This window comes from Helianthus annuus, chromosome 5 (assembly GCF_002127325.2).
Source record: "Helianthus annuus cultivar XRQ/B chromosome 5, HanXRQr2.0-SUNRISE, whole genome shotgun sequence".
Classification (NCBI taxonomy): domain Eukaryota; kingdom Viridiplantae; phylum Streptophyta; class Magnoliopsida; order Asterales; family Asteraceae; genus Helianthus; species Helianthus annuus.
Window position 1 is genome coordinate 142,572,387 of NC_035437.2, and position 72,089 is coordinate 142,644,475.

Here is a 72,089-nt window from a genome sequence, read left to right on the forward strand (position 1 = left end):
AAAATTATTTTGTCAAAGTGGACTTTGACAAGTGTTCATGTTTGGCCTTAATAAAAATTTGCCTATAACTATTATACATGACAAATTCCTATGCCAAATCTACTCGATTTTAAGCATGCAATCCTATAAATTATTTTATCAAAAATAAACCTACTTTGATTTGTAAAGAAGCTCTGATACCACTGTTGGAAATTTTCGTGTAACTTTTAGAAAATAATTTTTACTCAATTTGTCAAACAAACTGAGCGCAGCGGAAAACATGTACACGAGGTTCGGTTCTAAACCGATTCCACCAGTGATCTTATTACAATCAAAATAGGTTAAAATAAAATAAAGAATCGTGACATCCAAAAAGACACCTTGGTTCAACGAACGATCTCGCTAGATGATCGTTGATCACGAAATCATATTTGTTCGTTTGACATGATTTCAAACGTAACCATAATCTAAAGAAGTAAAGTTCAAAGCTCTGCTTACCTTTTGCGTAATCGAAGAATAAAGAACTATGAATTAAATGGGGCTGTTTGGAATTCAATATTGGGATTGATAAAGAGCCGAATATTTCTTCCTTGCTTCCTCCGGTCAAACGTTTCTTTGTGAAGCCTCAAAAGAAAAAGCCTTTAATTAACAGTTCTATATATATATACACATAATAGAAATTCCTTATGATAACAATTAGGAACCCATATCGAGAGTCATGGAGAAACATATGAAAAGTCCTTTTTTTATTAAAAGATATGCATGTGTCTTTTATTTTAAAACAAGGATTAAGAATTGTAATCTAATCACAACTCCTTCATAACTATCTCATAATTAAACAATATCTCTCCTTATTATTATTAATTATCTAATAACTAACAATATAGATATACATATTTAATTATCTGATATTAATTATAATTAACAAATTAATCATAATATTAATCTGGCTCTCCGTAATTATTCTAAATAATTACCCGTTTCTTTTATTACGCTTATTATTTCGTGATCCGGTGATTAACGATTAAAACACCGTTAAATGTTCGTTGCCCAAAGTGTAACTCTTTGGGTCGTACCTTGACGGCAACATTGAATTATAATCGACAATTGAACATTATATCCAACACTTTTACTTTTTTACCACAAGGCGAAAACACGTGAAAACAAATATTTCACAAGTCATTACATCTCTTCTTTTACTTTTTTACCACCGGGCGGAAACACGCGAAAACAAATATTTCACAACCAAGATTAAACAAACACATAATTTAAAAAGATATTGTATTCAAGTAACAATAAATGAAATGTATTCAAGTAATAATAAATGTCCTAAAATGTATTTAAAAGTTGTTTATCAAAGGAGGGGATTTTCATCAATGTCATGATATATCATTTTAGGCATACTTAGTCACTTGTTTGAGGTTTGCAAGGTTTTTGGTCTATTCACCAATTTTTCATCAAAACCAACTTAGAGTGATTGGTTTATTCACTACCTTTTATCCTAAAGCCAAAAGTCCATAAAATTCTTATGATCTGTTAGTGTTATTTGTTGATACAGATAGTTGATTTTTGTACAAGACTATGATAATAATAGTTATGTCTATGTGATAAGGTTTAGTAGTTTTCTAGCACACTTAAAGTTGAATCAATTATGATGTGGATTTAATATTTTCTCTATCCAAATTAAGACAAGTTAGGAGTTGTTTGACAACTTCTGAACGAGTAAGTGCTTACTAGTAAGAGATCTGATCATTAAGTGCTGAATCAATAAGATATCCAAACCATTAAGAGCCAGTATAATATTTAACCATTCAAAGGCAAATGTCCAACCAATTCAGATAAGAGGTTCTAACCATTCAGACTCAGTATAATATTTAACCATTCAGAGGCAAATGTCTGAACCATTCAAACATTTCCTTGCGAAACAAACAATATGAACAATTAAGTGCTGAACCAGTAAGAGGTCTGAACCATTAAAAACCCATTAAAAGCTGAAACAAACAACCCCTCATTTTTAGAAGGGAAAAGACTTTGCTTTTCAAAGTAGAATCTTTCATTTTTTCTAGTTAACGTTAACTACGCTTAATTGATCAATGCGTTAGTATTTTTTATTCTTACAAATGACAAACGTAATTTCTTTATCCAAACTAAAGGTTATGTTGAAAACTTTATTTCCATCTAATTCCTTTATTTAATAAATCCATTACTAACAAAGGTTTTGCCTCCCCCCCCCCCCTTCCTCCATCTAAGGTGTTTAAAGGTTTTGCCTTTACTAATAGACCAACACCTTATTTTTAGTTTAATTATTTACGGTGATCTTGTGAGAAGAACCAGGGGAGAGTCCAAACGATTCAGTAAACTTCCAATTGTCATTAATAAAGGTATCTAATGAATTGCTATCTTGCAATTGCACTTTTCAAATTATTTTACCGAGTTGACTTCACGGGTCAACATAAAACCAAAAACGATCATCTAAACCGTTGATTTAACGGATTAAGATAAAACCATAAACAACCATCTAAACCGGACCCATTAGTCAGCATGCCCATTTTTCGACCTTGTATGTTACATGATCAGTTTTGGTTTTTAGATTTTTTTTTCTAAATCAATACAATCAAAACTGAAGTGTTGTTTTTTTTTTTTTTTTCCTTTTTTTTTCCATTCTTTCTACAATAGGCTTATTAAAAAGAAAGCCAATTGTTGGGCTGGGTTTTGTTAAAATTTTAAGAAGGCTTTCAAGAAGTCCAAAATCAAGAAGCCTAAAGGCTTAACTCAAATTCCGAGCCCTACACTAATTACCGGTTCATTTTTATTTCATTTTCAGATGTATTATTTTCAAACTTTTAAGTTTCGTTTAATGATTCTAACTTCTAAGCAACCGATAACTTGAATGCGGATAAGAACCAATAACATACCTTCGCCTTCGTATCAGCTTCTCTTGTCTAAGGTAAGCTTACGGAATTAGTCAAGGTAGTCGCTATAAATGGTAGGTTATATAGATTTATGTTTAAAAATGTGTTATGTTGTCATGTCTATTTAAGAGTTATATTTCCACTGAATTTGACATTTTGAGTTCTGTATTGATTTCTCTTTAAGATTATTCTAATATTTCGTTTCCATTCCGCGTTAAATCTCACATCAATGTATCATCATGCAATTAAGACTGAGACTGATCGTAATTTTGGTCAATTTATCTAAAACCGGCCAAATTTGGATTATGACATCACCAACATTAATCATTGAAACTTAGTTAAGAAAGCAAAATGATTAAGAATAATCAAAGTAGATTCAGATTCTTACGACCACAATCGAGTAAAAACCAACAGGAAAAAAGGAAAATGATTAGAATAATAGTATTCATAACGTTGAAGAGATTTGTGTATATATTGTAATTGTCATAGTTTTAAAAAAGTTTTATTCGATAATTTTCTTTTTAGGCAATTGAGCATTGTTCCCATAGGTTCATTTAGTATTTTATTGCATGGCTTAGACAAGCGCTTTAAAGCATAAAATATGTAGGATCTAGATCCCCTAATCAATAAATATTTGTTTATTTAGCACCTTACAATTTGCTATTTTTGTTGCATGGGTGTAAATTCATAGGAGGTGTCGTTCATCTTGGAATTACTTCTACCTAAGAATGCATCACTGTAGAGTTCTCTCATCTAAAACTAATACGCTCAAAACATATTTACGGTATTTGAGGCGGAGTATAATCCTTATGTGTTAGTCTGATGATATCTCTCATGTGCACATAACAACACTGTGAATTCTGAGATTTGTCTAGCATGTCACAAATATCCCCTGGAAGTCAATGTAAACGATGAGTTTGCCTCATCATCATAAACAAACCATGAGTGATTTTGATACCAATCGTAACATCTAGCCCCTCATGCAAACTAATATTTTTTTTTATTCTGCCCACAAGGAGCTCACGACTTTGTTTGTTTACCTGATTGAAGACTTCCCAAACATCACCCATCCTTGAAGTACTCCCAACAAAGCATGTCTAACTATAGAGTTTTCCCATGGTCAAAAACATATTAGGGCCTTAATTTTTTTAAATATAATATATATATATATATAGGGTGGGGCTCATGCGAGAACTCCATTTATTGCGAGAACCGCGAGAACCAATGTGAACACAACCTAAAATAGCTAAAAAAAACCCTAAAAAAACCTAACCCCCCCCCTCCCCAAAAAAAAACCTAAACCCCCCCTCCCCCTCCCCCACCCCCCAAAAACCTAAACCACCCCCCCCCCCACCACCAAGCTAAAATGCTAAAAACTAAACCCCCAAAAAACCTAAAAAAATCTAAAAAAAAAATCAAAAAAAAATCTACAAATTTTTTTTTTTTTAATATTTTTTATGCTCAAATCGCTACTTTTAGTGCCCAAAAAATTTTTTATTTTTTTTAAATTTTTAATTTTTTTTTTTGGCTTCGAAAAGTAGCGATTTTTATATAAAAAGTATTAAAAAAATTGTGTGATTTTTAGCTATTTTTAGGCATTTTTGGTTGTGTTCACATTGGTTCTCGCAGTTCTCGCAATAAGAGGTGGTTCTCGCATGATCTTCTCCCTATATATATATATATATATATGCGCTGAATCGAAAGAAAGCATTATAAAGTGCTTGGCCTAGTGGTTGATATGTTGCTTTGATAACTAGAGGTTACATGTTCTAATCCTTGGATCCTCCAATTAGTTGAATTTTTGGATTTTTTTTTTTCATTGTTAGTTGTTCACTAAACGCAAATAACATCAGTGACCTAGCTTTGTTAGAGTTGTATTAAATTCAAATGGTATTGTCATTCAATTTCTAGAACAAGGTATTAGTTTTAATTCATTTTTAAGGTTATTTTTTGCATATTCTTTTAAAAAAAGATAAAATTTTAGAGGCCTGTGTTTTATATTCCCCCACTCTTCACATAAGATCTATATCATCATCACCCATTTCATCTCCATCAAGGGGGTAGTGTTCCCACTTCCCCTTTTTCCTCCTATTCCCTCCAATCATAACCATACAATACTCAGCCAAAGCTCAGGGAGATGGGGGAGATTTCACCGATTCCCCCAAATGCCGAATGACGGGGTGGTATTCCTCTTCGACGCCGATGCCACATGGGATTCCTCCGAACCCAACACCCCTTAGCCTTATTACCCATATACGTTTATGCAGAATTATGCATTTCTATGATGATGTTGAGTCCAACGTTTTTTATGTTGTTAGACTAAAGATACTATCTTTGTTAATGACTTTGGTCTTTACTCTTTACCCAAACTTATTATGACCTAACCTGATCTATTCGTTTTATCAAGTTTAGTAACACTAAAGTGCTTCACTTTTAGAGTTTGCTTTAGGCTTACAAAAAATTAACCCGGTCCTACTAACACAATACAACTTATATGACTTCACTGTTCATCGCTCGTCGTAATCACGTCCATGGCTTTCATTGGGGTTAACAGTAGACTGAAAGCTACATGAGATTTTAATAAGTGAAAAAAACAATAAATGAGAATTAATAGCAAGCGTTGACTGCAACTGCATATGGCTGCTTGCCTGCTTCATGCAACATAAAGTCTTCTTTCCACAAGGGGTCAGTTTGTGGTTTTGATCATTTGATTTAAAAGGGAAATTGGCGTGTAATAATCTCACCTAAATCTTATTGGCCATTAATAATTCCATCTTAGAATATTCCCTCCACCAGTCTCATATTTCACCTATTTTTCCTACAATAGTCTCCTGTTAAAAAAAAACTTAACGAAGTTAAGCTTTTTTCCAAATTACAAACAAATTTTTTAGGGCTTTTGATTAGAACGACGATACGTGTCCATTGATGTAAAACTTACCTCGAAAAGGTGGTCCAAACGATGAAAACGACGCTTCAATTCGGTTGTTTAAATTTCCAATTAACCAAAATCAAGTCACTTGGAGCACCATTTAGAAGTAGGTTTTACATCAATGGACTCGTATCATCGTTCTGATCAAAAGCCCTAAAAAATCTGTTTGTAATTTGGAAAAAACTTAACTCCTTTAAGTTTTTTTTTTATGGGGGACTATTGTAGAAAAAATAGGTGAAAGATGGGACTGGTGGGAGGAATATTCTGAGATGGAATTATTAATAGCCAATAAGGTCTATGTGAGATTATTACAGGCCAATTCCCCAATTTAAAAACCTTTTGATTTCTGTTTTAGTGGTTTATATCTTTCCTCATACATTAACCACACATATCGTTTTATAAAATAAAAATAATAAATTATTGTTTCTCAATGTGTAAGGTTTATATACTAAGTTTGTATAAAACAAGTAGTTATCCAACTTAAATTAATTAATTAAAATGTTTTCTTCTATCTCCACTTATACTTTTTTTATAAAATTATATTAATTATACATCCAAATTAGGTATACCTTTTCGTTTATAAAATTAACATATAACCATCTAGAAATTTATATATTGGTGATTCATTATACCATATCCTTAATCTCTAATCAATTTTAAGGGGAGAAAAAATCATACCGAATACTTTCTTGGCGGTATCGATGAAGGGCGGTTTTCCCGTTCCTAGCCGCATGCCACGTCCTCTTCCTTGACACACCTTTATTCTTACTTTATTCATTGTTGATTTGTCACACTACTAGAAAATTGGGCAATTGTGACCAAAATTTGCTACCGAAAAAAATGGTAGCACATTTAGCCACCAATTTGCCACGGAAATGAAAATAAGTGTATTTATCATGATATAGTAGCAAAGTGGTTGCAATTTTTGCCACCTTTTTATCTTTGGTGGCAATTTATGGGAAAAATACGCAAAAGCATGAAAAATAAAAAGGGATCTGTTAATTGTGACCATCTTATTGGTAACAATACAAAAATTCAAATAAACCGATTATTTTTTTAGTGGATATGCGCTTCAAAAATCAATTAACTAGGGTTTCAACTAAATAACTCTCCTCCCAAAATTTTAATCCCTGCTTCTCACCTGCTCTCCTACGTCTAGCCATTCAAAGAACTCTACTCCCATACGTTTGATCTGATGGAAGAACTAAGCCTCTTCAATATTGCTTCAATAAGCCTAATACCATAGGTTCAAAGATTCATTGTTTCGCTTCTTCAAGCTGAGTTCAGGTTTGTTCTGTTTCACCAATTTAATATTTTCTTCATTTGAAACTTGGATTTGATTGTAAAGTAGACACGAAGCTTCCTTCTGGAGGTATTTGTGGTTTGTAGTCCTAGTTTGTTTATTGGTAGAATTTTAGTTAGGGTTTTTTCTTCTATGCCCTAGGCGAGTTTTTGCAGTCATTGTTTGGGCTTTTGTAATTAAGGTCTAGACTGAAAGCATGAAATTAAATGTTTAATATTGTAACTAAAAGCATGAAATTAAAGGTAAAGATAATCTAAATGTGAAGTTAGTAATTTGGTCCTCTTCTGGTTAGATAGGTGAGTGGGCCATATATATACACAAACCTCACCGATGCAAAGACCGCCAATGTCGCGAGTGGTGGCAATGCTTTCAGGAGATATAGAAGCAGGTAGTGTCATTACTCGGCCCGGCTATTAAACTAGTTGGATATTGTTATCTTTGCAACCAACTTGACCCGTTATTAGTTTTCGTCAATTCTGACTTCTTGATTCAATACATTGGTCGTTTTGTAGATTGAAAAGTTGAACTTAGTTATCGTGGGGCTCGTTAAGGAAAAGGATGAAGAAAAAGAAAGATTAAATGGAATTATTGCGGGGTTCTTGACTGAAAAAGAAAAAGATAAGGTTGATAAAGATGCTATGCTCGATAGGATGTCATAAATTGAAGCTATGTTAACAAGTACAGTTCAAAAATAGGCTATAAACACTTGGTTTCGAATGATTCGATGTTTATCATATTGGGATAATTTTAGTTATTTGATGTTTTAGTTGACATTTCTATTCGAATGTTTTATATGCTTTTCAAACATAGATGTTTTATATAATTTTGGGTTTTCGTGAACTTATTAGACTTTTTTTTATATAATTTTGTAATTTTATTGATATGTAACTTTTATGAAAAAAAAATCAAGCAATTGCAAAATGGTAGCAAATAATTCAACAAGTGTGCTAAATGCCACCGATTTTCAATGAAAAACAGTGGCAAATGGGTAGCAAATGGTTGGTAGCTAAATGGTGGCAATATCAAACGGTGGCAAAAAATCCGTCACAACTCGGTAGCAAATAAGGCAGACCGTAGCAAACAAGAAGCGGTGGCAAATAATTTTGACCAATTTTGTTGTGGCAAAAATCTGGTAGCAAAATATAAAAATGGTGGCTATTTGGTGGCATTAGGGCAATTGACACGGGTGTTTTTGTCACCAAGTTTTCAGTGGCAAAATGGTGACAACAAGGAAATTGCTACCGTTTTGTGACCAAAAGTTTCATGACAAAAACCCTCTTTTCTAGTAGTGTCAGTGATATCCTCCAGAAATCTCAATTGGTAGATTATTTACCCACACCATGTTTTTCAACAGAGAATCATTAACATATACATCACTAAGGGACTGTTGGCGTATGTGTGTCGCTAGAAGCCCTCTATTCCGTTCATCTATGTTCGTGAATGTACGTTTAATTTCATGTATTTACATTAATTTATGTCCATTCGTTTATGTATGTATAACTGAATTTTGACAAAGACTCAATAGGAGAATTGAACATGAATATATAAACTTATTAATATTTTGGCAAATTGGATTTAAATAATCATAACTTTTTCAATTTGGCTGATCATAATCTCAACTCAGTTATTTTCCGATAACAATCCGAACTGGTCCACTATTGGCCGATAATAATCCGCCGTTAAAAATAGCTTAACGGAGTTAAGTTTTTTTCCGAATTACAAATTGATGTTTTAGAGATTTTGATCAGAATGAGGATACGAGTCGATTTATGTAAAACTTACCTCAAAACGGTGCTCCAAACGGCTTGATTTTTGTTAATTGGAAGTTTAAACACCCGAATTGAAGCACCGTATTCGTCGTTGGGGCAGTATTTCGATGTAAATTTTACATCAATCAACTCGTATTCTCGTTCTAATCAAAAGCCCTAAAACACCGGTTTGTAATTCGGAAAAAAAACTTAACTTCGTTAAGCTATTTTTAACGCAGACTATTATCGACCAAAAGTGGAAAAGTTCGGATTATTATCGGAAAATAACTGAGTTGGGATTATTATCAGCCAAATAGAGAAAATTAGGATTATTTAAATCAAATTTGCTAATAATTTTGTTTCTTTTCTATATTTTTTAATTTTTAATTCAAACCATAAAAGTTTAAACTATAAACCCTTGTACCTCCAATGTTATCGATGTCGTCACTTCTAGAATTCACAATGTTGTCTACTCCAGGGTTCAACAACTAGGGCTTCCTCCGTGCGATCATTCATCATATGATTCTTCTCTTCTTGAGTTCAAGGCTTTGGCCCTAATAGCGATGATATTATGGTAGTTAATGATGATAAGACTCGGGTAAAAGTTCAAGTGTTTTCTCCTGACGTGTTTAACAATCTTCATTTATCCGGTTTACCTAACCATAAATTAGTATTGAAACTTGGTGCTCCAGTGATGTTACTCAGAAACATTGATCATGCAAATGAATTGTGTAACGGTACACGTTTACAAGTCACGAAACTCGAAAAAGTTGTGATTGAAGCAAAAATTATCACAGGAACTAATATAGGTCACCATACTTTGATTTCAAGACTGAAGATGACACCTTCTGATAAAAGAATACCAGTGAAGATTTGTCAAAGACAATTCCCACTTTCACTGTACTTTGCTATGACAATAAATAAAATTAAGGACAATCGTTGGAACGTGTTGGTTTGTATCTTCCACATCCAGTATTTAGTCATGGCCAACTCTATGTTGTTGTATCTAGGGCAAAAAGTAGGAAGGGGTTGAAAATTTTGATTTGTGATAAAGCAAAACGAGTTTGTACAACCACTACTAATGTAGTTTACAAAGAAGTTCTACAAAACCTATGATCACATGTTATGTCATGGTTAATGACTTTTGAACATGTAATTGTATCTTCTACTTACTCATATTTATTATAAATTTTGGATTTTGGATGATGTTTTTTAGATCGAAAAACATGTAAGAAGTATTATAATGCTTTATAAAACTATGATACTTATGATATTAGTATTAATGCTTTAAATTTATTATGCGTGGTGTTTTTATTAAATGTTATATTAGTGTATCATGTGTATTGTTGTAAAAGAGTATTTATGAATTTACGAATACTCCTACAATTCGTAAAGAACAATGTATAGTGATTTATGTTTTTAATAAATTTTTGTATGGAAATTCTCTAAAGGCTACCTGTGTTTTTATATGTTACATAAGTGTAAATCATGTAAATTGTTGTCGAGTATTTATTAATGTATGAATGTTTATGCAATCCGTAAAGGACAAACCTAATAAGTTAGGAATTTAACAACACACATGATCATTCATAACAATCTTATGGTAAAATGTGCTAAAATTACATTATTTTAAAGAGAAGGGGGTAAAGTATAAATTTTAGAAAACTTAAATGCATCCAACCCGTGTAAATGGAGCATCTGTATTAACTTCATTTAAAATTATTTTCAACTCCGTTATTGAACATAAACATCACAAAACACCTTCGGAAGTTTTCTCACATAAGCTTCTTATCAAAGCTCTTAACAGGTCTATTGCATAATATATATTAGACACTATAAAACCAAGTGTTGTTTCTTTGATGTTATTGTTTGTGTTATAAATGTTAGTTTATCATTCTTTTATGTTATGAGTATGTATTCCTCATAAATGGCGTTTCATATTCTTTGTTAAGATCATAATAGTTGCTGTAATCTAGTGTACTTTTATTGATTAAGTACTGCATTAACTTTAATGAAGTTATTGATAGCATTCTCTGTGACAATTTGTGCATGCATCTTCTTTATGTTGTCTTCTACATTACGGTTGATAAATCAACCATATAATTTTTTATTGTTGTTGATTTGCTTAACTGTTGTGAGAGATGATGATTTTCGGTTTTTGCTTTATTTTTATAAAACCCTATGTGTGTGATTATACGAAAGTCCCTTTAATATTTGTACTTTTGTTTTGTAAGTACTGATTTAGTTTAACTGAAGTTGGTGATGTTTTTTTATATTATTTATTGATATTTGAATGTTAACGAATGTCTTTGTAGGACCGGTTTTGACTCCGAAACGATTGCGAAACGAACGTATGACGTGCGGAATCCGTACACGAACGCGACCTAACACACACAATGTAATATAAACGTGATTCTATTAGAAGTCTAACAGGAACAAGCACCTTTAATCACTTTCTCTCTCTAGAATCTCTCTCTAGATCTAGAGCTTTCTAAATGTCAAATGAGCAAAAGTTTCTAATCTAACATAAAGACTCCTATTTATAGGCTTTGACTTTTAATGAGATTTCTCATTATTACAATTATGCCACCTTGCCTATTTGACTATCTATCTCTAACATTACAATATAAATCTCGTTTTCTTCTGTTTCTCGCTACGGCTCGGATTGACGAAGGCTATAGACATAAATGCACTAACAGACTCCCCCTTGGATATTGCCGCAGTCAATCTCATAGCGTCTTGTCTTTCTCTCTCTCTCTTTGAGTTTTCTTGAAGCTTTAACACTTTTTCATCAACGTAGACTCTCTTTTGTTTGAACAGAATCCCCGTGGATCTGTTTTCAGCTTTGGCTTCTCCTTTCTATAGACTCTTTTCTTCGTCAGGCTCCCCCTTTCGTCAAGCTTCCGTGCTTTGGGATCGACACCTTGCTTTCCGTATACAAGCACCTTTAGAATAGTTACATGGCTTCTTGAATCCATGCTTCCTTTTGCGTTGAGCTCGTCTTCAGACTCCCCCTTAGACTCGGCTTTCGGGATCGTAGTCTGGTATAACATCTGCAATTCTCAAACATTTATAAGTAACAACGTTTTAAACATTCAATTTTCCAGAAATCGTAATCTGGCACTATTCAGCTCTCTAAATCACTCCCCCTATCAACAATCTTTACAGATTTGGCAGTGTTAAAGAATCCAACTCCCTCACAGTTAATCGTCCAAGTCCAAACTAATGACCTTGGAGATATCACAAACTGTTTTTGAAATTTTTTGATTTTAATTCAAGTATCAAATTAATGAACTTGTTTTATTTTCAGAAACACAATCAGCTTACTTAGATTTTGAAACTCAGCAACTCAGACATCGGTTTATCGAAAATAAAGCAGAAAACAAAATCTTTTTGAATTTTCTGAAAATATAAAGCAGTAAAGAAATATATACAAACATATTTACAGACAATATTTTTGTTTGAGTATGCGTCAGAGGATCATATCAGTTTTTGACAAGTCACAAGTACCGTTGAGCTTAATTACACATTAAGAATTAAACAATTCACTTAGATTGTCGATATACTGATTCACTTAAATTTTCATACAAGTTTCAACTGATTCAGGATACGAATTAGATGTTTTAAGAACTTAAACTCATTCATGTGTCCCACCTCTTGAATATACTCCCGTATCCAGATCCCAGTATTCAGTCTTACAGGTGACTATACCACAGATGATATCTGTAAGGGGTTAGATGCGAGGGCCGTGAGAGCTCAGGTCGATACTTCCGTATACGCAGAGAGATGACGGCTTCGACTTTTCGGTGTGTCCCCTTTAGAGGATCTTTTTTACAACAGCAATGATTATCAATTTTATTGTTTAATCATTTATGCTGAGGGCTGCGCTATATTTCAAGCAATGCGGAAAGTATTATTCGGGGACTAGGTCAGAACTTCCATTCAGCAGAAGTCCTGGAATAATACCCCAGATATCACTGAGTATAAAGACCTAGTATCTCAGAATAAGGGACCTTTCAAACGAGATTTCAGGGGTTACCTATATATCCAAGTAGTGTTCCCCACGAAATAAGCAAGTGTTTGAATTTAGGTTTATATCCCGAAAAAGTTTACTAAGTGTATAAAAACCTATCGACATATCATCAGTGAGACTGTTTAACGCTTATTAATTCTTTACAATTGTTTAGCATACCACAACTGTCTACTGATGTACTATCATTTCCTCTTTTTACACAAAAACTCAATTTTTTAAATTTTATCATGTTTTTGGGTTTTTCAAATTTTCTAATGTTTTTGTATTTTCTGACAATTTTTCTCCCCCTAAAATGCAAAACCATTAAAGGAAATTTGACAACACGATGCTGATAGCTTTGTCTCGCCATCCATGTTCTGCTAATCATGCACTGAATTACACTAAAAGCAGTAATTACCCCCATGATTTACAACACATTGATTTTTACAGTTTGAAAACCGTTCTTCAATCTGATGAATGTAATCATGTTTGTTCAGCCGTGAGGGTTTCGGCGTATTCAATCAACATATATTTTTGTAATTTCTGTTTTTGACAAAAATTAAAAACAAACATATTTTTGGTTTTTAGTTTTTCAAATTTTTAGGGTTTTAAAAATATTGTTTATTTATGTACAGAAAAACATATAAACTCCCTGTTTCAACCAACACAGGGTCCAGCAGCCTCTGCTTCCTCTTCATGTGCCAGGCTGCTCCAACTTTCAATCTCACAATCTTCAGTATTCTTGAGCACCTACACATTCAACTAATTGAATTACTTGAACAATTTAGCCCAGGTCTGTTGGACCTTAGGCATTTCAACACAATAATTTTCATTCAATGCTGGAAATTCTTTATCATTTTTCACAAAAACTTTCTCAATTTTAACTTCAGCTTTCTCATCTTTTACTGAATCAACATGTTTCTTAACACTCCATATTTGACCTTTCGGTGTACCACGTTTGTAAAAATGTGAATCTTTTTGAACACTTTGGTTTTGAACAACAATTTTTGGTTTCCAAAACTCTTGGGGTTTTGTCATATCAACTGATGTTTTCCAACTTTGTGTTGTTCTGAATCTGGGTGTGTGAGAATTCCAGGTCTGTCTTGAATCAAACCTGTTCGTGTTTGATTTCCAATTTTGATTCGAAGAAAACTTGTTTATGTTGTACCTCCAAGTTTGTTTTGAATCAAATCTGGTTGACCTTTGTCTCACATACTCAGATTTTTGTTTCTCAGAATCAATCTTCTTGTGGTCAACATCCACAGATTTTAGATTTGGACACTTTCGTGCAAGATGTCCTCTTTGATCACATTTGAAACATGTTCTCATGGACACATCTTTGACCTGTGGTTGTTGCTTTTTCTTTTTAGCAAAGAACTCATCATTAGACTGTCTCATTTTGAGTTCTTTTTCTTCAGCTAAACTGTTTACTTGAACAAAACTCATTTTAGCCTGATAATTTGGCACTTCATTTTTCTTTCAATTCTGTTTCTTCTTATAACCCAACCCAGCCTTCATGTTTTTCTTTTTGAAACCAGGTTTGTTATACGAACCTTTATGACTCTTACCAACAAACTTTGAAATCTCAGACTTCTCAATCTCAACCATTTTGAAAACTTTATCAACCTTTTCTGAAATCCCATTCTGAATCAGGAATACAACATCTAAGAATAATTTGTCTGATCCAATCATGGTATAAACCAATCCCTTTGAATCATCATTCAAATTTTTCTCGGATTTTGTGTTTTTCAGATATCCATCATGAAGATTTCCTTCATCTTCATCCTGTGATTCAGGTTTACCTGTATCAACCGACTCTTCTTTCAACACACTTTCAACGACTTTACCTACCACCTCTGAATCATGAGAATCATCAGATTTGGAATAGGTTATGTCAATGTTGTCTGGCAATTGATCTACCATGTTGAAAGCTTTTTCGACCTTTTCCTCATCATAAAATGCAAATTTTTCCGGTGGTGGAACTTGATGAAACTCTGAGCCAATGCCTTTCTTGTTTTGCTCAGACTCACCATCTCCCGGTTTTATATTGAAAATTTGTTCAAGCACATATGACGACACATGGTAACTTTTCAACTTGTTGTTTTCCTGTTCTAAATCAGCAATCTGTCGCTTTAACTTAGCAACATCCTCAATATAGGAATTAACAACATCTTGCTTTATAACATACATTCGTTTAAGCTCTTTGGTTGTTTCAGAAAGATAATTCATTCTAGATTGAGCATATTTCATTTCGTCTTTTACTTTATTATATGACTCTTTTGTAATGTGATATGATAATTTCATTGAGTCGTATTCCTTTTTCATTTCTTGACAAGCAATTTCTTTTTGAGAAAACTTTTCTATCATTTTAGAAACATTTTCTTTCAAACTTCATTTTCTTTTTCTATCTCTTTACATTTTTCAGAAAGTTTTTCATCATTTTCTTTAAAAACTCTTTCTTTTTCTAGTATTTCTTTGCATTTTTCTTTGAAAATGTTTTCAATTTTAGTGAATTCTAGATCTCTTGTTCTGAATTGCTCATCTTTTTCAGTACAAGCTCTGCACGGTTCCATGCATTTCTTGCACTGATCAATCAGTTTTAAGTTTTCAGAATCAGAATTTACCTCAGTGATTGGCACCTCGGTGTTTTCAGCAGCTTTTGTCTGTATCTGATCAGCATCATCTTGCTTCTCTTCAATACTGACTTCCTCACCATCATTACCAGCATCCAAATTCTCATTCTTTTCTTCTTTTTCTTCTTTCTTCACCTCTTTTTCAATCTGCTGTTCTTCATTAACAGCTTCTTTCACAACTTCAACTTTAACAGCTTCTGTTTCAACCTCTTTAGCAACCTTCTTCAGATTGTTCACCATCTCTTCAACACTCTTCTTCATTCTCTCTTCATTCCTTTTTCTTAGACACGATAACATGGCATATCTGATTTCTTTTTCAAGTGTAACGCCCGGCTATTTTCGTACTTTCCATTTATAGCAAGTCTTGTTCGTATTTCTATTTTTGGAAGCTTATTCCTTTTGTATCTCGTATTTCGTTTCAAACCGTTGTAAATCTGGGACTTCGATCGTAATGAAATTGATCTTTTGTTTATACATGCTTATACATTGATATGTGCATTCGTTTGATACTTTGGTCATAATGAAATTCTATTTTTTATACATGCTTATACGTGTTACAATACTCGGGTTATACGTTACCAATCTCGAATACATACGCGTGACCGATACTCGACATACTGGTACTCATAACCTATACATGTTTGCTAAATATTAAACACGTGGTTAAATCCTAGTAATATGATGATAGTTATAATAATAATAATAATAATAATAATAATAATAATAATAATAATAATAATAATAATAATAATAATAATAATAATAATCCTAATAGTAATATAGTAATAATAATAATAATAATAATTCTATAAATAATAATAGTAAATATATGTCATAGTATTAACGTGAAGTTAAATGAAATGTTAAAGTAATTATAAAATAAAGTAAGGCTTTTCAGCCATGTAAATTTGTCCTTGTGTTAATTTGTTTCAAACTCTACAAAATGTTAATACCTATAATGAGTATCAAGTTTATGTTAAAAATAATAATAATAAAAGAAGATTACATGCAGGCCGCAATCAACGACCGAACAGCCCTTTGTGGCTGTTCCCCTTGACTCTTCAATGTTTAATTCATTCTCAAAAATGACGTTTTGAGTGATTGTATATTGTGCCAACAACCAATCATATTTTAGTATCTAAATACCCAACTTATATGTGCTATGAAAAAAAAAATTAACAAAACAAGGCTGTCAACAGCCTGTTCGATCGCCACTTTCAACATGATTTAATTGTTTTGTTTTTTTTTTTTATTTAACCCTCAACTAATCATATTAATTGCCAACTAACCTTAACCCTAATCCTTCCCTATAAATACCCACCTTCTCCAAGCACTTAGACACTTTCAACACTCTCTAATCTCTACAAAATCACTCTCAAAGTTCTTGCAATTCAGAAATTCGGACAGATTCATACCTCCTTACAAAAGTGAGCATAACTTGCTCAAAACTCAACCAAGTCACTTGATTCTTCTTTCTAAATGCTTGGATAATCTTTGGGCTTGATTCCTTGATCTCTCCTTGGAGAAATCAGACCTGGAAATACCCTAAAAGTGTCCATAAACTTTCTGTTGTGTTTTTAAAAACTTTCTAAACTCTTGTTACTTCAAACAAACTTGTGTTCTTATGCTTCTAGTCTCTTGTATGATTAGTAAAGCCAAACCAAGGTTGTTTTACACTTAATAGGAGTGTCTAAACACTCTAAACTTTCTGTTTTAATCGAGTTCTTAGCTCATAAGTGGTGTCAAGTATTGAACTTGAAGATGGTGTGACTACTTGGCTAGCCTAGGCTAACCTACATACATGTCCACACACCACTTGATGTTTTGCTTAGTTAGTTGTATTATTTCTTGTACATATCTATGAGGTTCCTAAAGAGAAGATTCGTCTTCCTACCTCCTACATGACCACATGTTAATAAATCATTCGAGGTACCAAAGTGGAGGGTTTCACCTCCCACCTCCTACTTGACTTATATGACACCAAGAGGTACCAAAGTGGAAGGTCCAACCTCCCGCCTCCTACATGACTAAGTAAATTATTATGTATATTATAACTATGATAAACCTTAAAACCGAACCCTTGGTAGTGATTATATAAATCCCCTATCAAGCTAATAAGTTTATCACTATGTGTGTAGTTCCTTGTCACGATTCTAATAGGTCTTGAACCTATGAAATCACATAAAAATCCTTAGGGATTACTATAGTGTCAAGACAAGTGCTAATACCATAGTGAATATTTTCATAATATTTACTTTTTCATTCTTTGAATCTTAAAGTCCGAATATCCCATCTTTCTTCCAAATTACTCATACACCTTGACCTTCCTCTTGTAGGATAACTTGGTGTTCCCCCCATCAAATCAACTCTTCACGGATTCAAGTGGGAAAGCTTGCAAAACCGTGAGTACACTCGACCCATTTACATTTTAAACCACTTTTGGGTTGTAACATGTTACCATACAAAATTACACTTACACACACATAAACATGCTTTATGAACTCAATCCGTTATACATGCTACTTGTTATGCTAGATAATACATGCTTTATGCCATTACTATGTTATACCCTCGCTTAACAATTATAGCGCTATAGGAGTAGCACACCACCCGACGGGGGTTTGTTAGGTCAATATACTATACGGTCTTGTTACTTTTGTGACAAGGGATGCTAAATACTAGTGGACACTTTGGGTTTAAATGTAATGTTATGCATGCTAATTACCTTGCTTACAAATTGCCATGTGGATTCGAGTAAAATGCTTTTATACTTATGCTATACTATTTAAAACTTGTGTACTCGCCTTTGCTTTTGGCATTGAATTTTATTTTAACATGTTACAGGTTGATGATGATGATGCCATGAAAATGAAGTAGCAACGATGCCTAGATACACATATAGACGTTTAGGTTTAAATGTTGTATCAAATTTTGATTATGTTGCTATGAATTTCTTTTGAACTTGTTATTTGGATTTCCTTGTACGTTTGACTATTTATCTATGAAATGAAATTGGTTTAATTAAATATTGTCACAAATAGCGTTATGATGTCTCTAGCAATCTTCACACTTCGTCTCATCCCGATGTTTCCGCCATTGGTTGGGGTGTGACAGATTGGTATCAGAGCCATAACTATAGGGAATTAGGAAAATTGCCATGCTTTTGCCCTAATCTATAGTTCTAGGAATTTTGTCTCTTATTTGTTGTTTAAAACTTTTGTACTCTACCATGCATGCTTCCTAGCTATACTCTTCATTAAATTTACATGCCTTTCCTAAGGCTAACACGAATGCACTTATGCTATTTTATATTCCTGTTGCATCAACGAGACGAATTTGCCAAAATAGGCGTGAAACCCACAATTTGGTAAACGACTCTCACTCTACCTTTAATCTATTTTGCACGAAATTCCACCATTAAGCTAGGAGTGACATCCACAACTTAATGGTAATTTCCATTTCAACTCTAGTGGACCCTTGTCAAAATACCAAAATCTTATTTTTTGGTTGACAAGTACCAACCACATTTAGGGTACGAAATTGTCAAGTTAGGGGTGAAACCCGCATTTTGTCGATTAAGTCCCATTCCTTGATTTTTATTCTCGCCAAAGTCCCGAATGTTCCGATCATTTAGAGATGTGTAGTAACTGGAAGGGTAAGATATCGTTAATCGCTTCTCGACGAGAGTATCTTACTTATAGGCCAAAGCACAATATCTCTAAATCGAAAGGACTTTCGACCCACTTTGGAATTGTCGACGTTTCTCTACCCGAAACAATCCTATGTTTTATTGAGCCTCTCTTTTATGTATCTCAATTTATATGTGATTTTATACTTGAACGTTCATTCATTTCAAAATGTCGTTTTAATCATTTCGCACGTTACCGCAATCAAGAACAATAATAATTCTCGTGAACAAACTAAATTTATACTCTTTTCACGCATCCATACGTGTTTGTACTTGTTGATTACTTGTTGAAATAATGCTAATTATGTGAACCATACGTGTTACACCATGCTTACATACTTAAACTTGCAAATTTACTTTGAATTTATGATCAAGTCTCATCCATTCCTCCTCATTCTATTCTTAGATGTCGTCCCGCGGTGCATCAAAGAAAACCAAGTCAAAGAAGGGTTCGACTTCCACCGCCATGTCTCAGAAAGATTGCATGAAATTTATGGCCAAGCAATTTGCTAAAGTCCTACCCGACATCGTTAGCAAGATTCAAACCGATTCACCGCATGGCTCTGTTGACTCAAAGGCAGACAAACCCAAACCGACCTTTCAATTTAAGCAATTCATGGCTTGTAAACCCTTGGAGTTTACTGGCAAGGATGGCGCCACCGCCATGATGAATTGGTTCGACGCAATCGAGCTTACATTCTTACAAAGTGGTTGTCCCGATGAGCTGCGAACCTTGAATGCAACTGGAGTCTTCCGCTCGAGGGCACTCGAGTGGTGGACCACCGAACGAAACAAGAGGGGAAACGACGTTGCACATGCGTTACCTTGGGATGAACTGAAGCAGCTTATGAAAGACCACTTCTGTCCCCCTCACGAACTCCAGAAGTTGGAGAACGAATTTTGGAATCTAACGCAAAAGGGGAGCGACATGTATGGCTTGATTACACGCTTCAAACAACTAAGTGTCCTCTGTCCTGGACAAGTCGACTCCGTACCCAAAACCATAGCCAAGTTCATTCGCTGTGTTGCACCTTCCTTGACCAATCACCTTGCCTCTGCTAACCCTAAGACTATAGAGGAAGCCTACGCCATAGCCACTGAACTTAACAACAATTGTGTTCTTCAAGGAGTCTTTGATAAGGTTTCAACGAAGAATGCACGCCAAGCTACGACTGATACTGCCATTGTTGAACCCTCACCCTCCCAAACGTCCAAGAGAAACCAAGGCAAGAAGCGGAAGGCTTCAAGCCAAAATTGTGCGGTCGTCACTCCGCCAAACCCACAACCCTTGCAAACCGTACCAGCCGCTAATCCCACAACCTTTGGACCACAAGGAAACTACGTTGGGTCGTGGCCCAAGTGCAACCAATGCTTTTACCATCATCCTACTGGCACCCCCTGTCGCAAATGCTTCACCTGTAATAGACTAGGGCATTTTGCCAACCGTTGTCGCAACAACCTGAAGCCCGATCAAAACCAGGCTATGGTAGCTCAACACCCTGCTCCCAATCAACCTCAGAACCAAACCGTTCGTGTGCGAGCATGTTATAAGTGTGGTGATGTCAACCACATGGCAGATGTCTGTCCTCAACGAAAACAACCACAACAACCACATCAACCACAACAACCACATCAACCACAACAACCACATCAACCACAGCAACAACAGCAGCAGCAACAACAGGCTCAACAACCCGCTCGAGGCCGAGCCTTTCTTCTCACTACTGCTCAAGCTCAAAACGCGAATGATGTCATTACTGGTACGTTCCTTGTGAACCATATTTATGCTTCTTGTCTATTTGATACTGGCGCCGATAAAAGTTTTGTGTCGTTAGAATTCGAGTCCTTGCTCAAGTGTAAACGCTCTAAGTTGCCAAAATCTTTCGCTGTCGAGGTCGCTAATGGTAAAACCGTCACTGTCGGTTCCGTTCTCTCCAATTGTTCCTTGATTCTCAACGATCATACGTTTTCGATCGACCTTATACCTATGCAAATGGGTAGCTTTGACATCATAGTAGGCATGGACTGGCTTAGGAGAGTTCGTGCTGAAGTTGTTTGTTCTGAAAAGTTTATCCGCCTTCCTCTTCCAAACGGTGATTCTCTACACGTCTATGGTGAAAAGCCTTCTCAAGGCCTTAAGCTTATGTCGTGTATCAAAGCAAACAAATGCTTACGAAAGGGTACCTTCGCCTTTCTCGCCCACATTGTGGAAAAGAAGGACAAAGGCCCAAGCATAAGCGACGTTCCTGTTGTACGCGACTTTCCGGATGTATTTCCCGACGATCTTCCTGGTCCGCCTCCTGCTCGTTCTGTCGATTTTCGCATCGATTTAGTGCCTGGTGCTAGACCTGTCGCTAAGTCCCCCTATCGTTTAGCACCATCTGAGATGCAAGAGCTCTCGAGTCAACTTCAAGAGCTTCTTGACAAAGGCTTTATACGCCCTAGTACTTCTCCTTGGGGCGCTCCCGTTTTGTTTGTCAAAAAGAAAGATGGATCATTTCGTATGTGTATCGACTATCGTGAGCTCAACAAGCTTACTATCAAAAACCGATACCCTCTTCCTCGCATTGATGACCTCTTCGATCAATTGCAAGGCGCGACCTGCTTTTCAAAGATCGATCTTCGTTCTGGGTATCATCAACTTCGAGTACTCGAAGAAGATGTACCTAAAACCGCTTTCCGCACGCGTTATGGTCATTACGAGTTCGTGGTTATGCCCTTTGGTTTGACCAACGCACCTGCTGTTTTCATGGATTTAATGAACCGCGTGTGCAAAGCATACTTGGACCGTTTTGTGATCGTCTTCATCGACGATATCCTCATCTATTCCAAGACGCAAGAAGAGCATAAGCGACACTTGCACCTTATCCTTGAACTCCTTCGTACTGAACGTCTATACGCCAAATTCTCCAAGTGTGAATTTTGGCTAAAAGAGGTTCAATTCCTTGGTCATACTGTCAACGAACTTGGAATTCACGTTGACCCCGCTAAAATCGAAGCTGTGAAGAATTGGATCGCACCTAAATCCCCATCTGAAATCCGTTCGTTTCTTGGTCTTGCTGGTTACTATCGTCGTTTTATCTCCAACTTTTCAAAAATCGCTGTTCCTTTGACCTCCTTGACTCAAAAAGAGAGACCTTTTGTTTGGGGTCCCGAACAAGAGGAGTCTTTCCAAACGCTCAAGGACATGCTATGCAATGCTCCTATCCTAACGCTTCCTGATGGTAACAATGATTTTGTCGTGTATTGCGACGCTTCAAACCTCGGCCTTGGTTGTGTCCTTATGCAACGTGACAAGGTTATCGCTTACGCATCGAGACAACTCAAAATTCATGAGAAAAACTATACTACCCACGACCTTGAACTTGGTGCAGTCGTTTTTGCATTGAAGATTTGGCGACACTACCTTTATGGTACTAAATGTGTGGTCTTCACCGACCATAAGAGCCTTCAACACATCTTCAACCAAAAGGAACTAAACATGCGTCAACGTCGTTGGGTGGAATTGTTAAACGACTACGATTGCGAAATCAAATACCACCCAGGTAAAGCGAATGTAGTAGCCGACGCTCTTAGTCGTAAAACTCATGTCAAAAGTATCCGTTGTTTCCAACTCGTCCACGATCTTCAAAATCGCATACGTAACGCTCAGTATACGTCCGTTAATGAGGGTAACCTCTACAACGAGATGCAATGTGGTGCTGAAAATAGTCTCGTGTCCAAATCTGATGGCATTTTATACTATCTCAATCGTATCTGGATTCCCGACCGTGATGATCTTCGCAAATTCCTGATGAAGGAGGCCCATAACACGAAGTATTCTATTCACCCTGGTGCCGATAAGATGTACCATGATATGCGTACATCCTATTGGTGGCCTGGAATGAAGAAGGATATAGCAACTTTCGTTTCAAAATGTCTCACATGTTCCAAAGTGAAAGCTGAACATCAACGTCCCTCTGGCTTACTCAAACAACCAAGAATTCCTATCTGGAAATGGGAGAGCATTGCCATGGATTTTATCACTAAGCTTCCTCGCACTACTGCTGGTCATGACAGCATTTGGGTAATCGTTGATCGATTGACCAAGTCAGCTCACTTCCTCCCTATTCGTGAAGATTTCAAAGTCGAGAAATTGGCTAAGGTCTACATGAAGGAGATAATCTGTCGTCATGGTATTCCCATCGACATCATTTCTGATCGTGATGCTCGTTTTACGTCTCGTCTCTGGCAAACTTTTCAATCTGCTATGGGTACTAAACTCAACCTTAGCACTGCCTTCCATCCTCAGACTGACGGTCAAACCGAGCGTACTATCCAAACCTTAGAGGATATGCTTCGTTCATGCGTAATAGATTTTGGTGGCAACTGGGATTCACACTTGCCCTTGGTCGAATTCTCGTACAATAACAGTTATCACGCGAGTATTCAAATGGCACCTTTCGAAGCATTGTATGGTCGCAAGTGCCGTTCGCCTATTTGTTGGCACGAGATTGGTCAAGCCCAAATCACCGGTCCCGAGCTTATACAAGAGACGACGGACAAGATTTTACAGGTTCGAGACAACTTATTGAAAGCCAGGAGCCGACAAAAGAGTTACGCTGACAAAGGACGCAAACCTATGGAATTTGAGACAGGTGACTTCGTGCTTCTCAAGGTATCCCCTTGGAAGGGCGTGGTTCGATTTGGCAAGAAAGGGAAACTCGCACCTCGCTACGTTGGTCCTTTCAAAATTCTCGAGAGGATTGGCGAGGTTGCGTATAGACTAGACCTGCCCGAAGAACTCAGCAACGTACACCCCGTCTTCCACGTGTCCAACTTAAAGAAATGTCTAGCTGACGAAGGACTTCACGTTCCTTTCGAAGACTTGCAAGTCAACGAAACGCTTCACTTCGTGGAAAAACCGGTCGAAATCATGGACCAAGGAACCAAGCAACTGAGGCGCAGTCGAATTCCTATTGTTAAAGTTCGATGGGAAGGAAAACGTGGCGCTGAATTTACTTGGGAGCTCGAAAGTGAAATGAAGTCGAAATATCCTCATCTCTTCCCTACGTCTTCCTAAATTTCGGGACGAAATTTCCTAAAGGAGGGGAGACTGTAACGCCCGGCTATTTTCGTACTTTCCATTTATAGCAAGTCTTGTTCGTATTTCTATTTTTGGAAGCTTATTCCTTTTGTATCTCGTATTTCGTTTCAAACCGTTGTAAATCTGGGACTTCGATCGTAATGAAATTGATCTTTTGTTTATACATGCTTATACATTGATATGTGCATTCGTTTGATACTTTGGTCATAATGAAATTCTATTTTTTATACATGCTTATACGTGTTACAATACTCGGGTTATACGTTACCAATCTCGAATACATACGCGTGACCGATACTCGACATACTGGTACTCATAACCTATACATGTTTGCTAAATATTAAACACGTGGTTAAATCCTAGTAATATGATGATAGTTATAATAATAATAATAATAATAATAATAATAATAATAATAATAATAATAATAATAATAATAATAATAATAATAATAATAATAATAATCCTAATAGTAATATAGTAATAATAATAATAATAATAATTCTATAAATAATAATAGTAAATATATGTCATAGTATTAACGTGAAGTTAAATGAAATGTTAAAGTAATTATAAAATAAAGTAAGGCTTTTCAGCCATGTAAATTTGTCCTTGTGTTAATTTGTTTCAAACTCTACAAAATGTTAATACCTATAATGAGTATCAAGTTTATGTTAAAAATAATAATAATAAAAGAAGATTACATGCAGCCCGCAATCAACGACCGAACAGCCCTTTGTGGCTGTTCCCCTTGACTCTTCAATGTTTAATTCATTCTCAAAAATGACGTTTTGAGTGATTGTATATTGTGCCAACAACCAATCATATTTTAGTATCTAAATACCCAACTTATATGTGCTATGAAAAAAAAAATTAACAAAACAAGGCTGTCAACAGCCTGTTCGATCGCCACTTTCAACATGATTTAATTGTTTTGTTTTTTTTTTTTATTTAACCCTCAACTAATCATATTAATTGCCAACTAACCTTAACCCTAATCCTTCCCTATAAATACCCACCTTCTCCAAGCACTTAGACACTTTCAACACTCTCTAATCTCTACAAAATCACTCTCAAAGTTCTTGCAATTCAGAAATTCGGACAGATTCATACCTCCTTACAAAAGTGAGCATAACTTGCTCAAAACTCAACCAAATCACTTGATTCTTCTTTCTAAATGCTTGGATAATCTTTGGGCTTGATTCCTTGATCTCTCCTTGGAGAAATCAGACCTGGAAATACCCTAAAAGTGTCCATAAACTTTCTGTTGTGTTTTTAAAAACTTTCTAAACTCTTGTTACTTCAAACAAACTTGTGTTCTTATGCTTCTAGTCTCTTGTATGATTAGTAAAGCCAAACCAAGGTTGTTTTACACTTAATAGGAGTGTCTAAACACTCTAAACTTTCTGTTTTAATCGAGTTCTTAGCTCATAAGTGGTGTCAAGTCTTGAACTTGAAGATGGTGTGACTACTTGGCTAGCCTAGGCTAACCTACATACATGTCCACACACCACTTGATGTTTTGCTTAGTTAGTTGTATTATTTCTTGTACATATCTATGAGGTTCCTAAAGAGAAGATTCGTCTTCCTACCTCCTACATGACCACATGTTAATAAATCATTCGAGGTACCAAAGTGGAGGGTTTCACCTCCCACCTCCTACTTGACTTATATGACACCAAGAGGTACCAAAGTGGAAGGTCCAACCTCCCGCCTCCTACATGACTAAGTAAATTATTATGTATATTATAACTATGATAAACCTTAAAACCGAACCCTTGGTAGTGATTATATAAATCCCCTATCAAGCTAATAAGTTTATCACTATGTGTGTAGTTCCTTGTCACGATTCTAATAGGTCTTGAACCTATGAAATCACATAAAAATCCTTAGGGATTACTATAGTGTCAAGACAAGTGCTAATACCATAGTGAATATTTTCATAATATTTACTTTTTCATTCTTTGAATCTTAAAGTCCGAATATCCCATCTTTCTTCCAAATTACTCATACACCTTGACCTTCCTCTTGTAGGATAACTTGGTGTTCCCCCCATCAAATCAACTCTTCACGGATTCAAGTGGGAAAGCTTGCAAAACCGTGAGTACACTCGACCCATTTACATTTTAAACCACTTTTGGGTTGTAACATGTTACCATACAAAATTACACTTACACACACATAAACATGCTTTATGAACTCAATCCGTTATACATGCTACTTGTTATGCTAGATAATACATGCTTTATGCCATTACTATGTTATACCCTCGCTTAACAATTATAGCGCTATAGGAGTAGCACACCACCCGACGGGGGTTTGTTAGGTCAATATACTATACGGTCTTGTTACTTTTGTGACAAGGGATGCTAAATACTAGTGGACACTTTGGGTTTAAATGTAATGTTATGCATGCTAATTACCTTGCTTACAAATTGCCATGTGGATTCGAGTAAAATGCTTTTATACTTATGCTATACTATTTAAAACTTGTGTACTCGCCTTTGCTTTTGGCATTGAATTTTATTTTAACATGTTACAGGTTGATGATGATGATGCCATGAAAATGAAGTAGCAACGATGCCTAGATACACATATAGACGTTTAGGTTTAAATGTTGTATCAAATTTTGATTATGTTGCTATGAATTTCTTTTGAACTTGTTATTTGGATTTCCTTGTACGTTTGACTATTTATCTATGAAATGAAATTGGTTTAATTAAATATTGTCACAAATAGCGTTATGATGTCTCTAGCAATCTTCACACTTCGTCTCATCCCGATGTTTCCGCCATTGGTTGGGGTGTGACATCAAGCCTCTTAGCATATGTTTCATCTTTCATCACATTTCTATAGCATTCAGCTCTCAACGGGACAACGAGAAGAACATCATCAAAGATTATATCTTTCTTTGGAACAACCGGTTCACCTTCTCTGTTGTAGTAACACTCTCTCTTCTTATCCCATCTTCTGTTGCTGACAGCACTTTCATACTCTTCCTGCATGTCATCCAATCTGTTGTAGACCATGTTTCTTTCTCTGTAAGTCTTCTCACTCAAGATCTCTTCTCGAGTTCTCTCTTTGATCTCAACTTTTTCTTCACGGATTTCAGCAGTGTCTTTGTCTTTGTTTTCATCTTGAATTTCAGCAACAAAAACATAATGCGGAGCCTTTGATGCTTTTCTGCCATGAGCTGTTACAGGAGGATCTTTAGGACGATCTTCATCTGGAAGAACTGTGCTCCAGTCAAAACCTTCATCCTCGTAAATTACAGCACAAGCTCTTGATTTTTCTTTTGGTTTATCTTCAATCAACTTTGGCTCTTCTCTGCTTCGATGGTAGATCGCCTTTCGATAATAGTCATCGTTGAAAGGACGTTCATTTCCTTCAGCAACTTCAGAGTTTCTACATTCTCTTTTGAAATGGCCCTTTTGCTTGCATCTGAAGCAGGTCACTTTGGATTTGTCGAATCCAAGTTTTGTTGAAGCACCTCCAAGCGATTGTTTCCCGGTAATCTCCATATACCTCTGAGCTCTACGAATACAACTAGCTAAACACCAACGGATGTCAATGAGCTCCATCTCTTCCGGATCAATCTGGTCGTAGTCTTCTTTGGTCAATTCGGAATTTCCAATTTTGCCAGCTACAAGACCTTCATATGACTCCAGAACATATGCAAGGAAACTCATTTGCTGCTTTGCTGCATTGATGCTCATTGCAGGAGAATTCTTCAATTTAAGAGCAATGTTGCACAGAATCTCTTCAGTTTCATCAGAACTTGACTTTGAAGATGAATAATATCCAGAATGATGACTTGTCGACGTTGTTTGTGGTTCTATCATCTTCTCACCACTAAATGCTGTTTTTGGTGAACCAACGCCTTTATCAGAAAGTACACTGCCTTTGTAATACAAGCCCACATTCTATTGATGTGAAGAACCAGTCATCTTGCTTTGCTTTTATAACTCCAGATCATGACTTTCAATTTTTTCAAACAGAGAATCAAGAGAAATTTCATCATATGAAGCATCATTTTTTAAGATAAAAACAAACGTTTACCACTGGTCTGCTCGTGGTAACGCTTCAATGACTTTATCAATAAGTTCCTCTCTTGTTTTGTCAATTTTAAAACGTTCAAGTTCGATTTTGAGGTGACAGAATCTCTCTATCATTTGTCTCACTGTCTCTCCTTTTATATTGTCAAACAGATCAAATTCTTTTTTAAGTAACGCAATTTTATTTTTTCTAATCTGTTTTCCCCCCTCAGCTTTAACTCGTAAAGCTTCCCAAACTGACTTTGACGATCCATCATGAGTAAGCAATGCAAATATATCATTCCTAATTGCTGACTGGATCAACGCAATCATTCTTTGTTCGGCAGCAAACTCAGATTTATCTTCTCTTGTAAATCTCTTGAATGGTAATTCTTCGCCTTTATCATCTTTCGGCTTTTCGTATCCAAACTCTAGACAAAACCAGCTTTCATGGGCATACGCTTTCGCCCAGTTGATGAAACGTTCTTTCCACCAGGTATAATCTTCAATTGTCACACCCCCAAAATACCACATGCGGGAACCCCGCGGGATGTGTGACGTACCAGGATTCGAGCCACCAATCACATTGAACCACGCAAAGTATTTAAACAAAACATGTCATTAATTACCAATAGTAAATGTCAATCATAAGATTATTTCAAAGAGTTGTGTAGCGGAAGCATATAGTAAATCGTTTAACAACTGTTTCATAATAAATGTTCAAAAGCAATGTATCAACTATATGTTAATCCAAGAACCTCGATCCATGACCACTCCAGCACTCCCAGATAGCAAGTCCATGTCACGAATTCTAACGACCTGCAAGCATGCAGACAAGTGTGTCAGACGACGCTGGTGAGTTCAAAGTTTTGTTAACGCGTTTAGTTACCAGATGTGTGTTTAAAGCAGTTCCACGTTTTGTTCTGATGTTGTTATTACTCGATTACCGTATGTGGCGACTAGATGTGAATGCCCAATCCCAATGCCTCCATTTAGGCATTGGTCATGAGGTCAAGGTATCAAACAACCTTGAATAGATGTAAGGGGTCTTATATGTACACGATGTGAATGCCCAACCCCAATGCCTCTAACTAGGCATTGGTCATGAGGTCCAGGTAATTAGTTCACGCCCGTCCTTTCGGCCCGGTGTGAGGGTGCCAATCCTAATAGCGCTATCAACTAAATACCTCGTTGCTTCTTCAGCAACACGGTAGATGTATGGGGTCTTACATGATTTATACTGTGTTCAATAACCAACATCCCAAATAAACAGTTTACCCAGTATTCCCTTTAGAAACGTTTACCAGATGTCCCAAACCACCGGGACGCATGCTTAGAAAAGTGCAGTGAACTCACCTGTGATTTGCTCGGTATGATTAAGTACTTGTTTATCAGTTGGTTAAACACGTCCTAAAATGGTTACCGATTACAGTCAGTTCCACATGCCCATGTACCACACCTTTCACGTATAAATAATCTACGTATTCATTGTTCACATCTAGCACATTTATTGCACATCACATTTACAATCACTATTTGGGGTCACGTACAAGCATATCAATCACACCTCTTTCGTTCACACTACACCAATAACGTATTAGAAAACACCCCACTATAATTCAATCACAGTACACAAATACTCAACACATTTCAGGAACACATAATAAAATAGTTCTAGTGTGCATCCTACATAATCATACCCTTAGTGCTCCCCATTCTCGATTGGCCCAAAGTCAGAAAACAACATAACTACACAAATTTAGCATGCTCCTTAAAGTATTTCCCAGCCCCACACGACCCTGACAAGGTGCGGCCCAACCTGAACAACATTAACCGTGCAACCCAGTTCTCAATTAGTTTATTTGTTATACCCCTTCGGCCCACCCTCCTTATGCTTTAACCTGCTAAGTCTAATACGTCTGGGCCTACTGATCCAGTAGTGGCCCAATTTCAATTGAGTAACAGGCTGGGCTTTTAACCCAGTGTTTATAGTGCAGCCCATGACACTCCCTCGGCCCAGGTCTGAATACTTTGCTATATTAAAGTGGCCCCATTACAAATAACCCACATGAACAGTTTATAAGGTTTTAGAATTCTTATGTGACACTAGCATCAACAACCCTAATTAAATATAATCACAAGTGTCTAACCGAATTGGGTCAAGAACTATAATTAATTCAACGAATACCTATAATTATTCAATTCGGAATCATAGTTTGCGCATAAAATCACGAGTCAACATTTATCCGTAACCGAGTCAGATTAGGTGAAAGGCAACATCCTAATCATTTTCTCATATTATAACTAAGCTTTCATTCTAATGACACTTTGATCTGTAACAATATAGAACCACTCACATCAAAACACATTTAACAAACATACTCTCGTAGACATCAGACTTTTATCAACATCTCAAGATCATACAATCCATTAACATTACTAAGAGCATGCAATCCTAACATCATCAATTATGCACAACATAACGAAATCGTTCTCATGTTTACTGAACGTACATACGGCTTTGTTAATCAAAAAATACATATGAACACAATCAACAAATAAGAGTTATCATAAGTATAAATCTGCTAACCCGAAAAGGTTGATCAATAGGCTGAAGTCTCGAAGGGGAAAATCTCCTGTCGCACATAATATCTTGATGGGGCAATGTTTTGTTTAGGGTTTGCAAACAGGCTAATGTATTCATATAACACCTCACGTAAACAAATAATTGAAAAACGGGCTTGGACTGGTTTGAGCTTGCAAAGCCGGCCCAAAGGGGTAGCCAAAGGTTTAATAGTCAAACATATAGTAATACCACTCAACTCATAACAGTGGGCCGAAGATTTGCTTATGTGTGGGCCGACTTGATTTGGAGTTAAAGGGGGATGTGTGCATATAAACCTGAGGGGAGGGAAACGGGCCAAGCCCAGTTTAGTGCCGAGAAGGTTTTGGGCCGGTTATTGATTGGGCCGAGGACTGGTCCAAGGCCAATGAGGAGTATGGAGAAGTGTGCGGTCGCAGGGGTTTTGTGCGATCCTAGAAGAAATGTGCGACCGAGGGTTCCCATATGTTGTAATCACAATATGCACAAGAAATCAAACCCGTTCTCCTAAGTAAATACATTTACACTTAATACTTCACACGTCACGTATAAATAATTCATGAGCGTTCAATGTAATTTAATGCATCAACTTGTCACGTAGAGTTCATGTAGGTTACATTTACATTTATTATTTCATAACATTACACAATACTTAGGTTTTTTACTAAACACCAACCCAAATAATACTTCAAATATTCATACATCAAGCACGAGTTACAACGTCAACGAATTAAGAAAACAGAATTGTGAATACGTAATGCATAGAGAAAAGACCCAGAAATTTCGGGTTGTCACATCATCCCCAACTTGAAAGAAATTTCGTCCCGAAATTTAATAAGTATCCCAAACAATGAGGTGTTAGATCAGGATGACTGTGGATTTTCCTCGGGTACCACATCATCCCCAACTTGAAAGAAATTTCGTCACGAAATTTATCAATGACGTCCAAGATTGAAACAACTGTTTGAATAATTGAAGATTCTAGAGCTTCATCCGATCATGGCGTTTCCATGTGTACTGTAACACCTCGAAAAATTTCGTCCAATAATGTCTTGACACGTGTCATAAGGTTCCGTTATGTGAAAACATACTTTAGAGGGACTAAAAGTGACAAACAGTGAAAACTATGGAACGTAAGGGTCCAAAGTGTCAACAATGGATAAATAGACTCTATGATAACCCTACATAATGTTTATAACCTTAAACGGATGGTTCATGGATCATACGACGCGGAAATTGCACAAAAGTGAAGTATTTCAAACTATAGGGGCCAAAAGTGTCAACATGTTTAATTTATACCTCTGAGTGAACTTTTGGCAGACCCGAAGCTTTGTATAGCTAAAATATACTCACTAGAATATGTGGTAAAAATTTCATGAAGTTTCGTCAACGTATGAGAAAGTTATGGCCAAAACCGTACTTGAAGGACTAAAAGCGTCAACGTCGAATTTCAGGGCTTTTCGGTTGAGCGCAAAATGTTCCAAGGACATTTCCATGTTGGTAAAAGTCCTAAGGTTCTTAGAAACCAAGTTTGGGGGTTTACGGGTCGAGAAAAGTAGCCGAAACATCGCGTACAAGCTCAGGGACCATTTCTGCCAAAACTGAAACTTGTTTGGCTGAACCAGGGGTCAGGCGACCCGCCTGGTAAAGCCCAAGCGGGCCGCGTGGGGCTGCCAGCGACAGAAAATTCGTTTTGGGTCGAATTGGGTCCGAATTTGAGTTGTTTACAGCTGTTTCTTGCCTCCTTTTGCTCCAATCAAATGCCATGCATGGCTAGGCAAACAGTAAGCCTCAAATTCCAGCTTTAAATCGGATTGCAAGGCCATTTCTTGAGCATTTTCATAATAACCAAAAGCTCTCACCTGCAAGAACCTTCAAGGCAAACTTTCTGGAGTTAATCTGATCATCAAGGTCGAATCCTAGTGTTCACTAAACACCTATAGGACTCTTGTAAGCTCTCAATTCAATCTTTAATCCGTTATTACCTTGATTATTGCTAAAAGTCAAACTGGGTGTTCATAAGCTTTGACTTTCTGATTAAACGGGTTTCAATCAGTCATTTCTCGAATTGAAACCTGATACATGTTGGTAATATTATGGGAAACAAACCCTCTAAAGGGTACTCTCTGATTCCCACTACATGCATGCTAAATGTCGAGTCAAACCTATTTCTAAAAAGTCAACAGAAGCGATTTTTGTGAAAAATGACATGAATAATGATATAGATGACATGCAATCTGTTTGATCTTCATAGAAAGCTTTATTATGAATTTAAGAATGTATTTTACCACGATCAACTCGACGATCTTTAGTGTAAACCCGGATTGGAACCGAAAGTCTTAATAAACGACTTTTTCGTAAACTATCGGTTCGGATCCGTACATGCATGTGTGAGATCTGTATTTTAGAGCATTTTTGACCATTGGCATTTTAGTCAAACTTTCTGGAAATTTTATGTCATAAGTCTATGCTTAGCCGATTCGAATGCATGATTCCGATTTATGCATAAAGTTGACTATTTTGCCCTTTTTGATATAAAACGTGATTTTTGGAAAAGTGAAAGAGTAGAAACTTTATTTCTAATATATAAACTTGCACCGAAAATTTCGGATCAGTTGGTGGTCCAGATTTTGAGTTATGGCCATTAGCGTAAAACTATATTATAAATTTACATAAACGGTCCTTTTCGCGTAGAACCCGTTTCTGGCCATGTTTTGATACGAAACTCTTTACCAACAAAAGTAATATAATATTCTGGGAATTTTGATGATTTTTAATTAATTTTTGGCTGAACGGGTCCTAGATCGCCTAGTCATTTCGGCTTATGTCGGTTTTGACCGTTTTAGCCATAAAATGAGTTTTACACATCCTTTTGACCCGAAACCTTTTTCTACTGATTTTATATGATGAATAAATTATTTTAAGTATTCTGGAAATATAAAAATCTCAGATTTAATTTGAAAACCCGAAAACGCCCTTGGATCGCATATTTAGCGTTTTAAGCGCATAGTAAGCGTTATACTTGTTTTAAACATGTAAGACTTATACCTACTGATGTAATTAGCCTATTTTCATATAATAACAGTAAGTATAAGTATATGATCTCAGATTTCCAGTTTTTGGCATTTTTAGCCCTTGTGAAATTACTAAAATACCCCTACGGTGCATAGTTGGTTTTAAATGATAAATTTGGTATATGGGTCATACCCTACTAATATAATATGTTATATTAAGTATATTTACTGTATGAACCAGACCCGAAACTCAGATTTCTAATTTTACTCTTTTATTATCTATTAAAAAGACCAAAATGCCCTTCTAAGGCATAAATTGAGTTTAAAATTATTCCGGGCAATATAGAACATAACTTACTGATATTATATCATATTTAAAGCATATTATATCAGGGAACTTGCATTTGAGTCATTTGTCTACCCGTATCGCCCTTTTCGCGTTCGGTTCGGTTTACGTAACTAGTTTGTGTAAATTGACCGAAACGGGTCAAACGTTATCATTTTTGTCTCAAAATCCAGAATGTATTTTGTATACCCATATTATACAAGTATTCAAACTTGTCGGGTCTAAATAACGTTCTATCCGGTCTTCGCTTAATCGTGCGCTTGAACCGTATATTTCCTTAAAACTAACCGGTCTAAGCTTATGCTTAATTAAAGACCCGTTAGTATTCTAATTGGTTATTTATACCATCGTTCCAGACTAGAGCCTTCCGGTAAATTGTACCTACGCTTACTTAAGTGAATACGGCTGAGTTATTATAATTCTTGCTATTTAAGACAGGAGCTAGCTCAGGTAAATACTCTTAACTTATTTTCCCTATTACGGGCTTGGGATACGGTAATATAAATACCGCATGGTCAGGTATGGGATTCGAAGACCAATGTGTCGGGAAATTCAAATAACCTGTTTTAATTCGTATTGCTTGACTGAAACATTGGGGGTTAATGCGACCGTGTCCTGGATATCCTTGACTCATTAATTGCAAATGGCCACGACCTAAGCACGGGGTGTAGGCATACACCTGACAGATGCTTTATGCTTATTATTTAATTATACCCAATATGGGATTCCCAATAAGGGAATAGTGGTGTGTCGGTTAATCTTGAACCGGCATAGGACCGGGCCCCGTATGTAGAGCAAGTTATGTAAACTGATAACATGAGATATAGTTTGTCCCAAGTATAAAAGATTAATCTTGCCTTGTGCATCTTAATCAAGTGTCAAAATAGTTTGTGCCTTGTGCGCCTAAACCAATTTTCATAAACTCTTTTCAAATGAGTCAGTTGAGTGTATTTACCAGTGAAAACTGACGTATTTTCCAAAGTCTAAGTGACAGGTACAAGTACGTAATAGGCTGGAAGCTGCTCAGGGCGTTAGTAAGGAATCTTGCAAGTTCTAGGCGTCTAAAGTCTGTTGAACATTTATCTTATTTTATTTGATCCGCCTGTGGATCCGTTTCAACTACTTGTGATATTAAATATTACGTTTATGTAAGGTTGAAATGAATCTATTTCTGCTTCCGCTGTGCATATATATATTGTGTTGTTTGACTATGATGTTATCAACTACGTCACGTTACCCCCACCGGGCCCACCGGTGATACGTGGAAATTCGGGGTGTGACAGGTTGGTATCAGAGCCAACATTGAGTGAATTAAACACTAGCCCTTAGTGTTTAATCTCATTGACACAATAGCACATTCCTTAACCTTCTGAGTCTAGACTTAACATAGGAATACTCCCGATTCTAATCTGGAAATTACTGCTTCCAATTATTTTATATATTGGATACGTCGCCAAGCGAAGGAGCCGTAATAGGAGTTCTCCATACCCGGAGTCCCGAGATGCTGAGCTTCGTACCACGGCTAAAGTGAAATGAACATCCAAGGAGAAAGCATTCAGAAATAAAATGAAGAAGAAGCTCCCTTTTACTGAAGATCGTTTCCTTATTAGTCCTTATAAGGACATATTTATCTTTCAGTCCCTGCGAGGACAACATTATTCCTTTCAAGTCCCGCTTAGGGCAACTTTATACTTTTACTTTTATATAATGGAATGATTACGTTTGGACTCTCATTCTAAATAAGAAATATTAAATAAATGGAAAATATCAATTTTTATTTGATTTGCCATTTAACAAGAATCTTAGTAAGGTAAAACCTAGCTTGAATGTCTTAATAAAAGGCCTGGCCAATATGGTAAAACCTGGTTGAAAAGATTCAAATCTCTGTTAACATATGTAAACATGTTAACACTCCTGGCTAAGCGTGACCGTAAAATCACACAAGCCACTCTTTTTATAAATTATCTACAGATTATATCTGTATACAAGTCTGATAATGACTTGATGCCTACGGGTAATAAATTTGAAAATTGGGATTTATTTAAAATTCCCTGCAAGTAAAATAATCATCCCTTAAGGATGAAGTGCCACGAGCTATAATACACTGTCCGATTGCGACATCGACAGTTGTGAATCTTTTGAGATTCCCTGTCCTAAGGGGGTGAGCTATGCTCAAAAGCCCTCTAGACGATAATCTGGTCGTCATGTCATTATTATGACCGCTGAATGACATTTGATTTAAATTAAGTACTAATCCTGTCGTTATGTCATTATCATGACCGCTGAATGACAGTTGATATAAATTAAGTACTAATCCTGTCGTTATGTCATTATTATGACCGCTGAATGACAGTTGATATAAATTAAGTGCTAATCCTGCCGTCATGTCATCATTATGACCACTGAACGACAATTGATTAAATTAATGACACTGATCATGGCGTCATGTCATTACTTTGACCGCTGAACGCATCATCAGTACAATGACTATATGTCTTAACATCTTACGAGATGTTAATTGATAGGCCCACGGGCCAGAAATTTTAATAAATACAGTGGTAGCTATGACTCCCTGTCAGAAAAAGGTAATGAACTAGGTTCAAACCTCAAGGCTTTGATTCTCTGAAATCCTAGCTTATAATTTATAAATGTCCTTGTGACTAGGCCTTGGTGCCACCCCAATATCCGTAATGTTTTATAACTAGGATAAATTGTAATGCCTCGATTCTCAGAAATCATGGGTTATAAATTAAACTTGCCTACGTGACTAGGCTTTTATGCCAAAGTTATATTTTCAATAAATTTGGGATAATTATAATCCTGAATAAAATAAATATCATTCCTTTCCTGCCTGCAATTATATTAAAAAGAGTCTCAGAAGGTATAACCTAGCTTGAATGTCGTTAGGGACCTGGCTACGATGGTAAGACCTGCTTAAAGAGACTCAGGTCCTTGTTAAAACACCTGAAAACTTGTTAACACTCCCGACAACAGTGATGCGATAAAATCACGATGGTCACCTCTATATTAGGAACTTCCAAATTCCTTAATTAGCCTATATGATCGATAGGAATCATGGCTAATAAACGTCGAACATGATATACACATCTAAACATCCACCTGGGATGTATACCTACGGGCAAAGATGCATACATGAAAACGATAGTTTTATTTCATAACTTCTTGTCAAGACAATGAATTATGAAATTTTCCGATCCAAGGGAATCATTGATTATGTTTTAAAATTTCCCTAGTGACAAGGCATCTGGGCCATCGAAAAGTCCTATGGGACAAGCCGTTGTGCTATATAAGATGTCGCTATGACATTGACAGTCGTGATTTATGTCCCCTGTCTAGTAAGTATAAAGGATTTATTCCATTTAAACGCCAAAGATGGTTTATTTAAAATCTAGGCAAAACATGATCAAATAAACTAAATACTATCTATTAGCCTATATGGTTTGTTTGCACCATGGCTATTTAAATTATCAAGTTCGACAATTCCCTATAATTAAGTAAGCTATTACTTCATGGTTAGTTGGCCTTCAAGGCTTCACCATGGCTGACTCCTCTGGGGCTCTCAAACATCTAGTTAGTCAGAATGATGTACATTGACTAGCCTTTGTGGCAAATAAATTATCTTCCACAAGATGACGGTAGTAGTCTTTGACTCTCTGTCCAAAGGTGAAGAACTATGTTCGAACCTTAAGACCTCTGATCCAATAGGATTGCAGCTTATATATTAATGCCTTATGTACCATATTTTGTATGTCCTTTATGACAAGGCCTTCGGGCCTATGAATATTAATGTCCTTCATGACAAGCCTTCCAACTATCTAAAGATTGTCGTTATGACAAGGACAGTTGTGACATTGTGATCCTCAGTCAAAAGGTGGTGGACTCGGTCCAAACCATAAACTCAATTGATGGTCCTTTTGACCTAGGCTAAATATAATTGACATACTTTCTAGTAGCATACTATAAGGAAGTTATAAACCAAACAGCCATTAAGGTTTAGTAATACCATGACTTTATAAATCATCCATTACGATGATCTCATAATAACTTGCATCTAAGCATACGTTATTTTTGGTGTTAGTACCAAAGCTCCAGAATGGAGGTTTCCGACGAAGCGCACAGCGGTGCAGCGGCTAAAAACAAGAATGCAAGTATAAATATAAATGTTAATGGCACTACTCTTCAGGCCTTGATTAGCGCAGCAATTAGTGAAGTTGTGGATAAGGTGCTTGAGAACAAAAAGGAACCGAGTGTCACTCACTCAAAGATCCATACGGAAACGCATACATCAGCTCGAAAGGAGAGCTCCGTTCACTCTTCAGATGAAAAGAGCGAACCTCAGGAGTTAGTACTCTATGATAAGCCCCGTTCAACTAAGGGCGGGTGCACCTACAAATATTTCGTCTCATGCAAACCCAGAGATTTCAATGGCGAAAAAGGAGCAATTGATGCTATGGAATGGCTTGAGGAAATGGAAACGGTTGTGGACATCAGCGATTGTGCTAATAAGGACGTAGTAAAATTCGTTTCACAATCTTTTAAAGGAGAGGCTCTTGTATGGTGGAAGGCCATGATGCAGTCCACGGGGAAAATTCCCCTATACCTTATGGGATGGTCCAAGTTTGCGGACCTTATCAAAGAAAACTACTGTCCACAACACGAAGTGGAAAAGGTGGAGACAGATTTTCTGAACCTCTCAATGAAAAACCTAAATTGCCAGCAATATGTTACCGACTTCAACTCCCTATCTAGACTAGTACCCTATTTAATCACCCCGGAACCAAAACGCATTGCGCGTTTCATCGGTGGTTTGGCACCAGAAATAAAAGGGGATGTTAAGGCTTCAAGGCCAACCAACTACAAATCAGCTGTAGATCTATCCTTGTCTCTCACTCTAGATGTAGTGAGACAAAAGTCGTTCATGAATGAAACTAATGACAAAAGACAAAGGGAGGAGGATAACTCTCAGAATCCTAAGAAGAGCAAATCCAAGCTCAACAATAACCAACAGGATTCCAACAAAAAGCCTACATGCAAAACCTGTAAAAGAAGACATTGGGGGCAGTGTCGATTAAGCCAAAAGATAAAGCAATGTGGCATCTGTAAAAGAACTGGCCACCAGTCCCACGAATGTAGGGACATGAAGGATGCAAACTGTTTCAGCTGTGGTGAAAAGGGGCACATCAGTACTAATTGCCCTAAGGCTACCAAGAAAGGAGCAGCTAGGTCTGGAAAGGATAAGAAAGGAACCGCCTAGACTACCGGTTGAATACCTGCGACAGTGCACATCGATAATAGCAATAGGTACGTCCTATACCATTTAGCATTGATAATGACTGCCAAGTATTTTTGCATTAATGCAAGGGATAATAAACCTTTAGCAAACCATAAGCTTAGCAAACTCTGGATTACATTCATAAGGACTTCATATATTAAATATGAGGTATAATTTACCAATGGAATCTTTAATGACCTCTCTCCCATCCTCGGAGATAATCCTTTCATAAGAATCTGGAGTACTCTTCCCCAGAAGGAGTACAACAATATATACTAATTATTTTATTTTATTATTTTTCCTCATTGTTTTCTATCGTCTGCGAATGCCAAACTATGTTTGATAAGAGTACCATATGAGGATTTGCGTATCCTAGTGTGTCCCATAGATTGCTTCCATGCCTGATCAGTATGGAGGTTTAATGCATGGGATCCCCGAAGATATTCCAATGGTCATATTGTACTAAAGTCGACTAGTAGTATTCAAAGGAGATATCCAATATAAAAATGTCCTTATAAGTATCTCTACTTAGGGCATCCTTGTAATGGTAAAGGGAATATGTCATTTATCTGACACCGAAAGCGATAGATAAGCTAAAGTCTGAGAATACGGAAATCTCTGACATCTCTATGTGTCATGATTGGCTTCTTTATAAGAATTACCATGTTTACCTTCTGAGAGGCAAGAGGATGTTAGGACAAACATCCCGCTTAGGGCTGCAGTTATTGTAAGAATCTTATATCTGTTATTACCAGCGAAACAGGAAAAACTAAGAGCCAAATCCATAAGTTTTGGATAAGGTTTCGTAAAGCCAAAATTCAAGGTTCTAAGAACTCCGATTTTTTTTATAAGAAAGACGGTTCATCTTGCTTATGCATTGATTACCGCAACCCTATTCAGGCAATAACCAGGAGTCCCCAAATTGCTGCCAGGATCGTCGATTGTTCGACTAAGTGTGAGAATTAACTATCCCCTAAGATTAGTTTAAGCGGCGATTGGAATAACCATCTCACCTTAAGATCAACTTTTCTATAATAGTTGTTATATAAGTATCAAGGTTGCTCCTTGGGAGACCTTGTATAGATAAGATGTTAAACATCTATTGCTAGACAGAAAAATTGGTAAGTCCAGCTATAGGCGTTTGAAAGTTGCCTCGGAAACAACGAATAAGATCGAGCAAATCCATAACCATCTACAAGTTGCCAGTATTCGGCAGAGAATCAAGGATTCATGGAAATAGCAAACCTCCTAAGTTCTTGTTAAGAAATAAGGTTCAACAAAAGATATCACCTTGGAAAGGTGTGCCAATCTGTTGATTGTCAGGCTAGTAAGCTCTGAATATATAAAATCATTCGAAGGAATTGAATGTATCTTAGATCATATAACTTATGAGCTAAAAGCCTATTTAAGGAGCTTGGTGGAGCTCGCAATGTATTACACCCTAAAGATTTAAGGATATGTTCCGCCAATAAGTCAAGGAGCATTATCACATAACGGTTGGCAGACGGACGGACAGAGTGAGCGTACCATCCAAACATTGGAAGACATGCTTCGAGCATGTGTGAATAATTTAGGTGGCAGTTGGGATAACCGCCTACCCTTGATAGAGTTCTCCTATAAAAATATCTACCATACTAGTATTAGGGCCGCGCCTTTGAGGCTTGTACGGTAGAAAGTGAAGATCGCCCATCTGTTGGGCGGAAGTTGGAGATGTCCAGTTGTCTGGACCAGATATCGTCTTTGAGATGACAGACAAGATCGTTCAGGTTCGCGATCGTTTGAAAGCTGCCAGGGATAGGCAGAAAAGTTATGCGGATCCTAAGCGCAAGGATTTTCACTTCGATGTGGGTGAAAAAGTGTTGCTTAAGGTATCACCTTGGAAAGGTGTAATGCGATTTGGGAAGAAAGGCAAGCTAAGCCCGAGATACATAGGACCTTTCGAGATAATCGAACGTGTCGGAGCAGTCGCTTATAAGTTAAACTTGCCTGAAGAACTTAGCGCTATACATAATGTGTTCCGCATCTGTAATTTGAAGAAGTGTTTCGCTGACGAATCACTGGTTATACCGCATACAGATATACACATAGATGAGAGCTTGAAGTTCGTGGAAAAACCCTTGTCGATTGAGGATCGACAGGTAAAGAAGCTTCGAAGGAAGCATGTACCTATTTTCTAGGTCAAATGGGATGCCCGTAAGAGGTCCCGAATATACGTGGAAAGTGGAATCCACGATGAAGAGAAATATCCTCATGTGTTTCAATAAATCTCGGGGTCGAGATTTCTTTTAAGGGGGTGAGGATGTAACACCTCGAAAAATTTCGTCCAATAATGTCTTGACACGTGTCATAAGGTTCCGTTATGTGAAAACATACTTTAGAGGGACTAAAAGTGACAAACAGTGAAAACTATGGAACGTAAGGGTCCAAAGTGTCAACAATGGATAAATAGACTCTATGATAACCCTACATAATGTTTATAACCTTAAACGGATGGTTCATGGATCATACGACGCGGAAATTGCACAAAAGTGAAGTATTTCAAACTATAGGGGCCAAAAGTGTCAACATGTTTAATTTATACCTCTGAGTGAACTTTTGGCAGACCCGAAGCTTTGTATAGCTAAAATATACTCACTAGAATATGTGGTAAAAATTTCATGAAGTTTCGTCAACGTATGAGAAAGTTATGGCCAAAACCGTACTTGAAGGACTAAAAGCGTCAACGTCGAATTTCAGGGCTTTTCGGTTGAGCGCAAAATGTTCCAAGGACATTTCCATGTTGGTAAAAGTCCTAAGGTTCTTAGAAACCAAGTTTGGGGGTTTACGGGTCGAGAAAAGTAGCCGAAACATCGCGTACAAGCTCAGGGACCATTTCTGCCAAAACTGAAACTTGTTTGGCTGAACCAGGGGTCAGGCGACCCGCCTGGTAAAGCCCAAGCGGGCCGCGTGGGGCTGCCAGCGACAGAAAATTCGTTTTGGGTCGAATTGGGTCCGAATTTGAGTTGTTTACAGCTGTTTCTTGCCTCCTTTTGCTCCAATCAAATGCCATGCATGGCTAGGCAAACAGTAAGCCTCAAATTCCAGCTTTAAATCGGATTGCAAGGCCATTTCTTGAGCATTTTCATAATAACCAAAAGCTCTCACCTGCAAGAACCTTCAAGGCAAACTTTCTGGAGTTAATCTGATCATCAAGGTCGAATCCTAGTGTTCACTAAACACCTATAGGACTCTTGTAAGCTCTCAATTCAATCTTTAATCCGTTATTACCTTGATTATTGCTAAAAGTCAAACTGGGTGTTCATAAGCTTTGACTTTCTGATTAAACGGGTTTCAATCAGTCATTTCTCGAATTGAAACCTGATACATGTTGGTAATATTATGGGAAACAAACCCTCTAAAGGGTACTCTCTGATTCCCACTACATGCATGCTAAATGTCGAGTCAAACCTATTTCTAAAAAGTCAACAGAAGCGATTTTTGTGAAAAATGACATGAATAATGATATAGATGACATGCAATCTGTTTGATCTTCATAGAAAGCTTTATTATGAATTTAAGAATGTATTTTACCACGATCAACTCGACGATCTTTAGTGTAAACCCGGATTGGAACCGAAAGTCTTAATAAACGACTTTTTCGTAAACTATCGGTTCGGATCCGTACATGCATGTGTGAGATCTGTATTTTAGAGCATTTTTGACCATTGGCATTTTAGTCAAACTTTCTGGAAATTTTATGTCATAAGTCTATGCTTAGCCGATTCGAATGCATGATTCCGATTTATGCATAAAGTTGACTATTTTGCCCTTTTTGATATAAAACGTGATTTTTGGAAAAGTGAAAGGGTAGAAATCTTTATTTCTAATATATAAACTTGCACCGAAAATTTCGGATCAGTTGGTGGTCCAGATTTTGAGTTATGGCCATTAGCGTAAAACTATATTATAAATTTACATAAACGGTCCTTTTCGCGTAGAACCCGTTTCTGGCCATGTTTTGATACGAAACTCTTTACCAACAAAAGTAATATAATATTCTGGGAATTTTGATGATTTTTAATTAATTTTTGGCTGAACGGGTCCTAGATCGCCTAGTCATTTCGGCTTATGTCGGTTTTGACCGTTTTAGCCATAAAATGAGTTTTACACATCCTTTTGACCCGAAACCTTTTTCTACTGATTTTATATGATGAATAAATTATTTTAAGTATTCTGGAAATATAAAAATCTCAGATTTAATTTGAAAACCCGAAAACGCCCTTGGATCGCATATTTAGCGTTTTAAGCGCATAGTAAGCGTTATACTTGTTTTAAACATGTAAGACTTATACCTACTGATGTAATTAGCCTATTTTCATATAATAACAGTAAGTATAAGTATATGATCTCAGATTTCCAGTTTTTGGCATTTTTAGCCCTTGTGAAATTACTAAAATACCCCTACGGTGCATAATTTGGTTTTAAATGATAAATTTGGTATATGGGTCATACCCTACTAATATAATATGTTATATTAAGTATATTTACTGTATGAACCAGACCCGAAACTCAGATTTCTAATTTTACTCTTTTATTATCTTTTAAAAAGACCAAAATGCCCTTCTAAGGCATAAATTGAGTTTAAAATTATTCCGGGCAATATAGAACATAACTTACTGATATTATATCATATTTAAAGCATATTATATCAGGGAACTTGCATTTGAGTCATTTGTCTACCCGTATCGCCCTTTTCGCGTTCGGTTCGGTTTACGTAACTAGTTTGTGTAAATTGACCGAAACGGGTCAAACGTTATCATTTTTGTCTCAAAATCCAGAATGTATTTTGTATACCCATATTATACAAGTATTCAAACTTGTCGGGTCTAAATAACGTTCTATCCGGTCTTCGCTTAATCGTGCGCTTGAACCGTATATTTCCTTAAAACTAACCGGTCTAAGCTTATGCTTAATTAAAGACCCGTTAGTATTCTAATTGGTTATTTATACCATCGTTCCAGACTAGAGCCTTCCGGTAAATTGTACCTACGCTTACTTAAGTGAATACGGCTGAGTTATTATAATTCTTGCTATTTAAGACAGGAGCTAGCTCAGGTAAATACTCTTAACTTATTTTCCCTATTACGGGCTTGGGATACGGTAATATAAATACCGCATGGTCAGGTATGGGATTCGAAGACCAATGTGTCGGGAAATTCAAATAACCTGTTTTAATTCGTATTGCTTGACTGAAACATTGGGGGTTAATGCGACCGTGTCCTGGATATCCTTGACTCATTAATTGCAAATGGCCACGACCTAAGCACGGGGTGTAGGCATACACCTGACAGATGCTTTATGCTTATTATTTAATTATACCCAATATGGGATTCCCAATAAGGGAATAGTGGTGTGTCGGTTAATCTTGAACCGGCATAGGACCGGGCCCCGTATGTAGAGCAAGTTATGTAAACTGATAACATGAGATATAGTTTGTCCCAAGTATAAAAGATTAATCTTGCCTTGTGCATCTTAATCAAGTGTCAAAATAGTTTGTGCCTTGTGCGCCTAAACCAATTTTCATAAACTCTTTTCAAATGAGTCAGTTGAGTGTATTTACCAGTGAAAACTGACGTATTTTCCAAAGTCTAAGTGACAGGTACAAGTACGTAATAGGCTGGAAGCTGCTCAGGGCGTTAGTAAGGAATCTTGCAAGTTCTAGGCGTCTAAAGTCTGTTGAACATTTATCTTATTTTATTTGATCCGCCTGTGGATCCGTTTCAACTACTTGTGATATTAAATATTACGTTTATGTAAGGTTGAAATGAATCTATTTCTGCTTCCGCTGTGCATATATATATTGTGTTGTTTGACTATGATGTTATCAACTACGTCACGTTACCCCCACCGGGCCCACCGGTGATACGTGGAAATTCAGGGTGTGACATGTACTCCGGTCCACGTATTGGTTCCAACGAACACTCACGATTGGAATTCGACTAAGGTAACGAACCTTGACTTCCTGGTCCATGTGCTCGATAAATTCCTCCCGTAAAGGTATCGCACGTGTTTCATCAGACAACCACTGCCTTAGCTCCGAAACATAAATGACATCGCGTACGTTACCCGATTTGTCGGGTAACTCGGGTTTGTAGGTTACGCTACCCATTCTTCCCAGACCGTTGAATAACTCAACGTAACATAAGTTAAGCTTGCCACGCTTCCCAAGTGTACCACACCCTCCCGGGGTTTTCAACATGATTCGACCGCCTACAATGAACTTCCAGTGTTATCCGATCCCAGCAATCTTCCCAAGAGTTTCGAGTACAAGTCCTAGACCTGTGATTAGGTTGTCATCGATCCCAATCTATCAAGAAGGTTGTCATTATTGTCTTAGGTAATGCCTCAACAGAGCTGTTTGGTTACCAAGATGATAACTGCCGCAGTAGTACCGAACCATAGGTAAGAGTCCTTCCAATTTGCACCAAAGCCAATCACCCACATGCTCGCCGCATGTCTTCGGGTGACAGGAGAGTTCATTTTCTCTGATCGTTTGCCCAACGGTGATAAGCAATGCTCTGGTCCTGACGTGGGCCAAGGGTGTTGTGTATTTGCCCACATAGATCAAATTCAGAGGTAACAGGAGTTGGCACCTCGTGCCTAGAAGCCGCCTCTCTCAGAGGAGCATTCACAACTGTGGAGACTCATCAGTTTTCTTGATTGCAAGAAAGTGTGCTGGTAACATGTGTCCATCAACGATCATCCAGGTGATAATGTTTCCGTTTCAAGTTGTAAGTAGACTAGTGATAAAATCCATGGCAGTCCGTTCCAATTTCTTGTGTTTCTGGTTGCCAATATCCCACCTTGACTTTCCCACAAGTCAAACATTGTTCTCATGTGTTGCTATGTGGGCCTTCAGGCCCGATCATCCGTATATGGTCTTTAGGTTTTAATTCATCCTATCTAAACTCAGATGAATATGATATCGCGCCCGTGTGCTTTTCCTGCGCCAGTTCCCTAAGGTTGCTGTATAGTGAGGTCCATATTCGTTCCATGAAGTAGCAAATATCGTTCGACCAGCCAAAGGTTGCTTCCCCATGCCTCGCATGGGTCAATCTTGAGAACTCTCTACCTTCAGTTCTTCAGTTTGAGCAAGGCGAGTCTGATCAGGTATGTTAGAGTCAATAGCAAGCTGCAAGGCTCGTGCACGTCCAGGTTTCACGGTCGTCTTCATTCAAAAGTTCCATCCAGCGATGCCATCACATGTTTAGCTTTCTTGAAGCAAGGGTACACGGGAGGCTCTTGTGATCGGTCTAAGTGGTGCATTCGGTACCGTCCAAGTAATGCCTCCAATTTAAATCCAAAGACTACGGCTTCCACCGCAGGTCGTGACTCGTGCAGTCCTTCCTGTAAGTCCACCACGTGGGCCATCTCCTACTCATGTTGCATCGATGTGTGACTGGTACTCTGATCCGAACCATCATGGTATACTGCCAGATCATCGGTACCCTCGGATAGAAGTGATGCTCAGTGCGTTGCAGGGTTGGGTTTTAAAAGTTGAAAAGACGTTCCCCTGTTTTATTTCCCATGAATTCATAGCTCCCCGCTGTGCTAAGGAAGTTGAAGTTGCGCAATCTTCGAAAATCCTGTGGTGAATCTGCGATAGAGTCTAGTGTGACCAAGAAATTGCTGCATCCTCGAAGGGATCTTTGGTGCCAAACAATATCTAACGACATGGGTCTTTAGTGAGATCCGCGTGTATTCCCACTTCGTTGATCATATGACCAACAAGGTATCTCTCGAATCCAGAAGTTACCTTTAACAAGACTTCGCGCAGAGTGGCTCCTCCCTCAGGAGCCCTAAAATAAGACACAAATGCCGCCCATGATGTTCCTTCCTCTTGGAAATAATCCAGAACGTCATCCATAAATACGGTCGATTCATGTGTCCATAAAGCTGCTGGTGTGTTGATTAGCTCAATGGTCATGGTGTACGAAGTTGCAATGGCCGTATTACGTTCGATATGTCGTTTCAGAAACATTCTCCTCTTGGTCTTCCGTCAATACAAGGTCGAGGCAAACAGTTCTTGCTTGTCACCTTGCTAAGTTCTGGATAATCAGTACACATACGAAAAGGCTTTATCTTCCCGAATATAACTGGGGCTCCCCAAAGTGAACAAAAACTATGTCTAATAAAAATCCTGTCCAACAGTTCCTGTAGATAGTCCTTACAACCCTCCTGGTGCAAGACGGTATGTAGCACGAGTAATCAGGGCTGCCCTTGTCGTGAGATCAAACTGAGATTCTGCCTAACAGTGGTGGAAGTAAATCTGTAAGCTCATCGGGTAGCACACTGAGAGGAATCACGAACAATTGGTGGATCCTCGATCCTCTTTTCCTTAGACTCAACATCAGTAACGGTTGTTAACGTAGCGGGGTGATCCCTCCGTAGACACTTATGGGCCTTCATAGCTGATATGGCGCTAACATTTGCACCACTCTGTTGCTTTAGAACAAATAACGGTTCTCCACACAAAATTTTCGCCTCACAAGGTATGTCTGCGCGATTTCTGAATAATCAATCCACACTAACTACTGCATTGTAGCCATCAGGGGTAGTAGAAGGAAGGTCGATGTCGAACACCTGTCCCCCAAGGTCGAGTTTGCATCCCAGCGAACATATAAGGCTTCAATTGACTTGCATCAGCCGACTCCACAACAGGTTCGGTTTCAAGAAGCATCAGGGTTAAACAGAACAGAGACGAAGCGAATAGCTACCCATCCAAGCTATCGTGTTGCTATTATGCCTGGTATAGCCTATGCCAATACTAAATGTCCTTCCATGAGCTTCATTTCTAGTGTTGTTTTCATCACGAGAATTTCCAGTACCGCCATCGTTCCCTTGGTTGTCCTCACATTGACTTAACACAGTCAATCCTTGTCGAGGTCACCTTCATTTCCATACTGTAAGCTATGAGTACCTTGATGTTTCCGCGACTGTTGCCTCTAATATTGTTTCCTGCAATGGTGTCCTGCGTCCTTTCACCAACAAGGTCCATCTTTTCACATTCCGTGCCACGTCCTAAGGCACTACTCGTGGTGCGGGCGGTTACACATTCCGCTCTATAGTCAGTCGTCATCAATTCTGTCCCAATTGGTTCGTAAGAGTCGACTCCCATGAGTCGCTGGCTGGGGTTAAGTATTTGATTGGAGTCAAATCGCTGTTGCTCGATGCCGGTAACTAGGGTCGTTCAAATGCTGAAGTCGGTAAGGTACTACGTTTACCCTCTTGTCCATCGTTCTTGCAAGTTGACTGAGTAATGCACGGTATGTCGTGAGAGTGCTGCAGAAGTGATCGCACTTCGGGATCTAAGGCGTTAACATGCTAAGTTCCAGCAAACAAAGATAAGTGAGAAAAGTATAGTCTAATCATTTGACGCTGAGCCATCCAACTCAGGGACGTTCGTACTAGCACCTAACATTCTACACAATTCGCTAGGCGTTCGGATGTGTGATCAGGTGATACTCGTTAGCATCGAGATCCGTAAGGATTCAGAAAGGGGTGAAAAGATCATATTCAGGTAGGAGACAATCACTACTATGACTCCTATAGACTGCTGAGTTCTAACATAACATCAATTAACAGAGCGGAACCCCTTCTTCACTTGTTAAGCCTCACTGGGACTCGCATGCACCCCACATTATTATTATGTGTGCACCCACAATAATATTGTGATTTGCATGCTCATCTCAGTTCCTCCTAACTCATGTCGAATGTTTCCCCCAAACTCGAATAGCAAACAAAGAGCATTACATAACATAACTCACGAATGTTTAGGGAAATACCACCCTATCAGTCATATAACATGTGCAAGGGATACGTAAGTTCATACTATCGTGTTTAACGTGCACCAGCATGCAATATCATATGTAAGTGTCCACTAGTTACGTAGTACAATGAGTATACGAGAGACGAACCTTGCAATCTGGAGCTGAGTGTCATGGTCATATTCTTTGTTGTCAAAACTGTTCGGTTATAGTCTGGTTTTATAAAAACGTTTTTAAAACCAAGTTCTCTATAACCAGTGGCTCTGATACCAAACTGTCACACCCCCAAAATACCACATGCGGGAACCCCGCGGGATGTGTGACGTACCAGGATTCGAGCCACCAATCACATTGAACCACGCAAAGTATTTAAACAAAACATGTCATTAATTACCAATAGTAAATGTCAATCATAAGATTATTTCAAAGAGTTGTGTAGCGGAAGCATATAGTAAATCGTTTAACAACTGTTTCATAATAAATGTTCAAAAGCAATGTATCAACTATATGTTAATCCAAGAACCTCGATCCATGACCACTCCAGCACTCCCAGATAGCAAGTCCATGTCACGAATTCTAACGACCTGCAAGCATGCAGACAAGTGTGTCAGACGACGCTGGTGAGTTCAAAGTTTTGTTAACGCGTTTAGTTACCAGATGTGTGTTTAAAGCAGTTCCACGTTTTGTTCTGATGTTGTTATTACTCGATTACCGTATGTGGCGACTAGATGTGAATGCCCAACCCCAATGCCTCCATTTAGGCATTGGTCATGAGGTCAAGGTATCAAACAACCTTGAATAGATGTAAGGGGTCTTATATGTACACGATGTGAATGCCCAACCCCAATGCCTCTAACTAGGCATTGGTCATGAGGTCCAGGTAATTAGTTCACGCCCGTCCTTTCGGCCCGGTGTGAGGGTGCCAATCCTAATAGCGCTATCAACTAAATACCTCGTTGCTTCTTCAGCAACACGGTAGATGTATGGGGTCTTACATGATTTATACTGTGTTCAATAACCAACATCCCAAATAAACAGTTTACCCAGTATTCCCTTTAGAAACGTTTACCAGATGTCCCAAACCACCGGGACGCATGCTTAGAAAAGTGCAGTGAACTCACCTGTGATTTGCTCGGTATGATTAAGTACTTGTTTATCAGTTGGTTAAACACGTCCTAAAATGGTTACCGATTACAGTCAGTTCCACATGCCCATGTACCACACCTTTCACGTATAAATAATCTACGTATTCATTGTTCACATCTAGCACATTTATTGCACATCACATTTACAATCACTATTTGGGGTCACGTACAAGCATATCAATCACACCTCTTTCGTTCACACTACACCAATAACGTATTAGAAAACACCCCACTATAATTCAATCACAGTACACAAATACTCAACACATTTCAGGAACACATAATAAAATAGTTCTAGTGTGCATCCTACATAATCATACCCTTAGTGCTCCCCATTCTCGATTGGCCCAAAGTCAGAAAACAACATAACTACACAAATTTAGCATGCTCCTTAAAGTATTTCCCAGCCCCACACGACCCTGACAAGGTGCGGCCCAACCTGAACAACATTAACCGTGCAACCCAGTTCTCAATTAGTTTATTTGTTATACCCCTTCGGCCCACCCTCCTTATGCTTTAACCTGCTAAGTCTAATACGTCTGGGCCTACTGATCCAGTAGTGGCCCAATTTCAATTGAGTAACAGGCTGGGCTTTTAACCCAGTGTTTATAGTGCAGCCCATGACACTCCCTCGGCCCAGGTCTGAATACTTTGCTATATTAAAGTGGCCCCATTACAAATAACCCACATGAACAGTTTATAAGGTTTTAGAATTCTTATGTGACACTAGCATCAACAACCCTAATTAAATATAATCACAAGTGTCTAACCGAATTGGATCAAGAACTATAATTAATTCAACGAATACCTATAATTATTCAATTCGGAATCATAGTTTGCGCATAAAATCACGAGTCAACATTTATCCGTAACCGAGTCAGATTAGGTGAAAGGCAACATCCTAATCATTTTCTCATATTATAACTAAGCTTTCATTCTAATGACACTTTGATCCGTAACAATATAGAACCACTCACATCAAAACACATTTAACAAACATACTCTCGTAGACATCAGACTTTTATCAACATCTCAAGATCATACAATCCATTAACATTACTAAGAGCATGCAATCCTAACATCATCAATTATGCACAACATAACGAAATCGTTCTCATGTTTACTGAACGTACATACGGCTTTGTTAATCAAAAAATACATATGAACACAATCAACAAATAAGAGTTATCATAAGTATAAATCTGCTAACCCGAAAAGGTTGATCAATAGGCTGAAGTCTCGAAGGGGAAAATCTCCTGTCGCACATAATATCTTGATGGGGCAATGTTTTGTTTAGGGTTTGCAAACAGGCTAATGTATTCATATAACACCTCACGTAAACAAATAATTGAAAAACGGGCTTGGACTGGTTTGAGCTTGCAAAGCCGGCCCAAAGGGGTAGCCAAAGGTTTAATAGTCAAACATATAGTAATACCACTCAACTCATAACAGTGGGCCGAAGATTTGCTTATGTGTGGGCCGACTTGATTTGGAGTTAAAGGGGGATGTGTGCATATAAACCTGAGGGGAGGGAAACGGGCCAAGCCCAGTTTAGTGCCGAGAAGGTTTTGGGCCGGTTATTGATTGGGCCGAGGACTGGTCCAAGGCCAATGAGGAGTATGGAGAAGTGTGCGGTCGCAGGGGTTTTGTGCGATCCTAGAAGAAATGTGCGACCGAGGGTTCCCATATGTTGTAATCACAATATGCACAAGAAATCAAACCCGTTCTCCTAAGTAAATACATTCACACTTAATACTTCACACGTCACGTATAAATAATTCATGAGCGTTCAATGTAATTTAATGCATCAACTTGTCACGTAGAGTTCATGTAGGTTACATTTACATTTATTATTTCATAACATTACACAATACTTAGGTTTTTTACTAAACACCAACCCAAATAATACTTCAAATATTCATACATCAAGCACGAGTTACAACGTCAACGAATTAAGAAAACAGAATTGTGAATACGTAATGCATAGAGAAAAGACCCAGAAATTTCGGGTTGTCACATCAATGCTTTCCAGAGTTGGTGGCTTTAAATGAGTTCCGTAAAAGTTATCATGCTTGATGTTTTCGTTGATCGCCTTCGAGATAGTTTTTGGTGTAACATTTGCAATCTCGGACGATTCGGATGTGAACGCGTTGAAAAAGGTGTTGTAGAATTCTTCAGCCATAATGCGAACTTCTTGAATTACCTTGAATATCTCGAATTACCTTGAATCAGCAAACAAACAAACACTTATCAGTTTAAACACTTATCAAACAACTGAAACAAAATAATACTCGAACTGGTGAATATTCTATGCGGACTAAAGGTTGACAGACTGTGCAGACTGAACTTGATGCGAACTGAGATTTAAGTTATCAAACCGTACGAAGTGCTATGACCCGGATCAAATTCAAATGACCTGACAAAACCACACGACCTGAGACTGAACCACCTCTTGTGAACTGGGATCAAATTCAAACGGTGTGACACAGAATTCACTTTCAGACTACCTTGACCCTTTCAAGTGACTTCCCCAACTGAAATCAAACCATGTAATCTGATTGATTGGGCCACACAATAAGACTTCAACAATTAAAATTCAAATGATGTACTTGATTTAATGATTAAACACTTAACACATACAAACTGTGATTGGGCCTCTATATTTAATGGATTTATCACTTCAAAACAAATCTGGTCGATAACAATTTTCACCAAATCAATTCTATTGGACCTAATAACCCACTAGGTTGACAACCTTTTAATACTTACACATGCAAACTTGTTATTAGCATTTTGTCGACAATGTAATTAATACATCACATGGACATTTGATTTAATGATTAATCAACATCCCACTTAATCTGACAACATCAAACTGATCAACACATATAATAGGGCCGTTTATGTTCACTTATGATGAATTGATTAAAAAATGGCCGACAAATTTCATGTATACTTATATATCATTGGGCCGCGAAACTTTGTGCAGGTTTGAATTTATTACAAGCTTTTGTCCAACATTTATTAATACTCAAACTAATCTCATTGGACCTTCAATTTAGTGGATCTTGACATGCACATGCAAACAATGAAATGGCTGACATTTTTATTAAATCCAATTGTGATTTACCATTGATTTTAGCAAATTGACTAATGAGCCGACAACTTTATTAATACGATTATAATGATGGCCGACAAGATTGATGTTATTCAATTAATGATTGGACCGATTATATGTCTTGGGTTGTAAAACGATGATAGTATGTGATGCCTTAAGAGCGAAACCACCTTTTTTTTTTTTGAAAAGTAAACTTCATTAACAAACAAACGCCACCAACCCGAAAACCGGAAGGCCAAAGACAACAACGGAACTACATAATAACAAATTTACACCAGTTTTCCCAAGATAACTCCTTATACTTAGATCTATTCTTAGCCCAAAGAAACCCAACCGACTTCACATCGCTGATAATCTTATCTATTCTAACCGTCTTGTTCGAGAATCTCGCTTCATTCCTTGAACTCCATAGACACCAGCAGCCTAAAATAATGATACCACGAACAAAATATTTCTCCGGATCCTTTAGGCCAAGATGGTTATGCACCTCCATTAAATCGCGGAACGAGAACGCAAAAATTTGTTGAAGATGGCACCATCTGCTAATAGCTTGCCACAGGATTGTCGCAATAAAACACCCCGTGAACAAATGGTCGATAGACTCCTCTGCATCGTTGCAAACACAGCATCTAGTGACTTGAATATTGATGTTTCTCCTTCTAAGAATATCCGCCGTCGCTATACTGCCCAGCCCCGCCCGCCAAGCAAATATGTTGCACTTCGCCGCATATAGGAGATGCGTAAGAGAAGGTCCCTCGTTCTTTACTTTAATACCTTTAAAGACTCCTTCCATGCTCGCCTTATCCATCATACAAGAGAAAGCCTCCATGACCAACAAGAAGAGAAGAGGAGATAAGGGATCCCCTTGTCTCATTCCTTTTTCACATGAAAATTCAAATGTGGGGGATCCGTTCACCAAAATAGACGATCTTGCCGATTTAAGAATCCCAAGAATCCATTCGCACCAAGTATCCTGAAATCCCATTTGTCTCATTACATCGATCACGAAGCGCCAATTAACGTTGTCGTAAGCCTTCTCAAAATCAATCTTTAAAACTACAGTCTTTTTCTTATTCTTCTTGCACCAAGAAATGATCTCGTTGATAATAAGCGGCCCGTCAAGGATAGATTTGCCTTTCAAAAACGCCGATTGCGACTCCGATATCACCTTTCCAATCACCTTTTTGAGACGATTAGCAAGCACCTTGGAAATGATCTTACTAATTATCCCAATAAGGTTAATGGGGCGAAAATTGTTCAACTCCACCGGGTCTTTGACTTTAGGAATTAAGACAATGAAAGAGGAAGCACAACCCACATTTATATTACAGTTACCATGGAAATGATCCATAACCTTCCGAAAATCCACTTCAAATAGACTCCAAAAATGCTTGATGAATTTCATGTTGAATCCGTCTGGACCGGGGGCCCGATCGTCCCCACATTCGAAAACCGCCTCCTTTATTTCCAAGTTCGAGAAAGGTTCTATTAGCTTCCTAGAATCAGCATCTGCCAATCTTTTGAAATTATTACAAGTCAACGCCGGCCGAGATGGCTGATCTTCCACGAATCTCATTTTAAAGAAATTGTAAATCTCTTTTTTAAACTTTCGTTGGTTTCGAGACCCAATTTCCATTAACACGAACTCCCGGGATCAAGTTGTTCGCCCTACGGTTATTAATACAGCCGTGAAAGAATCTAGAGTTCTCATCGCCGTCGATGGCCCACTTAACACGGGATCTCTGACGAAGATTTTTGCCTTTTCTCATGCTTATCTCTTTAAGAACTTTGTTGCATTCCAAGAACGTCCATTCTTCCTCCTCTGAGAGCTCTCTATTTTCCATCGCTTCTTCAAGATTCTCTACCTCTGATCTGGCTAACATCTCCTCCTCCTCTTCTTCTTTGACTGTTGCATCCCTCCAAATTTTTATCCGGTTTCTGATATGCGCGAATTTTTTCATCAAAAACAGATCCGGGACTCCACTGAACTGAAACGAAGTCGCAGCAGTCGTCACCACCTCTTCAAAACCAGGCCTACCCAGCCATGAATTAAACGTTCTGAATGGCCTGTGGCCAAAGTTAGCAAGCCTGGTTATAAGAATGAGTGGCCCATGATCCGAGAATAAGTTGTGGAGAACACGCAACTGAGCTACCGGCCATTTGTTAAAAAAAGTTGGGCACACCAGCATTCTGTCAATTTTACTCATTTTCCTGCCATTGTCACGAACACACGTAAACTGCCTTCCTTGCATACTGTATTCTAAAAGCCCCGAATCATGAATAAAGCTGTTAAAGTTTCTCGCACATCTAGCTTTGAACGCACTGTTCTTTCTTTCTTCCTTAAATCTCACCGCGTTGAAATCCCCTATAATAATCCACATTCCGTCAGCATTTTCAATCTCTGAATGAATAGCGTTCCACAGAGCCTGTTTAGCATTAAGACCTTGGGGCGCGTAAATATTGACCACATTGAGATCTTTCCACAGAGCCTGTTTAGCATTAAGACCTTGGGGCGCATTTTCAATCTCTGAATGAAGAGCGAAACCACCTTGATGACTGATAAGCGAAACCCTATTGGACCATATGAGCGAAACCACTAGGTTTTGTGTCACAAAAGCGAAACCATGTTTATCATGTTCATAAGAGCAAAACTATGTTGACAAACAAGCGAAACCAGGGGTCTTTGGAGCGAAACCTAGTGACTTTGAAGCGAAACCTCAAGGAATATGTGACATAAAAGCGAAACTATACATTGTACGTATGAGCGAAACCTGTTTTTTTTTACGCGAAATCGAACCGAAAAACTTAGATTTCTCCTAAACGACTAAGAATTAGGATCTGAAACTTGGTAGGGTTATAGATCAAGTGTTTACGCACAACATATCAAAAAATCAGCCGATTCGGACCGTAAAATCCCGTTCAATTTGACGAAAATCAGTAAAAACGTGAAAAAAATATGAAAAAAATGAAGAAATAGATGAAATCTGGATCTGAAATCGATGAAATCACGAGCGGAAATGTGTTTTGGATCAGTGCAATCGAGCTCCTGCTCTGATACCACTTGTAGGACCGGTTTTGACTCCGAAACGATTGCGAAACGAACGTATGACGTGCGGAATCCATACACGAACGCGACCTAACACACACAATGTAATATAAACGTGATTCTATTAGAAATCTAACAGGAACAAGCACCTTGAATCACTTTCTCTCTCTAGAATCTCTCTCTAGATCTAGAGCTTTCTAAATGTCAAATGAGCAAAAGTTTCTAATCTAACATAAAGACTCCTATTTATAGGCCTTGACTTTTAGTGAGATTTCTCATTATTACAATTATGCCACCTTGCCTATTTGACTATCTATCTCTAATATTACAATATAAATCTCGTTTTCTTCTGTTTCTCGCTACGGCTCGGATTGACGAAGGCTATAGACATAAATGCACTAACAGTTTTTTTCATCAACTTGTATATTACGGAAATAAAATAATAGATATGATGTTGTTAGTCTTTATAACTTGTAAGTTTAAATCCTTTCTTGCACATATGAATCCATCCAACCAAACACCATCCTTTTAAAATTTCTTAATGAAGATGATTTTATATTTTTGGTATGTTTTTTACTTTCTTGCTACTATTAGGATTGTACATTAATTTTTGATGTAAGATGTTTGCTAATTACTGTAGCAGACTATACCACTTGATTTTAAGAATTTGTTGTGGGGGAAGGAGGTCCCCTACGGTCAAACTGTAGAACTACATGATGAAGGCAAAACATATGGTTTGTACGAGTAAGGAAGAGAGATGATCATTGTATATTTACGGATGGCTGGACAAAGTTAGTTAAAGATTGTTGTTTGAAAACCAAAGATGTTGTATTGGTAAAAGTTATTGGAAGTTTGTCATTCATTGTCTCATGTTTTAAAGAAAATGTCTATGAGAATTCTTACATTTCAGCAAATATTAGACCTGAACTTGGCATGACTGTAAGTAACTTTATATTATTATGCTACTCACTGTAAACATTTTTTGCTAGCTCAATAACCTGCTAACATCGGTTTGCCCTTTTAACATTTGTTTCCTTATCCTCTTAACGTCTGTTAACTAACCATTTAACCTCTGTTGACTAACCCTTTTAACATATGTTGACTAACTCTGATAACATAAAAATGAGGATGGAACAGGGGTTTTTATAGGGTGAAAAAGTGAAAGCTGACGTGGCATCTGTTTCAAACATCTGATAGTTAACATATGTCCACATGGCAACCTCTGTTGGGGATAATAGATGACAGTTATTAGGAAACCTCTGTTGGAAAGAAATAGAGGCATGAAATAGTCGATAGACAACAGTGGTTAGGTTGTGTGTAATAATGGAACCCCTGTTAACTAACCCTCCTTTTACTTCTGTTGACTAACCCGTTGTAACCTCTATTGATCATTAGTTCATATCAATTTTGTAAGTCTGCACTAATTTTTTTACTTCTTTTATAGCTAATTTGTAGGATCGGTTTTCGACTCCCGAACGATTGCGTATGACACGTGTGACGTGCGGAATCCGTACACGTGCGTGGACCGAACACGAGAACCGTACAATAATCTGTGATTCGATAGATTGATATGAAAAGTACAAACGAACCGTGAATCACCTTTTGCCTTTCTCTCTCTACTTTTTCTCTCTAGCTCCTATCCTCCAAAGTCTTCAAAATGGCAAAAGTTCTAAAAGTCTAACATGAGACTCCTATTTATAGGCCAAGGCTTATAAGAGATTTCCCCTTATTTACAATATTGCCACCTTGCCTTTTCTCTACATATTACATAATAATGCCTTGTATTCTTCTAATTATGCTACAAACTGGATTGACGGAGGCGATAGACATTACTACACTAACATAATTGCTGACAAATTCTAGAAAGAATTCTATGGTAAAAATTACGAGTATGGAATAGTAACTATCTATGTTGGAGAAAGGTTTTGGAATGTGACGATGAAAGGATGGACCGATGGATGCAGTTTTACTGATGGATGGTTAAAAGTGATTGAAGAAGTTCCGATACCACTTGAATCTTGGTTGGTTTTCCCCATAATTGCATCTAAAACGTTTGAGCTTTCTGTTTTCTATCCCGAAACTGGAACTGAAATTTCTTTCAAGAAAGCTGATGTCGTTTTGGATGATTCGGTTTATGGAGATGATGGGTTTGATTTATTGGCTGCGGTATAAAAATTCATTGTTAATATACATTTGTTTGATAACATGGCGTTGATAAGTAAGTGTTATTATATTATGCTAATAACTATTGAAATGCCATATTGTAGACTAAACACAAACAAGATCTGGATTTCGGTGAAGTTGCTTTAGATGATGCTGAGACTGGAGCCACGATTGGTAATCCTACGCAGTTTACGAGTTTTGAAGATATTTTTAATGTATATATACACATGTAATATTTACTTATTATTATGATCTAAAATACGGTTTCTTATATATGATCATTCTTATAAATATATTATGTTGATGATGGCATATTCGATGCAAAGGTAGCGGCTATGGTTTATGAGTCAAATGTTAAAAGTGTTGTAAGTTTAAATTTCCTACTTTTCTTATATATTGTATATAAACATATACAGAAATATTTTATTGTACAATAAGTATAACAAGATTTTTTAAAATTTTTTTGTAGCCTCAAGATCATTCTGTGAAAATAGCTGCTGATGTTAACGATCCTCAACTTCACTCTAAAGATTTTTCTGTTCATGACACTCCTGCCTCTCTAAGTGTTGTATCTAATGTAAGAGTTTATTAGTTTTACACTACCCATTTTATTATTGTCTCGATATGTTGATATTCTTCTATATGATTCAGTCTTAAACTTCAAAGCTGAGTTGAGAAGATAGTTTGTGTTGATAAAGAAAGTTACAAAATTTCAAGAATTCAGAGTTGTTATAGTCTAAATTAATTTACTTAGGTTGAAAATATGCGCAATATTCGTGGCAAGACCATTGTAGAGGATAAATAAGCTGTTGATAGACCGTGTAAAATTCAAAAGGTTCATTTAGCATCATCCACTTCAGAGCCAGTCTTACACTTCACCACACAAGCTGAACACCAACTTGTAAGTTTTTACAGTCTTACTTTGTTTTGTTATTTCAACAATTTCAGTTATATATCAATGTTTTATAAAATTCATTATTCAGTTTTCTGTTTTTTAGCATCTGCCATCAGATATATCATCTGCGTTGGATCTGCATACTAATAATCTAAAGCTTGTCAAGATCCAAAATCGGAAAGGTGAAGTCCAGGAACTGCTTACAAGATCTCAAAAAACCAATACTGGCTTCAGTTACGGTATTGTTGGATGGCCTAGTTATCTGAGATCTTGCAATATTGTTTTTGGTGATGAACTTTCGTTTGAATTTCACAAGTCTACTCAGTTGCTGAAGCTAACAAAAGTTGTGCATTTTGTGACAAAGAGAAAGTCCTCTTCATGAGTGGTGTGTTGATTGGAGGTTTATAAACAATGTTTGATGTGATGATTGTTTGTGGTTATAAATTTGGTTCCTCGGTGGTACTAATTTAGCTTCTTAGACATGTTTTATATGTAGTTATGTCTATAAACAAGTTACATTGTCAATGGGTTGGTACTCCTTTTTTTATATGACAATGGAAATAGTCGTATGTAAATGATATGTTAACCGATGATCTATGTTTATAGTTGTCTATTATCTATAATAAATAACAAGTTTTGTACAATATCTATACACCTGTCTATACTTTCTATTAAAATGTGTTATGCATGGTTTTCTAAAAACCATATGTGTTTGCACACGGGTTTTACTACTAGTATATAACAAAAGTAAAGAACTTCTATTATTTTTTTCAAAATTGGTGGATGAAGAGATAAGTAGGAGAGAGAGAGAAGGTGGATGTGACATAAAGGAGGTGGTGGGTTGTTGGTAGGATAGACAATTGTTTAAGATGCATAAAATAACCTTAAATATTTGTTTTAAGAGTTGATGATGTAGACAACTATATCCACACAATGGGGGTTACCAAGTTTTCTCAATTAATAAGGTTTTTCATCAATATTTCCATATTATTGGCAAATATGTATAATTTGGATTAGAATTAAACGTCTCTGTGATTTGTCTATTTTTTCCATTTCAGACCAAATTTCAAAATTATACCATTTTCCTCCATGAAATTCTCGAAATGTACTATTTCAATCCAAAAAACTAACCCGGTTAAAGAAAAACTCATAACTCAACGAAAATGGCACATAACTTCAAGGATTATTATTATTATTATTATTATTATTATTATTATTATTTTAATTATTATTATTATTACACATAGTTAGGGATGAGCATTTGGTACCGGGTACCGGTACCGAATTTCTCATACCGAATTATTTTTGCTACCGATTCAGTACCAACTTTTCCTTTTTTGGTACCGAAACCTTACCCATATTTGGCAATTTTCGATGTCGGTACCGAGCTCATCCTTACACACAGTCTCTTTCACCCCTTCTCTACATCACCACCACCACAACCCCTGCCACCACCACCAGACAACCATCACCTGTAAGAAAAAAAACTCAAACCCGCGTTAGATCATAACAACTTTCTTTCTCGATACGGTTCAGTGGTGGCTATGGGTGTAGGGATGAGCTTTGTACCGGTACCGAAAATACTGGTACCGAAAATGTTAGGTGCAGTACGTATCGGTATGATACCGGTATTTAAAGGTAAAATTCAGTAAAATACCGGTACCGAACCGAAAACGATAAAAAGTGGGTACCAAATCGGTACCGAAAATAATTCATACGGGAAATTCAGTACTGGTACCCGGTACCAAATGCTTCTTCCTAACTGTGTGTATCTATACTTTCTATAAAAGGAGAAATCCCAATGACATAAGAAAAGCTGATGTGTCAGCCAGAGAGGTTGTCCAACAATATTTTTCTTATGTCATTATTACATTTAAAGCATAATATTAAAACACTTTAAAATTCAAAGCTCTGGCCCACATTCAAACTTCAAAGGTTTGCCCACATACAAAGTTGAAAGCTCTACTCCACATTCAAAATTCAACCTCTGCCATCACTTTAAAATACACTCCTTCAGCAATAGAGGTTTCATTAAAATGGAGGTTAATTTGAAATTTAAAACTCTCATCGAGATATGTAATTTGCATTTAATAGATATCAGAGCTTCATATTCATATAAAATTTCATCTTCTCTCCATTCTTCACTTTCAGCAGGCGAATTCAAAATTTGAGAGGGTTTCTGTTTTTAGTTTCAGCAGTTGGATTGAGATGTCACGACCCTAAATTTGCTTCCTGAGGTAGGTAGAGTCACTGTGTTACTTTTTGATTTGTTATACATGAAAATACGTTCTTTTTTTTCCTACAGTCATAGACAACCCTAAAGAGAAAGAGGAGAAGGAGAGTCTCCGAAGATTACCTCGTGGGCATAATCATATTCCAATATCTACAATTTCGATGCCATTGCCGATCGATCTAAACATTTCAAAACCCTCAATCGGATCCATCAAACTCTACTTATCAAACAACAAGTAAGATCACTCATCCATTGTAGATACAATTCATCAAATCTTTATGCGTTTGAGTTATTGAATCGAGTTTTGGTGTATGAATAATTGAATCGAGTTATTTAGGGTTAGGTATAGTATCGATTTTTTTTGTATGTTTATGCTGAAACGGTCAAGATTAGCTACTCTGTTGCCTAATGATGAACCGAAGAGGAGTTTGGAAGCTAGCTGGTTTCATGCTAATTTTCCGTTTAAAAGCCCTTTGCTTCGGCTTCGTAAAGGTGAAATTTACTGTTTGGTTTTTGTTTTTGTGTATGATATGTTTTGATTTTGATTAATTAGGTTTGTTTTTTTTTTATGTGAGTAATTAGGTCTGTATTTAAAAGAAGTTGTAAAATGGTGTTGATAGATGCTAGAAAGATGCATGATTTTATGGTTTATGTTTGCTGAATTGTAGATGGTGATATTAGAATCGCGTATCACAACTCCTCAGATGGGCTTATATGCTCTCTCTCTAGGGCTTTGTCGTAGAGAGGTGTTGCAAAAAAGATTCCGGTACTCTTTTAACTCCTTAGTATCTGGTAAACGCATCATACTTCCATCAAATCGTTGCTTTAACAAAATTGGTAATACAAAGCCACAATTATCACATGATTCTTATCCCAAGTGATCTTTGTGTAATTTTCATATCATAAAACTTATAACACTTCATTGTATGCAAGTTGCAGATTTTGGTTCATTGAAACTATCACTAGTTGATGGGCGAACTTTAACTGATTTTATGCACACACGAGGTCTCCGCATGCGTTCTCTAGGACAAGTGGTTAGTGCCTTGATACACCTTCATTACTCATTGGTTAATGAATGTAGGTCAATCTCAATGAAATTCAAGGTTCCAGATAATCTTCAGGAAGCTTTGTATTTTGCTCTATAAATTTTTATATGCAAAGTTGCATACCCTTTGCTTTTAATTTTTGGTCTTATCAATGAACTCTCTTTTATGATTTTAGTTATTAATTTTTGGTATTTGCAACTTAGAATCCTTGATCTGACGTGACGTTGCTATTACTCTCTTTGATCAGGTTAAGCTTTTAGAAAAATTATCAGATGTGCAATCTCTGTGCATACATGAAATTATAGTATGAGCTTTTAAGCACATTCTACAAGCAGTGATTGTTGTTGTTTCTAAAGCAGAGGAAATGGCTGATGCAATTGTAGTGGCATTGAATCTTATGCTCGGGGTTCCAGAAAGCGAGCAAGTTGTTGATTCACTAACAAGAACATGGCTTGATGTTTTCTTAAAAAAGAGATACGACTGGGATCTATCCACTTTTAACTACACAGAACTCAGAAAAATTGCTATATTACGTGGCTTATGTCCTAAGGTAATTAAATACTAATTACCCTCTCTTAAGCATCATTAATATTACCAGCTGCAGCCACGACCCGCATTCTCCAGCTGTGATTAGATTCAGCCTGTTGTGACTTGCTATGGTAATGAAGTCAGTTTTAACTATTTAAGTCGTGGGTTGTTTACTTTTCGTTTATTTCGGTATTAGTGGTCAGTGGTGTCCCCAACGGTGATATAGTTTATATTCATGCTTCATCAAACAATTTTATGATAAAAATGATTATTGAAGAATAATGTCTTTTGCGAATTACGAAGCCTAAACCATTGGTTATTAATTGGTATTTGACCTATATGGTTTAAACGGGTGTTAAATCGGATTAACCCAGACCGAACCGTTCATAACTGTTAAGAAACCTAACTAAGACGATTGCTACCTACTCCAAAAAGCGGTTAATCTGAACCAGTTCTACCAAGAAGCGGTTTGGTTTTCGTTGTCCCAACCCATAACCAAATACCTTAAACAGATTTATAAAGCTCTTCGGGAGCTTCGTGCTTTTATTGCCAACAAGAATTGCACACCAATCATGTTTCGATTAGCGTAAGTCTTAAACATGCAAGTATGTAAGGTTACTAATGATTGTATTGAAATTGATTATAATGATGTTGTAGGTGGCATGATGCTGGAACATACGATGTGAATACGAAAACCGAAGGTCCGAACGGTTCGATTAGAAGAGAGGAGTATAGTCATGGCTCTAACAATGGGTTGAAGATTGCTATCAATTTTTGCAGTAATACCGTCGCAAATATGCTCTTGAAATAAACTCACTAGAAATAGCATACTGGTTTATGCATGGCCCGTACAAGGTACCACTCCCTTATAATAAAATGTCCAGTTTCATATATCATACAAAAACGTTCCATTTCGATTATGTTTTATCACATACAGGTTAAGTGCCTGATATCCACATCCAAGGTTATTATCTCCTACGCCTTTTCGTTCAAGGTTTTGTATAATAATAATAATAATGTTTATTAATAATTTATTTAAAGATATTTGGAAAGTGTTTGCTGGTGCTAAATGCTATGACACCACGGTTGGACGCTTTTAGCGATAACAAGCTTGCACGAACCAATCTTTTACACTGTTTTCGCATTTTTTAAAATTACAACACGTTTGTGGGCTTTAGTATCTGTGTTATTTGAAAAATGGTGACTTGAACTTCATCTATATTTATTTACGAACATTTGTTAACATGGCATTGAAGTTGGATAGGCTATAGAGTGTTCATGGACATCTTATATTGCCAATGACAATCTTGTATGAAATGAGATACATGTCACATACTGTTTGGGAAAAGAATAGGCTTAATTTTTGTTATTACTTATGTATTTTCTTATCTTCCAAGTTTTGGTATACAGCCCCATCCAATCCTTGACTATTTTACCATATTGATCAAAAGCTACAAATGTAAGATATGATAAATTATAATCCTAAAACATAATTTGGCATTATCCTATATAATAATTTGGAACTTTTGGTGGTTACTGGTGTTAGATAGTTTGACTAATTTGTTTATTAGTGGTTTTAGAAAAAGGAGTACTCTTTGTTACCATTTAAGATACGTTTATATTAGGTTTTTAATTCACCATTCTCCATCAACAATTATTTATTACTTAGAAAATAAATAAGGTAAAAAATTAACACTCATTTACATTTGCAACGTTACGCAGTGTTATGGTGCATTCCTTGGTTTGAAAGTGCTTGGACCTTAGTCCTCTGAAGATGTTCGTGGACTTCTAAAAGCTAAAACTAGAGTCCTGTCCCTGGTCTCCGGCTGTATTGGTTCAGAACTATTTAGAGAAAGGGTACTCTGTTGTTAACATCCAGTGCAAAGATCATCCCAAGCTTTTATACGATGTTGTTTTCACTCTATCTGATATGAAATATATTGTCTTTCATGCCATGATCGACACCACAGAAAACGACGCTTATTTGGTACATTTTCATACAGTTTTATTTATTTTTAATGGGTTGTTGTTAAGTTTGCTAAAGTTTTAATCTTTTTTATGTTACAGGAATTTTTTATTAGACATACGGAACGGACCGCAATAAGTTCAGAAGCCAAAAAGCAACGTGTGAATCTATGCTTCAAAACCGCCATCGAGAGAAGAGCATCTGGGGGCATTAGGCTGGAGTTATGCAATGACGATAAACCAGGACTATTAGCCGAAGTGACACGAGCATTCAGAGAGAACGTGCTAAATGTTACAAGAGCTGAAATATCTATGACAAAGGGCAAAGCGGAGAACATATTCTACTTGACGGATGCACATGGAAACCACGTTGATTCAAAAAACATAGAATCGGTTCGACAAAGAATCCGATTAGATTACTTGAGAGTAAAGGAATTACCATTAGCATTTAGGAATAATGAAAAGGGAGGGAATGTGAAGGGCGGGGCAGTGTTGTTACATCCTCAAAGAAGCAGCTGCTTATTAAAGAACAATTATAGTGTATAGTTTGTAAGTTTGTTGTTAACTACGGAGTACCCTTTCTCAAAGAGAGAAGTTGAGTTTTTAAGTATGTATTGTGTCAAGTGCTTGTAATGTACAGTTTTGCGACACATATTTGTTGTGATTATTACATAGACTGATTTAGTTATTGCCGCTTAAGTATTCAGATTGATTTATATTATAGTGTATAGTTTGTAAGTTTGTTGTTTTTTTGCGGTTATGCATATTTGTTTAAAAATTAGGATAGAGATAGAAAGAGAGAAGTTGAAGTTATCAGTCTATTTTGCTATAATCTGTTTGTATAATTGGGAGATCCAAAAGCAGGCCCATTTGAGGTTGAAGTTGCTAAATTTCCTCTGGTTTTGCCAGATTACATCTTCTGATGCAATTGTTCTGTTCTCCATAATCACTATCTTGCCATAAAACTGTTTGTTTGTTTGCGAACAGGATATGGATCACCAGCGAACAGGATATGGATCTGCTCCTCCCAATGACGAAGATTCAACATCTGCTACTCCAAAGGTCTGCCAAAGCCAAAGTCTGCCAAAAGAGAACATCTGCTTGAAGATAAAGTCTGCTGATCAAAAGGTCTGCCAAAGTGATCCTCTGCTGATGAAGACAAAGTCTGAAGAAGCAAAGGTCTGCTATGGCTCAACAGATGTTAAAGACCAACAAATGATATTCAACAAATGTTGCTCAACAGAGGTTATCAGTGTAACAGTGCTTAGGCTAATAGCAGATGTTAGGAGTTTGTTAGGCTGGTGACCATGTGCTTAGGCTAATATCAGTGCTTAAGCTAGCACATGGTCAACCGCAGACTTCTTGGTGAAAGTTGTTGAGGCAGGTGATCATCTGATCGTAGTTAATGTTTGTTGAAAGTCAAGTTGTATTACATATATTTTTTTTTCAAAGTAACGATTTTAAGTTTGTTAGTATATTCGTTTGATGTTTTACAACTTCTGTATCGAAGTTTAATAAGCACGTTTCCAACAGATATGAACATTCGGGAAAGTAATTCCCTTCTAAAAATATATAGTGATTTGTTGTTTAATAAAATGTGGTATGAATTGTTTTCTAAAAACAACCTGTTTGCACATACTTTCAACCAGATATCACTATCTAATATCTGGTGTTTTAGTAACAAGTTCACAGGTCTCATTTTTAATGAGAGCACCAAATTCATCGTTCATAGCATTATTCTCTTAACATCGGTTGACTAACCCTTTTAACTTATGTTGACTAACCATTTTAACATGGGTTGACTAACATCTGATACTTAGCATCTATCAGTGTGGCAACCTCTGTTGGAGATAATGGATGACAGTTGTTAGCAAACGTCTGTTGGAAAGCAACATAGGATTTTAACTGTCGATAGACAACAATGGTTAGGTTATCAACATAATCGTACTCCTATTGACTAAACCTGTTGACCATTAGTTTATATCAATTTTGTAAGTCTGCACTAATTATTTTTTTATTTTCTAATAAAATGTGTTATGCATGGTTTTTTCTAAAACCCACCCGTGTTTGCACACAGGTCTTACCCCTATAATAATAATAATAATAATAATAATAATAATAATAATAATAATAATAATAAATTTAAAATAAAAGATTCTTGAAGTAATGTGCCATTTTTGTCTCTGAGATAACTAAGCTAAGAGTTTTTTTAAATGAGTTAAATTTTTTAGACTGAAATAAATGTTAGGGAGGAAATAATACAATTTTAAAATTTTGTCTGAAATAACATAACAAAAGTGTACAAAACAGAACACTTTTAATTCTTTGGATTATTATAATCCATTTTTCCTTTGTTTTATATTTTCAACAAAATATCTTGCTAACAGTATCTGTTTGATTTCAAAATGGATTTGAAGCTTCTCGAAGGCTTGTGACTTTTGGAAAGATTAAAATTTGACTCGTTGATTCGTTCAGAAGTTTGCTACTTGCTTTTGACAGCCCTTCAGTATCCTCGAACAATAAGTTGACCGTTATGAAGGTATAGATGTAGATTTTAATTTTAATATAAACATTATACAAAAGCTAGGGTTTTATTTAATGTATTTTAATCACGGTACTACTAGATTCCGTTGAAAAAACATACCTTAATTAAAGTTATCATTACTGTGTGAAATAAAAAAAAAAAATTTGAGGTTAAATTACTATTTGAGTCGTTGTATTTATAGGTTTTAACCACTTGAGTCTAAAATTAAAATGTTTAACGTTTTGGGTCCCTATAACCACTTTTTTTAACCATTTGAGTCCAAATTTCTAACACCGTCAACCAATTCTGTTAAATATGAGGGTAATTTGGTCATTTACACACAAAGTACAAGTCTTATATGCACATGAGTACAAGAAACAAGTCTTTTATACATTAACTTTAATATATAATATATATAAAAATAAGAGTAAAATGCACGGATAGTCCCCGTGGTTTTGCAAAATAACATCTATAGTCCCCAACTTTTGGAAATTACACCGGTGCTCCCTGTGGTTTGGCAGTTTGTTACTCGGATAGTCCCTGGAGTGGATGATGGTTAGTTTTCTCCGTTAAGTGGATGTGAAATGACAAATTTACCCTTCATCTTCTCCACTCTATAAAACAAAACAACCCCACCCACCCCCGCCTTTCTCTCCGTCTCCCCCCACCATTAATCACGTTCTTCCTTATGTTAACAAGCTTCGTGATTATCAGAACAGAGGTCAAAACACTGTTTTCTTTGATGGGCAGGTGAAATTCTTGGATTATTCATTCATTATTATCGTTTTTTCGCAAACAAGCGATTACATAAATGTTGCAGGACCGGCTAGTTAAGGTGGTCTCTTTTGTATCATCATTGCTGGATGACATAAGCCTATTCTAATAATAGCTTCTTCCAGTGCTCTTTCCTTGTGGGAAACCGAGTTTTCAATGTGGTCAAAGACGATCACTGTTGTAACATACAAAGGGACCAAAGATATTGCCATTAAAGATTTAGAGTGTCAAGTCCTTTCATCTTCTCCGGATGCCATCTTTGAGGTACATAATGGATAGTATATAACAAAACTAACATGAATTCATGTTTGGATTTTGTTAATCTTTCTGTTTCCACCACCATTAAAGGTGGGGGTGGGTGGGGTTAGGGTGGAGTTGTTTTGTTTTTATAGAGTGAAGAAGATGAATGGTAAATTTGTCATTTCACATCCACTTAACAGGGAAAACTAACCGTCATCCATTCTAGGGACTATCAGAATAACAAACTATCAAACCACAGGGAGCATCGGTGTAATTTCCAAAACTTGGGGACTATAGGTGTTATTTTACAAAACCACAGAGACTATCCGTGCATTTTACTCTAAAAATAAATTACCCCTGCTTTGCAATTAATTCATCAATGCTCAATTTGTTTTGAGTTCGTACGAGTCGATTCAGAATTAAGCCAGTTAAATAAAATTATAATATAAAAGTGTTACAAAAAATTAGAAGTATGCTAATCATATTAGATTTTTTTAATGGGTTTACATTGCATGCAAGGGCGAAGCTTTTTGTTGCCCCGGTGTCCACCGATTTTTTACTCTAAGTTAATTTTTCGTAAATTTTTGAAATATTGTGTTTTAGAGTAAAATATTGGATTTCTAAGAGCCGAGCCCCCCTTGATTTGGATTTTAAAAGTCCGGCCTCTATTGATTTTTCGTTCAAGTTCCACCAGTTATAGAATAGAAACTCAAGAGATGCAATTGGGGTACGACTGGAGTCAAGGCAAGATGCATTCCCAAATCCACTATTAACCACTTGAAACTCTAATGTTGAATGATTGAACTTGAAACCATTATTAACCACTTGAAACTCTAACGTTGAATGATTGAACTTGAAAATTGACCATTGAGAAATTGGAACTGCTATACCACTACCGAATAAGAAACTATAAACATTCAGGATTTCATACCATTATCTAATAAGAAACTATAAAGAAGTGGAATGTAATAAGTTGGAAAAAATGTTTTTTAAATACCATTTCCCAACTCTTACGCACAAAACAAACACAACCTTTGACACGCGATTTATGTGGCTTAAGGTTGTATGAAATTCTCGGTTGTAGGTTTACAAATGGTCATTTTTAAATTCCCACGGAACGATGTTAAGTCACCAAACTAAAAGTGGAAGAATGAATATTATAGTTTTCTTTGTCTTAAAACAATGTTACAATTAAACAGTCACATATTAATAACACTTTTTATGTGTTAGCTAAATTAACTAGCATATAGGATTTATGCGTCGACCAACTCTTTAAAGTATGTATCATTCATTTTGCAAGGAAATTATGCTTTCTTTTTGAATTTGAACAAGTCATCCGTGCTACAATGAGTATTCTTGTGGCCCCACGTAAACTTCTCCGTATTTTTATTTGACTTCAACTTATGACCAACGACTTTTCCACACACATACACAGTTATATGAGTTAACCTAATAAGTGTAAGAAGGCATCAGAAAACGTTAAGTATACCCGAACGAGGGTGAATTTGTCCGCACCAAAATTACACTCAAATATTACATAATTGTGCATAAACCATGCACACTATATATAATTGCGTAATAACCATATATAACTAATTACGTACTACGCATTGTGCATAAACAATTAGACAACTTATAATAAACTAGTAAGATTTCTGCGCTTTGCGGCGGTCTTTTGGTTGGTATCAGTTCGATTCGTTACGGTACAAGTATGATAACGGCACTTAGTATAGCAATCAAACGAGATAAAAACGACTACCAATATCATTGCCGGTTTTTCTTCCGAATGGTATATATAATTGCGCAACCAAGTAACTAATTACCACCATTTTGTTTGTCTGCCGGTTTGTACAATAATTCCCGAAGCGGCAGCAGTGGCGGATCCAGGATTTTTTTCCAGTGGGTTCATTGTTTTTAGATGCTCTAATTCATATAACCGGACGTAAAAAACTCGGGTCGGCTCGACGGTTCTGGTCGGGTAAATTTCATATAACCGGACGTAAAAATTTCGGGTCGGTGCAACTTAGTGGTGGTTCTTAAATCGTGGGGTTATCCTGAAGTATGTTTAGGAGAATCAAGTTCTGAGCTTTCTTGAATTTTCTTAATCATGAATGGCTTTAACCATCATCAAGAATAGATACAATCTTCTTGAATAAAACAACAATTTCCTCTGTTTGTACCACTATGTATTTTAATTGTACATGATCTTTGGGTTGAGATAACTGAATAAGAATTCTGTGGCAACTTGAAAGAACAAAGCTTACACTACTAACAATCCATTTGCCATTAAGTTCATAAGATACATAACTAATTCGAAAAGCAAAAGTCCAAAAAAAAGAGATGTCTAAGTTATGTAAAAGTTGGAACTCATTACCTGGTTTCAGATGGGTGTAAGGATAATTCAAAAAAACAATAAAAAAAAGCTACAAAAAAGATTCGAACTTGTTATCTCAACTCTAGAAGGGGACAACTTAACCATTGCGCCATTCATCAATTTTCCTAATGGGTTCATCCCCAAATGCTAAGCAGTTGATTTTTTATATATATATATATAATATAATATAATATAATAACTACGAAAGTAACCTATCTTCATTATACAACCTACGTTTATAATTACGCACGTTATACACACAACACATCGATGGTCTTTTCTTGTTGCAGTAATCAAATACTCGAATTCATGAAAATAAAAACATGAAATATTCGTATATATATATATATTCTTTTTTTGGTTTTATTTGTTAAGAAATATTTTAAATAAAAACATGAAATGACCAGAATACCCATAAGTGAATAGACTTAACTAAAAATTTAATTATGTTAGTTTTAAAGGACGTAGAATGTAATGATTTTTACAAATAAAATATTATGACCATAATTATTAAAGTTATAGTACATCTATTGTAATGTGATACAAACTTAAAGAACGGACGGACTCCGAACCATTAATTTGCATAATTACATCTCAACCATTGATTAAATTAACCAAGAGTTTCAAACTTCAAAAACTTTCTATATGTTAAA

The 72,089-nt window shown here is 36.8% G+C and overlaps 1 protein-coding gene and 3 long non-coding RNA genes across 20 annotated transcripts; all 4 read left to right on the forward strand.

Annotated features, from left to right (window-relative positions):
- The first annotated feature begins 6,878 nt into the window (after nt 1-6,878).
- LOC110939288 lies at nt 6,879-7,965 on the forward strand. Its single transcript, XR_002592140.2, has 2 exons — nt 6,879-7,107; nt 7,636-7,965. It is a non-coding gene; the product is annotated as an uncharacterized LOC110939288 (long non-coding RNA).
- Nucleotides 7,966-16,866: 8,901 nt separating this feature from the next.
- On the forward strand, nt 16,867-18,400 carry LOC110939287. Its single transcript, XR_002592138.2, has 3 exons — nt 16,867-16,943; nt 17,853-17,918; nt 18,361-18,400. It is a non-coding gene; the product is annotated as an uncharacterized LOC110939287 (long non-coding RNA).
- Nucleotides 18,401-25,338: 6,938 nt separating this feature from the next.
- On the forward strand, nt 25,339-26,872 carry LOC110939286. The gene is made up of 3 exons (XR_002592137.2): nt 25,339-25,415; nt 26,325-26,390; nt 26,833-26,872. It is a non-coding gene; the product is annotated as an uncharacterized LOC110939286 (long non-coding RNA).
- Nucleotides 26,873-61,700: 34,828 nt separating this feature from the next.
- Nucleotides 61,701-66,212, forward strand: LOC110941549 (ACT domain-containing protein ACR8-like). Of its 17 annotated transcripts, none has more exons than XR_004894482.1 (8): nt 61,701-61,794; nt 61,904-61,989; nt 62,058-62,477; nt 62,654-63,019; nt 63,279-63,581; nt 64,217-64,414; nt 65,282-65,546; nt 65,627-66,212. XR_004894482.1 is itself a non-coding variant. In XM_022183189.1 (4 exons), exons 3-4 carry the CDS (start codon nt 65,490-65,492, stop codon nt 66,068-66,070), a joined length of 501 nt encoding a protein of 166 aa, XP_022038881.1. In that variant the 5' UTR covers nt 63,588-64,145; nt 64,217-64,414; nt 65,282-65,489; the 3' UTR covers nt 66,071-66,212. The 17 variants fall into 17 exon arrangements, 2 of the variants coding, with proteins under 2 accessions (XP_022038881.1, XP_035846637.1); XR_004894487.1 differs by lacking the exon at nt 61,701-61,794 and adding an exon at nt 64,497-64,553 and having other exon boundaries at nt 61,807-61,989; XR_004894486.1 differs by lacking the exon at nt 61,701-61,794 and adding an exon at nt 64,497-64,523 and having other exon boundaries at nt 61,807-61,989.
- Nucleotides 66,213-72,089: the final 5,877 nt, after the last annotated feature.

Excerpts from the sequence above, each read along its gene's own strand:
- LOC110941549 (XM_022183189.1), top strand. The coding sequence starts at position 65,490 with ATGAAATATATTGTCTTTCATGCCATGATCGACACCACAGAAAACGAC. Across the intron at positions 65,547-65,626 it reads CAGAAAACGACGCTTATTTG|GAATTTTTTATTAGACATAC; the intron begins GTACATTTTCAT and ends TTTATGTTACAG.